General features: G+C 46.4%; 1 protein-coding gene, 1 long non-coding RNA gene and 1 pseudogene across 6 annotated transcripts; 2 read left to right on the top strand and 1 right to left on the bottom strand.

Annotated features, from left to right (window-relative positions):
* The first annotated feature begins 25028 nt into the window (after nucleotides 1–25028).
* On the top strand, nucleotides 25029–25420 carry LOC112833181 (large ribosomal subunit protein eL33 pseudogene; annotated as a pseudogene).
* A 2148-nt stretch (nucleotides 25421–27568) lies between these two features.
* TNFAIP8L3 (TNF alpha induced protein 8 like 3) lies at nucleotides 27569–63365 on the top strand. Of its 2 annotated transcripts, XM_073876995.1 has the most exons (3): nucleotides 50544–50615; nucleotides 60694–60952; nucleotides 61851–63365. In XM_073876995.1, the coding sequence occupies exons 2-3, from the start codon at nucleotides 60934–60936 to the stop codon at nucleotides 62411–62413; spliced, it is 582 nt and encodes a 193-aa protein (XP_073733096.1). In that variant the 5' UTR covers nucleotides 50544–50615; nucleotides 60694–60933; the 3' UTR covers nucleotides 62414–63365. The 2 variants fall into 2 exon arrangements, with proteins under 2 accessions (XP_073733095.1, XP_073733096.1); XM_073876994.1 differs by lacking the exons at nucleotides 50544–50615; nucleotides 60694–60952 and adding an exon at nucleotides 27569–27800.
* LOC141369999 (uncharacterized) lies at nucleotides 45920–67924 on the bottom strand. 4 transcript variants are annotated; one of them, XR_012373627.1, is made up of 6 exons: nucleotides 67877–67924; nucleotides 67277–67442; nucleotides 52795–52939; nucleotides 51076–51223; nucleotides 49754–49837; nucleotides 45920–46536 (listed from the first exon to the last, which is right to left on the bottom strand). It is a non-coding gene; the product is annotated as an uncharacterized lncRNA (long non-coding RNA). The 4 variants fall into 4 exon arrangements; XR_012373626.1 differs by lacking the exon at nucleotides 51076–51223; XR_012373628.1 differs by lacking the exon at nucleotides 45920–46536 and having other exon boundaries at nucleotides 49356–49837.
* Between the last annotated feature and the right edge of the window lie 3322 nt (nucleotides 67925–71246).

Genomic DNA, 71246 nt, shown 5'->3' with positions numbered 1-71246 from the left:
AGGTCCTGAGTTCAAATCCTGACTCCCTTTGCTAGTACAGGCCCTTGTGCAAGAAACTTAACTTCACTCGGCCTCCTTTCTCCTTCCCTACAACATAGGGGTGATTATAATTCCTACTTTGTGATATGAATACTGACCTTAACTTTCAGGGTTGAGGCAAAGATAAAGATACATATAAAAATACTTAATCCTAGACTTGGTACATGGGAGCAGCCCAAGAAATTGTTATTATTAACTCTAGGTTAGAGAGACAGTAAATACCATACACACACACACACACACACACACAGAGAGAGAGAGAGAGAGAGAGAGAGAGAGAGAGAAACAATACACACACACACAATTAAAGAACAGCGAACAGTTTAGCTTTACAAGCATAGAAATATTCCAGAAATTCTCTGAATCTCTCAAAGCTTGCTTAGTCCTATGTGCGTTGTATTAGCATATTTATGTGTGTGTGAGAGAGAGTTTGTGAGGTGTGGTGTGTTGGTGTATTTGTGTGTCTGTGCAAAAAGCATTAGGTTAAGTGTAAGGACTGCAAGCTCTTCAAAAAAAATATTTGGAGGCTGTGACAATGATTCATGAATAACTCTTCAGAGTGGTTTCTGACTAAATTGACAGAAAAATAGCTGGTCACATTAAATTTAGAGAACTCAAATCTATTGGGGGCCAACACTGTGCCAGGCCATATGCTAAGGGTGTTATTTGCTCTCTCATTCACCCCTTAAATAAGCCCATGAAATTGTGTGTTACTATTCCCACTTACAAGATGAGGAAACCAGGGCTCAGAGAAGCTAAGTAAGTTGCCCATAGTCACACAGCTATGAAAGGGTGGAATCAGGGTGTGCTCCCAAATGCAAAGTTTCTTCGGGGGATGATGAAATTTTTTTAAAATTAGATCATGGTGATGCTTGCACAACTCCCTGAATATATGAAAAACTGCTGTTATACACTTCAAAATGGTGAACTTTACAGTATATAAATTATATCTCAATAGAGCTGTTTAAAAAAAAGTGCACCCAGGTCTGCCTGACTCCAAAACCAGACTGTGTAAAATGTTTTCTGGTCTAAAAACCTACCTTTCACATGCATCACTTCATTGATGTCCGAACTGCCCCCTTCTCCCAACACCATAAAGTAGCTGTTGAAATCCTGCAGGCCTATGGGAAGAGCGGAATGCATAAACAAAGCTAAAACTGACCTCTCAGGCCAGATGGTCAGCAAAACCACAGGGAGACCAGGGGTGGGAGTCAAAGTCAAGAATCAGAGTGGCGGGGTGGTGGGGGGCCGGCCAGGGCAGATGGTTTCACACTCACCACAAAGGCCACAAATCCTCTGCAGTCCATTTACAATGCGGGCTTGCTAGCCTCAGTTTAAAACTCAAATTGGATCTTGCAGATCCCACCCCAGCTCTCCTCTGCCTTCAGAGTTACACACAAAGCCTTCAGCATGAAACTCAAATCTCTCAAGACCCAAGGCCACATGTTTCCCTGTACCCTAGCCACCCGAAGACCGCCAGAGTCAGTCCCTCAACTGTAAGTGGGCACTCAGGTCTTCACACTTGCGTCCCCACATTGCCCCTTGTCTAACTGAAGGATCCTACCCAACACTGGATTCCATTTTAACGTTTCTTCTGTGGTCCTCCTCTGCCTTCTCTCTCCCAGGGCCCCCACCTCCTAGCTCTCCACTTACATTTCCTTCATATCCTTATTTTAGAACTTTTCACAGAAGATTGTCACCATTTATTTCTTGCCATCATCCCCCCTCTCTGCAGTCTTACCACTACAGATCCACACAGCCAACTGCCCACTTAGCCACTCGACTTAGAAGGGGCACAGGCACTGCTTTGGGTTGAATTGTGTCCTCCAAAAAGACAATGTTGAAGTGCTAACCAACCCCAGGTCCCTGTGAATATGATCTTACTTGGAATAGGGCCTCCATAGATGGAATTAGTTAAGATGAGGTCATACCAACTAAAGTGGGCCCCACCTCCAATTTGACGGATGCCCTTATAAAAAGAGAAGACACAGACATAGACACACAATGAGAACGGCGTGTGATAATGGAGGCAGAGATCGGAGTGATGCAGCCTCAAGCCAGGGAAGGCCAGAGATTACCAGCAACTACCAGAAGCTGGAAGAGGCAAAGAAGGATCCTTCCCTAGAGATTTCATAGGAATAGGACCCTGCCAATATCTTGATTTTGAATTTCCAGCCTCCAGAACAGTGAAAGAATAAATTTCTGTTGCTTTAAGCCACCCAGTTTGTGGTACTTTGTTATAGCAGCCCTAGTAAGCTCATACAAACACTTTATACCTACCTCAAGGTGAAGGGTAGCAGAATAGGCCACCTCAAAATAATGCCACTTTGACATAAGGATTATTTTGAGTTGAAAGCAATTGAGAAGCAGATACAAGCTTTCCTCTATTTGTCTAAACACAGGACATAAACTTATAAAGGTATCCCACCTCCCCTCTCTACCAGGATGGACAGAAGTTAATCACCAGAGACAACTCTAGACCCTCACCCACTCAGAGATGGCAGCAAGAAGCCTATATAACAAACTATTAACTGGCCCTTATCTTCTACTAGTTACCCCATATATTTGCCTTCCTACAACTTGTTGCCCTAAAAACTCAAAGTCATTTCCCTTTGTCTCATCACTTGTCTGAAAACTTCACTGGTTTTCTTTTGTGTCTTTGTTTGTTAAGATGGTGTATAAGCCCAAGTTCTAGCCACTCCTTTAAGCTACTCACCTCTGGGTACTCCCATGTGTATGTGTGGTATGTGTAATTTGTGTGTAATACAAATGTGTATTTTGTGTAACAAAATACACATAAAAATATGTGTATGTGTAATTTCTCAAGTCAATAAACTTCTGTTTGTTTTTCTCTTGTTAATCTGTCTTTTGCCAATGTAATTCACAGGGCCCCAGCCAATGAACATCAGATGGGTAGAAGGAGAAAGATTCTCTCCTCCTCTACAAGGGCCAAATCTGATTTCATGATCTTGTCTCCAAACTGGCCTTTTCCACTGTTTTTAGCACACCTAATCCTGTTACATTAGTCAGAAATTCACAAACAAGGTGGCCAACTTCCTTGCCTCCGTATCCCCATTTCCAGTTCATCACTGAGTCTTGTTGATTTTATCTGCTAAATATCTCTGGAACCTGCTCCCTTCTCTCAAGCTCCACTGCACCAACCTCATTTATCATCTCTCACTGGACTACCGGCCTCCCCACATACAGTGTTGCCCCTCCAGTCTTTCTCCACATTGTAGCCACAAGGTTATTGAAAAAGAACTCTAATAGTAGGTCTCCAGGCCTGCCTAAAACACTTCCTGTGTGTTTGGGGTAAATACCCAGTAGTGCAATTGCTGGGTCATAGGGTAGCTCTATTTTTAATTTTCTGAGGCACCTCCACACTGTTTTCCGAGGTGGCTGTACCAACTTGCATTCCCATCAACAGTGTAACAGGGTTCCCCTTTCTCGACAGCCTTTCCAACATTTGTTGTTTCTTGCCTTGTCAATATTTGCCATTCTAACTGGTGTAAGGTGGTATCTCAATGTTGCTTTGATTTGAATTTTCCTGGTGGCTAATGATGATGAACATTTTTTCATGTGTTTGTTAGCCATTTGTATGTCTTCTCTGGAGAAGTGTCTGTTCATGTCTTCTGAAAAGAAGGGTCATATGCACCCCAATGTTCATAACAGCCATGTCTGCAAAGCCAAACTGTGGAAAGAGCCGAGATGCCCTTCAACAGATGAATGGATAAAGAAGATGTGGTCCATATATACAATGCAATCTGACTCGGCCATCAGAAAGGATGAATACCCAACTTTTACATCAACATGGTTGGGACTGGAGGAGATTATGCTAAGTGAAATAAGTCAAGCAGAGAAAGTCAATTATCATATGGTTTCACTTATTTGTGGAACATAAGGAAGAGCATGGAGGACATTAGGAGAAGGAAGGGAACGATGAAGCGGGGGGGAATCGGAGGGAGAGATGAACCATGAGAGACTATGGACTCTGGGAAACAAACTGAGGGTTCTAGAGGGGAGGGGTGGGGAGATGGGTTAGCCTGGTGATGGGTATTAAGGAGGGCACGTACTGCATGGAGCACTGGGTGTTATATGAAAACAATGAATCGTGGTCACTACATCAAAAATTAATGACGTATGGTGACTAACATAACAAAATTAAAAACAACAACAACAACAACAAACAAACAAAAATCTTTCTGGCTTCCCATTGCTCCTTAGGAGGAAGACAAAAACTTACCCCTCCAGCAGCATAGTGGGTGTCACCTTCTGTCTCCCTCTGAGACCAGCTGCTTTTTCACCTTTTGGGGGGTTCTTTTAATACACCCCACTCTCCCCCTCCACCACAGACCTTTTACTTTCACCTCTGCAGTTCATAACTCCCAGCAACATTTCTTAAATCCCTTTTTTGTCCCCTCTCTTCCTCCAAACATACTCCAGAGCTTCTAATTTGCCATATGCCCATTTGCCCCCACATGTGTTTCTTTTCCTCCTCTCTGCACTTTACTAAACAAATCAACTTCAGTTTTCCAGCTAAACTCTTCCCCTACCTGCTCCAGCCTCTTTGCTCCAGTCTTTCTACAGCATGAAAGTCCTGGAACCCTTCTGACAAATGGAAACTTCCTAATCACGGGAGTGGGGAGAGAAAGGGCAAGAAGGGACCTAGGGATCAAAAGTTAATGCATGAAGGCAGCATTATCCTAATCAAGAGGAGAGGAGGGAATATTCAAGTCTAAGTATCTTTTAAGATGTGGTGAAGAGGAAAAAGCAGGAAATACATTTAGGAAAATGTCTACAGTTTTGATCTGACCCTGAAATGCTGAATATTCCCAAAGATCCTAACTCTAATGATCCACATGGAGAGAATATGACATAGATATACACAAAACCATGGTCAGGTAGATAGGATACCTTACAGTGTTTTGATGTTTGGGAGCCAGTGGCTGGATGGATAAATTCAAAGAGAGGAGGGCAATCATGGGGGGGAGTGGTGAGCTGACATATTATGTGTTGACAGAGCCAGTCATGAAAGATGGTGAGTGATAAGCAACACTGACAAAGAGAGCTAAATTTTTGTGATTTTTCTGAAGGTTAATGAGTCATGAGTCAACCATTTCCAAGCAAACATTTTAAACTGCATTTCTAGGTCTTTGGGCAGTAATAAAAATGAAGGAGTTACATTTGTATTTTCATTCAATTTTACTTTATTTTAGACATTAACTCCAGACTTGCAGAAAAGTTGCAAGAATAGCTAGTTATTTTGTACAATGTCCTCAATTCAGGTTTGTCTGATGTTTTGTCATCATTAGATTCAGATTATGCCCTTTTGGTAGGAAGGCCATATAAGTGATGCTGAGCCCTTCTCATGTCCCCTATCAGGAGGAGGTATATTTTCATTTGAAAACAAAATACAACATAATATGGAGGGGTTGTTCTCTGAAGGACTGTGCAGAGATTATGTTTACTATAAAAATGAGAACAAACAGCTCCTTGAGGAACCACAGTAGGAACAATTGTGAACAATGGAGGTGTTTTCTGAGATGACACCAAATCCTGGAGTTATTTTCTTCCTGTCTACAGAAATTTTTCTGTGTGTCTAGTCCTGAGTCCATGTAAGCCCATTTGGCCTTTAAAACTTTAAAAAATCATGTAATTTAAAAAAACAAGTCTTTATGATATATCCATAAAATAGAATGGTGTGTAGTCATTAAAATGATAAGAAGATAGGAATCATATAAATAGACATGAAAAGGTGTCCAGAGTAGGGTTTTGTTTTGTTTTGGTTTGGTTTGGTTTGATTTGGTTTTTTTTGAGTAGGCTCTACACCTCACATGGGTCTCGAATTCACAAGCCTGAGATCAAGAGTTGCATGCTCCACCAATGGAGCCAGCCAGGCACCCCCAGAATAGGTTTTTAAAAGAAGGGTACAAAGAAGCAGTGAAGGAAACCATCAACAAAACTAAAAGACAACCTACTGAATGGGAGAAGATATTTGCAAATGACATATCTGCTAACTGGTTTGTATCCAAAATATATAAAGAACTTACACAACTCAATACCCAAAACAAAAAAATCCAATTAAAAATGGGCAGAAGACATGAATAGACATTTTTCCAAAGAAGACATACAGATGGCCAATAGACACATAAAAAGATATTCAACATCACTCATCATCAGGGAAATACAAACCCAAACTACAATGAGATATCACTTTACACCTGAGAGAATGGCTAATCCAAGAACCAGCAGCTGTTGGTGAGAACGTGGAGAAAGGGGAACCCTCTTGCACTGTTGGTGGGAATGAGAACTAGTGCAGCCACTCAGGAAAACAGTATGGAGGTTCCTAGAAAAGTTAAAAATAGAACTACCCTATGAGCCAGCAATTGCATTACTGGGTATTTACCCAAAGAATACAAAATACTAATTTGAAGGGATACATGCATCCTGATGTTTATAGCAGCATTATCTACAATAGCCAAATTATGGAAACAGCCCAAGTGCCCATTGACTGATGAATGGATAAAGAAGATGTGGTGTGTGTGTGTGTGTGTGTGTGTGTGTGTGTGTGTGTGTGTATACCCCCAATGGAATAACTCAGTCATAAAAAAGAATAAATCTTGCCATTTGCAACGACATGGATGGAGCTAGAGAGTATAATGCTAAGTGAAATAAGCAGTCAGAGAAAGACAAATACCATATGATTTCACTCATCTGTGGAATTTAAGAAACAAACAAGCAAAGGGGGAAATAAGAGAGAGAGAGAAACAGTGGGTTAAACAAAGTTCAACAGGACTTAATACAGAACTCATCTAAATCTTTCATATTCAAATGGACACTTTGAATCTCCAAGAAAGAGGTTGTAAGTATATTATTTTTCAAAATTATTTGACCCCAGAATTCTTTTTTTTTTTTAATTCATAAAAGATTCATGCTCAGGAAAGTTCCTAGTGAAGGGGACATAAGATGGAACATAGGTCCCTGAGTCACTGTTTGGGGCTGCCCAGGAGACCAACCCTACCAAAAACACCAGTGATGGACTATTGGGTGGGTGGGAAAGGCACTTTTATTGTATCCAGCCACTTAACCTTCAGGATTGTTTCTAACAGCAGTTAGACTGTGCTGCCTAATATACCAAATGCATGCAGGTTTTTAAGTTATCTGCCAAAGAATAGATTACCTTTTTCAGTCTGGGAAGTTTTTGTCACAAACAATAACAAGCCACAAGGATTGTAGCCTTCTTAAGACTGGGGCATTGTGATAAGCGCTTTGCAAACATTTCAGTTAATCCTCTTGACCACCCAGTAAGGTAAATGGTATCGCTGCCTCCTTCACAGATGAAGAAACCAAAGCTCACCAAGGTCAATAACTTGGAGACAGGAAGTCCAGAAAATGAGTTCAGGTCAACTGGCTTCTGGATCGTTGCTCTTAATCATATTGAGGTCTTCTCTCACAAGCCCAGGTTGCAAGGTCAGAAAACTTGGATTTCAGGTGCCATGTGTTAATTACCTAGACCAACAGAACATACAAATGACTGACTGACTTTTAGCCTTTTTATTTAGGTGGGTGGTTCTCAACCAGAAGTGATTTTGACTGTATCTGGAGATATTTTTAGTTGTCACAACTGGGGAGGTACTACTGGAATAGTACCTTTGTGGCCAAGAATGCTGCTAAAACATTGTACAGGGCAAAGGACAGTCCCCCTGCCCTCAACAAAGAACTAGCTGATCCAAAATGTCATAGTGCCAATTTTGAGAACTTTGACCTAGACATCTTATATATTTTCCTGACAGAGCTCAAAATGTCCTACATTCTTGTTGGAATAAGATGCATGCTTGAAAAATCTGCTTTCTGCCTCAATACCTAAAAAAGCAGGAAAAGCAGTAACCAGCAAGTGGCTTTTGGTGCTCAGAGATGTTGAGCCTTGGCCATTGTGGGAGGGAGTCCAGCCCAAAGAAGACTGGCCATGGATTAAAAATGTGGTTTGGCAAAACCTCAGGAACAATATATGGTGGAAGAACAGAAATTCTCTTGAAAGAATGCCAAACCTTTTTGGTTTCCTAGTAACATAATTTTCCTGAGATTTCTCTTATATTTGAATTTGCAGCATCCCTACACCTATTTTAAATCAAGGCAACAAAAGAAATTAAAAATAAAAAAGATGACATAACAGAATCAGAACTTCCTGAAGAAGGAGGGAAACCTAAAAGACATCTGATCCACCCCCTGCCCACCCCTCTGGTATATGGTGCTGCTGTTTCAATACCATATGATTGCCGGGTGGGGTTGTCACCATCACAAGAATCCCATTCCATTTCCAGAATATTCTGTAGAAAGTTTTTCTCCCCAAGGGAAGAAACTATCTTCTCTGAACTCTGCTGGCCCCTAATTCAATCCAATGTTGGAGGTTGGTGGGGGAAGGAAAATAGGTACAAAGAGAACAACACCGGATAGAAATTACCCTTTAGGGAAAACTTACTGGCCCCAGGCAGTGTATTTGCCACGTTATGCATTTTATTTTTATTCCTCCAACAATCCTTCTAATTCTTCCAATTCTCTGTCCTCAGCAGCCTCAGGTTAATGATCATGCACAGTCTCCTGCCAATGCCTGTTGACTCTTTCCTTGATGAAACATCACAAGATTTATTTTCACATAGAAACGTTTGGCACGTTGTTCCTTCACTCATTCATTCAGCACACATTTACTGAGCACCTCTGATGGGCCAGGCTTGTGCCAGACATTGACACTGTGGGCAGGCCAGTCTCTCGAGGCAGCAGGACTTTCCTTGTTGGCAAGGAAAGCCCTTGGTTTGAGCAGTCATTGTTGTTATCTGCACCAAAAAACTCCCAGGCCAACACCCTGTTGACTAGGCTACAATGTCAGGGACTCATTTTGGAGAAAGTGATGTCTAACTGAAAGGTAAAGCTCAGACAGGGGGGCTTCACCAGGCAATGGGGATGAAGATCCACACAGGACTCACTTCCAGACAGAGTGAGTCCTGTGTGGATACCATGAGTGCACTCAGGGCACTGAAAACAGGTCCATGTGGCTGGAATGAAGAGCAGGGATCTGGAAGAGGCAAGAGTGATGGGGGGTGGTCCCCAGACCATGGTGAGCCCTGCAGGTCCTATAAAGGAACTGGACCTTTAGCCAAATGACAGTGAGGACCACTAAAGCTGGGAACAACAGGACTGATTCAACTTTCAGAAAGCCAGTCTTAAAAGCTGTGTAGAGAATGGGTCAGAAGGAGCACAGGGGTCAGGGAGTCTGGGTGGGAGGCCCTGCAGTCGTCCTGTGTCCTACAGTTAGGGGAGGGGGTGGTGGAAGTGGGGACTGCGAGATATAACTATGGTGGTGGAGGAGTTGGGGGACCCTAGCCATTGCCCATGATCTCCATCAATTCACCTCCAAAGTCACCCCAAGTAAACAGATCCTCAAATTTAAAGCAGGGTGTTGGCTATGCACCTATAGCTAAGAAAAGGCCCCCCATTCTGCCCTTCTTCCACCAGAAGCCCCCCTAGAGTGAATTTTATCCAGCCTAGAGAAATAGGATTATTTAGGGTAGATAGGACGTGGTATTTGGACATGGGACACAGAGAGAGGGAGAGGAAGCAAGGATGACCCCAATTCCTGGCTTAAGCAGCAAGAAGATGATGGAGTTTTTCAGGAGCCAGGAGAAAGAGCATATTCAGTGGGGAGGAGCCAGGTAGAGCAGGGGGCACCTGCGGGTAGTCCAGGTGCAAGGAAAAGGATTGGGAGCCCAGGAGAATCGGGGTGTGAGAGAAGACAGAGGACAAAGGAGTGAGCCTGATGGGAGAGTGAAGAGCATTTTGACCTCTATGAAATCTTCAGGGATGATTGTGAAACTCATAAAACGCTGCCACAATGGCTATCCCATGGAAACAAGTGTGGCTGAGCTCTGCACCAGGGTGGACATGAGAGAAAACAGGATGCAGGAGCCAGAAGCTGAGGGGACCCCACAACTGTCAAAGCCAGGTCTTCATCAGGCTGTGGAAATGTGTAGGACAGAAAGGAGGAGGGGCTGTCTAGGGAATTTTACCTAAAATGCAAGGGGAGGGAGATCCCTAACCCACATCTGAATTATGTTCATCTGGGCTTTTGGTACAAGAGTTCATTTGCAGAAGGAGCTCCACTGCATTACCATAATCCCCTCAAAAAGAAGTCTGAAAACAATGGCATCAAAAGGGAAAATTACTTAGACATAAGAAAGAATGAAACCTTGTATTTGCAACAACATGGTGAAATAAGTCAGTCAGAGAAAGACAAATACCATATGATTTCACTCAAATATGAAATTAAGAAACAAAACAAATAAGCAAAGTGTGGGGGAGAGAGAGAGAGAGAGAGAGAGAGAGACAAACCAAGAAACAGCCTCTTACCTCTAGAGAACAAACTGATGGTTACCAGAAGGGAGGTGGGTGCATAAATAGGTGATGGGGATTAAGGAGTGCACTTGTTATGATGACTGCAGAGTGTTGTAGGAAAGTGTGTAATCACTGTATTATACACCTGAAACTAATACAACACTGTATGTTAACAACCCCACTGTATGTTTCAGGCCCCTGAAAGAATGATCTGAGGGGCCAACTTTCACTATAAGTTTTATGTCTGGGGGCTGAATGAAAACAGGCTTAAACAATTGCACAGAAGTGTCATAATCTCCTGGAAATCTCTTGGAAAGCTATGAGGTAGATGTGGAAATTAAAAAAAAATTGCTGAAAAAATAATTTGCAGTTTGAATGTCACATGAAAACATATTTTATATCATGTACATTTTCACGTCAGGCTCATCTTGTTGAAATAGCATTGTCTTTGTTCAGTTTTTGTTTTGTTTTGTTTTTCACCACATCGCTAAGCAAGAAGAGGCCCATGTTCTCCCTGCTAATATAGTGGTTTGGGTACCTGTCTTGCATGCACCTGCTTCCCCACCCCCAATTAAGTTAATTGACTCTTTAAGACTAAAAGGGTCCCATTTCTCACTGTATACTCAGCAGGCCCAAGACCATCCCTCACAGGTAAGAGGAGCTCAAGAAGAACCTGCAAATAAGAAGGAAACTGTGGGGGAAGGCAGCAGCATGGCCTTTTCCTCAGGGAAAAAAAGGGTCATGGGGTAGCCATCTCAAAGGGCACCCGGTCTTCTGTTCTGAGTGCTCCACAACAGTAGGGACAAGGCCATAATTCGTTTTGTATCCCCAGTCCTTGATACCCAGAAAGTACTTAGCAAATGTTCGATGTAAGAGGCCAGGCATTAGGGCCAGGAAAAAGAAAATTTATACATCAAGAGAAGTACTTCAAATCCAGGCCTTTTTTCCCCTTGCAATCAGGGAACTTCAGGCCAGAAGAGCAGCATCACTTTGGATGCTGGCATAACAGAGCCATCACTGGTGAGGAAGGGCAGGAAAGTTTCCAGGATCTGCATTCCTGGTGGGTGAACAATGTGAGCAAGGGGCAAAGATCAACTCCTCAATGCCTGGAGCTACAGAGGCACAGAGCCTCATAATCCACAATTCAGAACTTCTTTCTGAATACGTTCAACAGTTACCATTTTTTCTGGGAGGAGCTCTGGGGAAAGACAGATTTGGGTTTCAGCCAAAACTTCACCAATTAGCAGCTATGTGACCTTGGGCTAAATGACTTAGCCTTTCAGAGCCTCCATTTTCCCATCTATAAAATAGAGATAAAATTTAGTAATGCCCATCTCATCAGGAAATCTCAACACACGTAAAGCACAGTGCTTAGCACGTATCAAGTACTCAGTGAATTTCCCAAGGGCAGGAGAGACTTACCCAGGGTGGGCCCTGGCCAAAAACGCGAAGTGGGACATGGGTGTTCAATAAGCCCTCTCGTAGCTCCTTTCCCCAGCAGTGATTGCACGCAAACAGGCCCAACCCCAGGAATGGGGTGGGAGGACTGGCCAGGAGCCTAAGTGGTGGCACTGCAGCAGGACCAGAAGAGCTGGGGCTCAGCGGAACCAACTGCAAGGTGGCCTGCTCCCACCTTGGTGTCAGGGGTGGGGGATGGGGGTGACCAAGAAAAGACTGTAGAAGCCATCCCAGGGAGGCCCCTACAGGAGCTTGCAGAGGGATGCAGTGGGGAGGGATGGGGCTTACAGCCCTGGGGGAATTGACAGGCAGTTTCCAGGCAATCTGGTGCTTTGGATAGAGTTCCTGGACCCTCTGGGAGGGAGGCTATCATCCGCCATTGTTTACACCAAGCTTCCCAGGCATTTGGACTGGGAATTAGGAGTAACAGCTCCTACCCACCCCCGTCTCTGACTACCTCATGGACCACCCTCCCCATGTCTCCCCCTGAGCTCCCAGTTCCCTCACTGGTCCTCCAGCACATCACTTGTTCTCCTGCTCAGGCCTTCACCCCAGCTGCTCCCTCTGCCTGGTGTGCCTTCCCTATGTTGTTCACGGGTTTGCTCATGGGCTCGCTCACTGCATACAGCTTCTGCCTGGCTGTTACCTCACCCAAGAGAACTTCCGTCTGCCCAGGTGAAATGTCACACACACCTTCCCTATCACTCTCCAGCCCCCTTATTTTCTTCACAGTACTTATCACAGCTGACTCATGATACATCTACTGGTGGATTTATTGTCTGTCTCCTACATAATGCATGCTCCATGAGGGCAGGACCCATGTTTACTCCAGTGTCCCCAGAGTTTAGCCAAACCCTGGCACCTGAGCATGTAGCGCAATAAATATTTGATGAATGAGTGATGAGTGAGTGCATGAGTGCCAAAGCCCACCTGTTGGCAGGTGAAGGATACCAACATTCTGAATTGGCTCCAGAGCAGGCCAGGACTGAGCCAGAACCTCACAAAGCTCACGTGTACTAGTGGCCAGGGGTTGGGAATGGGGAGGAGGGGCTGAGTGCAGAGAAGGCAGCAGCTCACCCTGGGGCTCCCATATACCTGCTTCAACTATCCATCTGAGGATACTGTTATTAGGCGACTCTTATACTCTAACAACTTGCTTTTGATTCAGTGGTGTGACTCACTGATGGTGGGACCTCAGGCACTGGGACCAGCAGGGGAGAGGTGTTGAGATGTTGGCCTCACCCAGATCGTACCCCTTGAGTCACTTCAGGCCTACTCGTAAGGCTAACTCCAATAGCAGCCCAAAAGGCCATTCGTGCAGACAGGTAATCAGAGAAATTTGAGAATTTAAGCCTTAGTTCCAGCGGCATTACCCAGATGAATGACAGCTTGTGGCTAGAGCTTGGATGGCATTCTCATCCAGAGGTCAGCGTTCCTTCTCTCTGATGCTTCAGATCACTGTCTGGCAAAGGACGCAGCAAGCAGGGTAACACTACCCTGAACAATTCAGGACCCAAAGTGCAAGAATGTCGCCAAACCCCACTCAGAAGCCCATGGTCATGATGCTTGCCCAATCTGCTCATGGCTGAACCCATCAAGAGGAATTATTTCGGTACCAGAACACATTTCTCTAGTTCCTGTCCATATGGGGGAAGAAATAGCAAACGCCTCTCTGTGACAGCACCCAGCAGACTCTCACACTGGTGAGTGAGAGAAACCTCACCCGCAGCCATGGCCGACATCTGAGCGGTTTTCCCAAGAACCTTCTTGAAGAAGCAGTGATATTTTCCAGAGAAAGGTGGGGCATGGTGGTGATAATATATATGGAAGGGGAAAAAGAAAACAAAACACCCCATTCTGAAAGTGATGGTTGTGTAAGAGGCTGTCCCTTGTAGGCATGTCACTGCTGTGTCTCCTGTACCTCGGCTTCCTTGCCAGCTGCACCCCAGGGAACTGAGTCCCTCCTTAGCCAGGGCCAGTTACAACAACACCCCATTCCCAGGAAAGAGATGCACCTGCACAGTGTTCACCTGGATGAGATCTGATCTATGCCTGGGGAAGTATTTTAACTTATGCGGGCCTCCAAGTTGTCATCAGTACCCTCCATAACTACAAAGTGAATGGAGTTTGAACCTCAGATCTCCCAGTTAGCTGAGTGACCCTGGACAAACTCATGCCCAAGTGGTGATTTTATCAGGATTAGATATGATTAAGTAAAATTGTATACATAAAGGATCTAGAAAATGCCTGGGAGTGCACAATAGCCATGATTTTCCCTGTCCAAGTCCCCTGTTGTTTTGCTTACTAAATAATATTGTATTACTTTGCAGTGAATAATTACTCCTTTTAAATTGTGGTCTAGACTGCCCATTTTAGTTTCTTGTATTTTATTTTAGAGAATGTAGAATACGTTTGGTTTTTAGCTCTAATAAAGCTATATGTCGTAATCAACTCAGTTCAATAACACTCTCAATACTAGAGTGATTTGAGGGATATTTGTTCCTCCATGAATTCATTTATGGATTCCTTTAAGGATATCTTGCTCCCAGAGTATTTTGAAGAGGCTTACAAAAATAAATATGGTGGGATACAAAGAGATAAGAATAGTTGTTTTAAATTGGTCACAAAGTTGATCTGAGCTTCCTAGAAGCCAAAGCAAACAGGGAAAGCTGAGCAATGATAAGACTCACAATGTTTGTTAGATATCAGCTGCTTCCAGGAAACACAATTATTCCTGCACTAAGCTCTAAGTGAGCTCTGTCCCATCCTCAATACCATCTCCACAGAAGAGGTGCCTCTGATTCTGCCTGCTGGTATGAAACAGGGCACCATACCTGAGGGATGCTCAGGAGAGATCTAAGCATGGTCTGGCTTGATCCAGGGGTAGGATTTGATTCAGAGGAATCAATAAAATACATCCGTCTCAGTTACTATAGATGCATTACAAATTGCCCCAAAATTTAGAAGCTCACAACTATCATTTTATCTTGCTTAAAATCTCATGGGCCAGGAATTTGGACAGGGTACAATGGGGATAGTTTATTTCTGCTCCATGATGGTGGGGGCTCACCGAGGGGGCAAGTCCAAAGCTGGAATATGGAGGCATCTTCACTTATATGTCTGGTGGTTGATCTGGTGCTCACACATGGCCTTTCAATGTGGCCAGGGCTGCCTCACTGCATGAAGCCCTCAGTGTATCAGAATTCTCAGGGCTCCAAAGGTGAGCATTCCAGAGAACTAGACAGAAGCTGTATAGTCTTTTCTGGCCTACCTTCAGATGTTATGCAACATCCCTTTTACTGCATTTGGTTGGTTACAAGCAAGTCACAGCCCACCCTGATTGTGGGGAGAGGACATAGACCCCACTTCTTGATAGAAGGCCTATTAAGGTTACATTGGAGAAAAGCATGTGAATGGGAGATATCTGTTGCTGCCATCTTGGGAAAATACAATCTGCTCCATCATCACCCATAGATACTATATCCTGCAACCAAGCTTTTGGTAGGATTGGAATAGATGTAAAAGGCTTAAAGGAATCTTTCTGGTGCCAAACACCAGGTGAGGAAGTCTTAGCTTAGGCTAATGGATATATGGCAGGTTTGAGAGTCACAGTGACCATATGCTAAATGGATCAACACATCTGGGGCCCCATGTGCATCATTCTGCTCAGGCTACCATAACAAAGTACCACTGACCAGGTGCTTTTCATAGGTCTGAAGGCTGAAAGTCTGAGATCAAGGTACCAGCATGGTCAGATTCTGGTGAGAGCTTTCCCCTTGGGTTGCAGATGGCTACCTTCTCACTGTATGCTTACATGATTTTTTCTTTGTGTGAGCATGAATGTGGGGGTTTAACAGGTGGGGAGGATCTCTCGTCTGTCTTCTTATAAGGGCACTAATCCTATCATAAGGGCCCCACCCTCATGACCTCATATAACCCTAATTACCTCCCAAAATTTCCATGTCCAAATACGTTGGGGGTTAGGATTTCAAAATATAAATTGAACACACTCAGTCCATAACACCATGGTTATAGACATGCCACCATTCGGTAGAAAATGACATCAATTCCTGAATATTTCCAAATATCTGGAGTCTTTATCAAGTAGACAAATCACCCACACACAAGAATTTTTCACTTTCTTTCCAACTTAGTCTTATAGCTAAAACTCAAGCCAGAGACTATGACATAGATATAAATAGACCCAGAGCATCATTATATATAATTTGGAAAGGATTTCACTGGCATACATCTGTAAGCAGTTCAGGCACACTTTCAAGCTGTGTTTACATGATACCAAACATCTGGATGAAAACTGAAAAAAATAATCAATTTGGATTGGAAACAAAACAGAAGTACAAATCTCATTGCATGGGCCCTTGGAATACTGAATGCATAACTGATCCCCATACCCCAAGAATGAGATAATGGTGCACAAGAAGAGCCATTGAAATGGCCAAGGGGCAAAAGGGGCTTCCATGGGAAGACAGACTTTAAAAAAAAGAACTCCATTATGCAAACAGGGGATGGGAAGGGATGAAATCAAGGACTATGAAAACCATGAAGAATACAAATCTTAAAGAACCAAAGATCTGGAACCAGGAGCTTTGAAGCTTGGAGGCAAAGATTTTAGTTCAACTGAAAACCCAATATATCCTGGCTATCAGGGAAAGTAGCATCCAAGAAACTCGAGCTTCTAGATAGTCAAGGAATTATCCCCTTACACATCACAACCTATGTCCACTCTTTCGGGCAGAAACCTTTCTAAAATGTATTTCTTCCCCAGCCTCCTATAGAGAATACACTATCCCTAGATCACCACTAAAGCCCTCAATGTGTATAGTAATTATGTCACATAACCTCAAGTACCAATAGTTCCTGCTAAATGACCCCCAAGCCCCAAAATACTTTAGTTCTTGTCCCTGCTTTTTCAGAATTCTTCAACTTTCTCTTTCCATCATTTCTCAGCTTTTCATTCTTGTGGCATGATTAAGACAGGTTCCCTGAGACACAGGCCCTGAGATGGGATTGGAGGGCAAGTTGTTTGTTTGGTAGGTGATCCCAGGAAGCACCAGCAGAGGGCTGGAAGTGAGACAGGAACAGGGAAGCAGCCCATAAAGGTGCATTACTTAAAGGAGCAAGTTACTTACCTCTGGGAAGCTGGGGCTCAGGGCACTGAGACTTCCACAAGACTGTGCAGAGCTATCCCACACGAGGGGCAGGAACCTAGATTTTATCCCCAAATCCTGTCTGTCATTCTTTAAGAGCTGCTCCCCTTAGCAATCTGGCACTTCCAGCCAGAAGCCTGCAGGTGTTTGTAGCAGGAAGCCAGCAGGATATGGGGGGAAGGTGAGTATGGGGGACAGAAGCTCCTCCACTATGGATTCTGGAGCTGCCTGGAGTGGTGCTCCACCCCTCCCTCACACCAGAATTTCAGGGTAAAGAAGGCAGACTAGACTATGACTAAGAGCCTAAGGGACCCTCCTTTGGGTAAAAGATATCCTCTATGATAGCCCAGTAAAGTCTAACTTCTTCTGGTTCTTGGTTATATTCTTAAAAGGTGCCATAAGACAACTGGTAGTTTAAAAAAAATTTTTTTTAGCCACTCAAAAATATCTAATCACATTAATTTCTGAAACAAAGTTAAAAGTCCACAAATTGCAGGTTGTATTAGGCAAACTCTCTGGAGATGAAAACTGACTTCTTTGTGTTACTTCAAATAATAGGATATGGCCAGAACTTGGAAAGAGTCAGTGTCCAGGGTGGGGTTGCAGTCTCAAGAAGGGTGCATGAGTGCAAGTGGGGAAACTGAGGCAAAACCAAGTATACTGCTTCAAGTATACACCTTCTGTGGGGCAGAGCCAAAGGAGAAACTGTGGGTCAGTGGATATGTGGGGTTCAGGGAATGCTAGATGCCAGATTACAAACAAGACTCGTCCCCTCCCTTATCTCGGTGGGGTGGGGACTTGGTCATGATAGGTGCAGGCATTACCAGGGAAGAGAAGGACATGTTCACGACACATGAGATGGCAAGCTGAAGGTCCTCAGAACTCACATCTGAGGAGGGCTGGGACAAACATCCCTGACTTATTTAAAGTCACATATCAAGTTCATGAACAGCCAGGACAAAAATCCAGGTGTCTTCACTCCACCACGGCAGAAATTACCCAACAGTTAGTAGTCCCAAGGCAAAGCCAAGAAGAGGCGTGTTCCAAGAACACCAGAACACGCTGGCTTAAAGTTCCTGCGAGGATAATTTCAGGGAGAAGGGCCCCAGGCCAGGCCAAAGAGTCAAAACCTCCAGCCATTCCAGCAAAGCACCCTGGCTGACAGGAAGGAGACAGGCTTTATGCTGGGGAGAAGAGGAGCAAGGAGCCCACACGCCAGGGATGGGAATGCAGCAAACAGAGCCAGAGAAATTAAGTGTGGGGCAAGAAAGAAGCAGGGAGAGACCGAAATGGGGTAGCCATGGAACAAACCCATCACTGCTTAGACTCTGGCTAGTTCTCTGTTTTGATCTGTATTCGGGGCTCTTCTGGGCATGGGGAACAGTGCAGGATAGTCAAGACACAAGCTCTCAGATGAAAAAGACAGAGCTTGAGCTCTGGTTTGGGTGTAGCAGGATCTGGGCAAGGCTGAACAAAGCGTTGGTGACACAGGTGAAGAGCAGGGACGAGAGAGACTGCAGATTTGGAGTCGAGAGAACTGTAGAAAAACGGCATTAGAATCTGATAGGACTGTGGATGCCAAAGCAAAAGGAAAACAAAAGTCAGGAAACTCATTTGAAGACTATGAGCCTGGGGACCTGGGGGCTGCTGGCACCCTGGGTGCTGATGGAGACTTTGGAAAGATGTGATTATTTGGAGCGGAGAGTCCACGTGGCGCTGACCCCACCCTGCACTTGGTAACTGGAAGAGGAGAGCGTGATAGGGCTAGGATCCAGGGTCCAGGGCTGACCTCTCTCCTGTGAGCCACTCCCCATTCCTGTTAACTCTTGCAGCAATGTCACCGCACTAAGGAAGGAGACAGGTGTCCCCTACACTTGTTTTCCCTGGACAGAAACCCAATACTGGATCTTTGACTCATCAACTTCACCAAAAGAAATTGAAGTAGGAGTTATAGGAATGTGAAGGGTGAACTGAGTTCCTGGATTCTTGACAATTATGTGACTTGACAAAATCCACATTGGAAAAAAGTAACACAGAGTTTGGAAGGATAGAGGACTATAATTAAGCCAACTGGAAATATGGTGTCGATGTGTCTGTTCAGGGGGAGGATTAGTGCATCTGAACAAGGTCACTGTGACTCAAATGTTGTACTGTAATGATGTTATCCTGAAAGAGCTTCAATAAATCTAACCTCTTGTGGATGTCCAGATAACACAAATTTGGAAAGATCTAAAAACCAGCTAAAACTGGTACTGACAGCCAAAGAAGAAAGTTGTTGAAACACTGAAAACTACCATGGGATGATATGTGTTAATGGTTTGAAAAATAAATTTGATATTTTGGGCTAGGGAGGATTTCCCATCTTTGCCATACTGCCTGAGATGTTAAGATGCTCACATCCACAGTCGAGAGGCCAGGGAAGTAATAGAGATAGGCCCAGGGGTCCTTCTAAGGGATGGATTTCCTCAGAAAATGATCAAAGGTTTATGGCAACCAGGAATCAGATCCAGTGCTTGAAAGACTTCTCCCTTAGAAGTGTTGATGGCTTCAGCCAGGCAGATTGGCTTTGAACACAGAAGGGAGGAATCGATTAAAGAACAATGCTAAGGGGAGACTTGGTGGGAAAGAAAATGTTGGCTAGCAAGGAAAGAGAAATGGAAATTCTGAAAATCTGCTAAAGAAGGATAGGGGAGGGAAGAGAGAAGGGGAGGGAAGAAGGGGGAGGAGAGGGAAGAGGAAGAAGGAGGGGAGGGAGGAATGGGTGGGGAGGGAAAGGAAAGAGGGGAGAGTTGAAGACATTAAAGAGTCAAGTCCTGCTTTTGATAATTCCATTCCAGGTGGAGATGGGCTACTACAACACCGGTATGCAGGAAGTGATAAAAGGGGAAAGATCAGTATTGAGGAGAGAGATTTGGGAGAAGTCAGAAGCAGACTGAAAACCAGATGTAGTAAAGAAGAATAAACCAGCCCATAAAGGAGCATGGTACTATGATGTGTGTCCTGAACTAGGGCTGGAGACCTGGGTTCTAGTCCCCCTTCTGCCTCTAACGTTGGGCAAGTCACTCCATCTTCCTGGGCTTGTCTCTTTATATGTAAAGTGATGGGCTTAAACTAGGGGACCTTGAACATCCCCTCCCTCTTCTACAGCCCATAGACTCAGTGAGATCAGAAGACTTACATAAATGGAACCTCCCAGACTGGAACATGTATTTAGCTTTTCTAAGTAAAAAATGTTTTGAATGGAGGGGAAAAAAAGGTTCCACTCAACACTTGGCGAGCAGTATTTGTTCTGTAAAATAATTAGCAAGTAAGCATTATTGAACTGGGTTGTCCCATAATTACAAGAGAATTAAAAGGAAAAAAAGAATTTAGGAGACTCAATTTTCCCTCCCATAGATCAGAAGAGTGATTAACATAAACCATGGGTGGGCGGTTAGTAAAGATATAAGCAGGAGAAGAGAGCTAAGATCAGATGAATAGAGTGCTAGTGTAGAGGTCAGGAGCCTTGAGTTCCAGTCCCAACTCTGACTCTTCCAGGATCTGGACACATTCTTTCCCCTCTGTGTCCCAACTTCCAAAGGAACCTAAAGATCATGGACACCAGCCTCCCACAATGTGGTCATCCACCTGTACTCATTAAAATAGTCTTTCTGCTCCCTGTGTGTCTACACTAAGAAGGTGCAACTAGGAAGGCAGAAGCCAGTTTATGTATTTTCAGGAGTAGTGCAGGGAACTGGGCACAGAGGTAACTGAAGAGCTGAGAGGCCAAACAGAGGACAGCGAAGCAAGAGACATTAGCAACAGCAGGGATTCACTGAAGCTCGAACCGCAGTGGGTCCATCTGGTGGGAGCTGGAGGAGCCACGGAGGAGATGCGGCCACTGTCAGAGGTGCCAAGATCTAAGGGATAGACAGTGGCAGAAAATATCCCTGGCAAATGCAAACTGCAGGGGTCAGCACTTCCTCCACACAGAGCAGGGAAATGGCGAGGAATGGATCTGAGGGCAAACAGGCCAGGACTAGCACGAAATCCAAAGTCTGCCTTCTTACAATGTCCACCTATTGATCCTGCATCAGCCTAGAGTCCGGGTCTTCCACACATTTGAGGACATCCCCCCTGTCATGCCTTGTTTTCTTTCTTTCCCAGCATGATGTTTCAACTTCCTCACATGGAATGGTTTCCAAACCTCTCTCGTCATCCTAGTTCCTCTCCTCTGGCAACTCCCTGGTCTGTCTCCTTAAAATGTGGAGTCGGATGTTCACAAGACCCCAGGTGTCCATAATACCAGCTCATACACAGGATTCTTCCCGCCCCTCTCGTGGCAACGTAGCTGTTATCCCACTGTTGATTCACGTTGAGTTTATGCACAATCAAGACCACATATCTCTCCCATGTGATTCCAAGTCTTCTCTGACTTGTCCTAGCAGGGTAATCTACATATTTGATAAACACAACTAAATTCATCCTCTAAATCACTGATTTAAAAAAAAAAAGTAGAATAGATTAAGGACAAAGCCCTGTGTCACTCCACTAGAGACTTCTGTTCAAATTAACTCAGAACAATGAATCAAGGCTCACTGAGTAGGGTTGTTCAACCAGCTCCAGATCCACCTAACAACAACAGAATTAGGCAAGACTTCATCTAAGTCTCTACTTAAATAACAACTTATGGCATCTGGGGCAATCAGTTCCCTTCACTTTGCACCTAAAACACAGAGGCTACTCAACTAATATCCACTACTTTGAAGGTGAATAAAATTATCTTGATTTATACACCTAGACGCCTAGTGACCCTGTTTAAAGGAAGTTAGCATGGTCATTTTAATGAGACATGAGAATGTACCCATGTTGGCTGCCGGTGATCACCATTTTCTTCAAGTTTATTCCAGACTTTTGCTAGAGGGCACCAAAAATGTCACCAATCTGTTATTCCTGGCAACTATTCCTTTCTTCCTTTTGAAAACTGGGGCAATATTGCCCCATCCAGTCTTTGAGTACTCTCCTATCTTCCTGAAACTGTAAGGACTCTGTTGCTGCTTATGCCTTATGGGTCTTAACTGTCTTTCCCTCGGTGGGAATAATTTTTGACCCTTCCCACACCACAGAGCTGCATAAGGGTCCAGGATGATGGGAAGGCACTGGGAACAGCTTGAAACAGTCACATAGGGTGCCCACAATGCAGCCCTGTGGATCTGAGTAAGAACAGCCAGAGTACAGCACAGTCATACCCCACAGCCCCCAGGGTGAATGCCAGAAGTGGGGCTAGACACCACATGCGATCAGGGAGACTCCCAGCAGGGCCAAACCCTATGATCCTGGTCCTGCTCTTTAAAATGCTCACAAATAACCCTAGAGGAAGCTGGGTCAGAGCACAACAGAGACTGGGCCCATAGAGCTTTCTTCTTTCTCTCTCTTTCTCAATTTCCTTCTCCCTCTGAATCAGTGCCAGAGTGTGGAGGAGGGAGAGAGAGAATCCCAAACATGGGGCTTGATCTCACAACCCTGAGATCATGACCTGAGCCAAAATCTAGAGTCGGATGCTTAACCAACTGAGCCACCTGAATCAGTGCTTTAGAGTCACTATAACTGCATTAGCTGCTCCAGAAGCTATCCTATAGGCGACTCATTAGGGCAAAAGCTAAGAACATAGAACAGCTTGATGCCCAAATTGCCCAGTTGCCCATACCCTGCCTCCCACGAGGTGTCTGGACTTGGATAGGGCTGTGCAGGGGACACGCTGCCCACAAAGAAAATATGAAAGGAAATTTTCCACTCCTCTCTTCAACCTAGAAGAATCCCCTCTGGGCTCAACTCAGATAACTCACCCCCTGCTGAGAGGGGATTATGCCCATGACAATTCTTGATAATCTTGAAATCTTGAGATATATACAGCAATTATTTTGGGAGCTACAATCTTCTGTCTCTCTCCCCTCCAAAAAACAAATGAAGCTGCTGAAGGATCACAGACATTTATTAAAGATGCATGCAAAGATTTAGACATGAAGATATTTACTAACACTCAGTTATACCAGAAAATTGGAAACAACCTCAATGCCCAATAATGTTCAACTACATTATGGTGCACCCATACACATAGAATACTGTGCAGCTACTAAACATCATGTCAAAAAGTAGATGAAATAACATACTATTAAAAGGAAAAAGCAAGTTAAAAAAGAAGGCGACACACACAAAGAGGGAAGTTTTTCAAAAGATGTGTTAACAGTTATTTTAACTAGTGGAATTATGAACAGATTTTTAATTTTTCTACAGTGATACTTTCGAAATAAGGGATGGACGACAATGAAAACTTAGTTTTGCTAGCCAGAAAGAGAGAGGAAATGCCCCCTCTTTCAAGGCTGTCTTCAGGCACCTTGCTCTGCCAGATGGATATGAAGCCAGTTCTGACCCCACTGTCCAGCTTGCCTAGAGCCCCATGAAGGCTGCCTTGCTCTCGGCAGAACTTCCTTAGTGCCAGGATCCACCTCAAGACAAGTTATTTAAAATGGGGCTGTCCTGGCTAACCTCTCATCTCAAAATACCAAGGGTCACTTCAGCCTAGAAAAAAATGGCAGTGCCAGAGCCCTGTGGGGTTTTGGAGCAGAGTAGCAGCCCTAGCGTGTGAGAGGAACCTCCCTCCCCTCTCCAGGCTTCTTGCCCAAAGGTTTACAGACAGCTCCCTTTCCATCCCACAAGAGGAGACAGGCAGATGAGTCATAGCACTGACTTAGTTTAAAGGAGTATTACTGTGTTCGCAGAAATGGATCTGTTTTATTATCCGTTTCTTGACACCTTACATATAGATAGGCTTTTCCCACCAGACGAGCAAGTTCCTTAAAATCCAACTACTTCCTTAGCTAAAGCTAAGGAATGACCAATGAGACTTAGAAACTTGTGTGTCTGAAAAGCAGCCAGGCTGAAAAGATGTAGTGGAAACACTGAGGAAAGTGGTTTATAACCCTCAGACTCTAGATTCAAGTCTGCAAAGTGATGCCATTCTTCTAAAAATACACAGAGGAACTACGGAAATCCTTTCCTCTTTTCTAAGAGTGTTTCCTTTCCTTCTTTTTCTTTTTAAAGAAATATAGTAGGATTGGCTTGTAAAGGAGATTCACCACCTCAGATTTCACTGTTTTCGTGGGGGTTGATGGTCATAAGATACTATTTTAAGGACTTCCTTCTCTTATACAGATTTTTCCACACTGGGAGGACAGATAAGGTATGTTCCACTAATGTTCTTCATTAAACACACATGCGCGCCAGCAGTCATTTCCCTTTGTCTTGCTATCCCATGACAACAGATTGCATATCATAGGAAACTGGAATGGAGACCTTATTTGGTTTGGATCTCTCTTCTCCATTGTTTAATTCCACATTCAATTTTTTATTCTAGGTCGGCCTCTTTTTTTTTTTTGCAGAAATATACTATGACTGAATATAGGAACAAATAAATGAATAAGTGTTGTTTTTCTGGACTCACATTATACACTTTTCAGAAGCACTTTGACCAGCATCCCCCACCCCCAGTATTTTATCTCTGGGCTGAATGTATTAGTTATTCAGTAAATAACCAATGACTTGATGGGCATATATGTATCATGTGCTCTCCATACCTTGTTTATTGTTAACCAAGTTCCAGTAGTGAGCTTCCCTATTTCCTTTATCGCTGTGATGTACAGATACCTCCGTGGGATTCTGTCTCTCTCACCCTTCAACCTAGACCACCTGCCCATTAAAACAAACAAACAATCATTAAAAAGCTTCTACCAAGTTTCGGGAAAGGAGGTCTAAGGGAACAGAGAAAGTTTCGCATTTCCTGTCGTTGAATCTAGGCTTGGCTTTCAGAGGAAGCTGGATGTCTTTTCAATCTAATATACTCTGTTCTCTGATGCCACCATCCTTGATTTTCCTTAAGAATGCAAAGGTATGGCTTTTTCCGCCATCTTGGAGTCTGTGGAGGCCTGCTGGGAACAGGACTCTTATAACGCCAAATAATGTCTGCAAGGCTGTGGTCCAAGGCCATTTTTGCTGGCTATAAGCGGGGTCTCCGGAACCAGAGGGAGCACACAGCTCTTCTTAAAATCGAAGGTGTTTACGCTCGAGAGGAAACGGAATTCTATCTAGGCAAGAGATGTGCTTATGTGTACAAAGCAAAGAACAACACAGTGACTCCTGGTGGCAAACCAAACAAAACCAGAGTAACCTGGGGAAAAGTAACTCGTGCTCATGGAAACAGTGGCATGGTTCGTGCCAAATTCCGAAGCAACCTTCCTGTTAAAGCCATTGGCCACAGAATCCGTGTGATGCTGTACCCCTCAAGGATTTAAACTTAGTGAAAAGTAAATAAAGGTGTAGATTTGTTCTCTTGTATTTTTGTTAAAAAAAAAAAAAAAGAATGCAAAGCTATGGGGCACCTGGGTGGCTCAGTCAGTTAGACATCTGACTCTTGATTTCAGCTCAGGTCACCATCTCAGGGTCCTGAGTTCCAACCTTGCCTGGAGCTCTGCACTCAAAACAGGGTCTGCTTGGGATTCTCTCTCCTTCTCCTTCAGCCCCTCCCCCCACTGGCAAGCACGCTAAATAATTAATTTTTTTAAATCTTAAAAAAAAAGAATGCAAAACTATGATGGCAAACTTTTTAAAGGATCCCAGCTATTTATTTTTTGAGTATCAACTTTTACACAAATGTTGCCATTACTTTTTTCTTTTCATTTAAAAATGTGATTTTAAAATATTTTTCCTAAATGGGACCCATTAGATCTGAGAAGTAATGTTCTTCCCACTTATCAGACATCAACTGTGTGTCAGGCATTGAGGAATAGCTTCCACACTCATTATTTCATTTACTCCCTTACAACCACCCTATGAAGGAGATGCCAACACATGAGGGAACAGAGAGGTTAAGCCATTTGCCCAAGATCACACATCTAGTATGGGACTCTTCTGACTGTTCCACAGAAACCCATCCAACTTTTGTCACCTAAAGCCCACGAGTTTGGCCACCTAGAAAATGTTTTCTGAGGACGCAAAGTAGAACTATATTTGTACTCTGTGAAACCCATACCTTCACTGAAGGAGGCAGCCCTCAGGTAGCCAAGAGGCCAAACTGCCTTGTGACTCTATACCCTACCAGTTAGGAGCAGGTGTGGAGATCAGATAAGCCTGATTTCAAGTCCCAGCTCACCCACTTACTGGACGTGCGACCACAAGAAAATTATTTGCTATCCCTGAAATCCGGCTTCCACATGTATAAAATGGGGATACTAATATAGGTCGAATTCTATGAAATTGCCAACTTCCAGCTAATTTTGAACTCCAAAAAAGCATCTGCACGTGGTTCAACCCAAACTCTTCACTGAGTCACTGTACAGCTTAAACAAGCCCGCATAGGAAAACAAATGGCGCTTTTTAGTGGACTTTCTCCTCCTGACTTCATTTTGCTCACGTCAATAAAGTTAGTTTGCTTTTTCTGTGGCACTTTATGTACAGAGAAGCTGGCCTGACGTTACGTTAGCATTGGGAGTTGATAATTCAGGGAGACAGTACGACTGCACGGATCCTTGAGAATTAACAACCCACAATCTCCTGATCTCCTGAGGCCTTACTGCTCCTGCTCAGGGCGTTTTCCCCCTTCGTTTTGTCTCTTAATTACTAAGTAAATTCACAAATACCTCTTTTTAGAAAGTGAAAGGGTAGGGGCTTTGGAGCATGTTGCGCACTCCTTGTTAAGACGAGGCTGAAAATTCCATTCTTGGCCCGAGTCGGTGGGAGCGAAGTGGCGGGGCCGCGGCGGGCAAGGCGTGTCCGCTGCGCGCGACGGCTCCCTGCTCGGCCCCGCCCCGCTCCGCTCCGCTCTGCCGCCGCCCCGGCCGCCCCGCCCACGCGGGGAAGAAGCGCCGCCGGAGCGAGCGTACCTGCCGAGTGCTGTTCACTTCCTCGCCAGGTGCTAGGCCCTGCTCTCGGCTCCTCACGTGCATTCTTAATTTCCTCCCCAACAACATTCCCGGTAAAAGGCAACTGTCATTTCCCCATCTACCAAGTGAGGAAACACCTCAGGGAGAGTGAGTCTCTCGCCTCAGGTCCCCGAGCGGTGGACTAGGACTCCAAACCGGGCAGCCCCGGGACTCCCACACGGAACCTCTCTTTTTTCTCTTTGGGTAGAGGCGCTTTTTTGCCTCAAAATCCTCCCAACTTGGCCATCCGCAAGAGACCGCGCTCGGCCTCGCCTACCGGCAGGACCTCGCCGCGCGCCTCAAGTCCAGGGCGCCGGGCGCCGGGCGCCCGGCGCGGGGCGCGGGTAGGAGGAGCGGCACCGCCCCCGGGGTATTTAAGCCCCGTCTGGAGCCCGCGGGGCCGGACGCTCCCGCTCTTCCCAGCTCGCGCCTCCCCTCCCCCTCCCCGCTCTCTCCCCGCGCGCCCCCACCCTCCGCCCCGCGCGCCCCCACCCTCCGCCCCGCGCTCGCCTGGCGCGCAGGCACCGGCCGGCAGGGCGCGGAGAGCGGGGCGCGGGTGGCGCTCGCCTCTGCGGAGCCGCCCCCCGGCCGCCGCCGCCGCGCATTGCCCAGCCCGTGCCGCCAGGACTGCCGCCGCCCGGCTGCCCGCACCGAGTACGCCGCGGCAGCGGGAGCCCGGACGCCGGCCCCTAGCGCCCCGCAGACGGGCGGGCGGCTGTGGACGTCCGGCCAGCAGCCCGCAGCATGGATTCGGATTCCGGCGAGCAGAGTGAGGGCGAGCCAGTGACCGCGTCAGGTACCGAGGGGCCGCGGCAGCCCAGCCGGGAGGGCCGGGGCCGGGAGGAGGGAAGGCCGGGGCAGGAAATCGGAGTATTTCTCGGAGCTGCCGGGCGGGAGGCCGATCCCTTCCAGGCCAGGACCCGGGATTGCTCCGCGCTGAGTTTGCTGTGAGGCTTTCCACTGCACTTGGGCGCGCGGGAGGGAGAAGAGGTACATCTGCGGGTGGCTCTCCGCGCAGCTGCGTCCTGCAGCGGGCTCGGGTCGCCCGGGCTGGGTGGGGGTGGGGAAGGGTTCGCGAAATCCGCGTCCTGTAGTTTGCTGCAGCGAGGGTTGCAACACATCTGCCCCTTTGAAATAACTTTCCGAGCGCCGACCCCGTCCTCGAACCCGGGCGCCAGGGACGCTGAGGAACAGGTGACCCGGTCGAAGGCGTGACAGGGGACTACGGGAAGGAAAGGACCCGCGGGTGGACGGGCAGGGGTCAAACCACAGCTAGTGGCTGCGGTTCCCGAGGCGGTGCAGAGGGGTTCGTCCATCGCTGCCCCGTACAGGCAGAAGAGGTCCCTTCGGAGGGGTCCGGGAACACAGCCGCGGGGCAGGGGGGGAGGGGGCGCGGGAGCCGGGCTTCGCCTTTAAGAGGCGCCGCCGGCTTTTCACAATCGATAGTTATCGAAGCAATGGGTGGATGCTTACTTTGGAAAAAAATGAATGTCCTCCCCCGCCTCTTCCTGATACTGAGCAACAGGAGGAAGCCACCCACAGTCTTGGGTCTACTTACGGCTGGGCTCTGCCCACCTCCACCGGCCTGCTCCACCCGCCGCCCAGGGGTCCACACACCGGAGACCTGATCGCCCTCCCCACCTGTCCCCGGCTCCCGGGACCCTCGGGGCCCTGAAGGCTAGCCGCGGCCGGCCGGCAGACATGTGACCTGAGGGCTGGGACCCTCCTGGTACAGACCCGAGGTCCTCGACTAGTCCCCACTCTTACCTATGTCACACCAGCATCCTGAGAGTGGGGACCAAGTGCCAGGAGGCACTATCAGCCCAGGCGTGGCTGTAGGAAAGGCAGGCTCAGGAACCACGCAGGACAGCGCCAGGCACTGTGCCAAAGGCCCTACATAGATGATTCCCCTTAATCTTCACAGCATCTAGCCAGGTGGTTATTAGCTCCATTTTACAGAAGCCCACAGAGGCTAAGTGGCTTACCCATGTATCACAGCAGGGAGTAGCCAAGGTCTACTTGATAGGATAGGATTCCCTATTTACTCTATGGTACCCCTCAGCCTCTCACAGGGTGGCTGTGGTCAACACCTTTTTGAGTGGGTGGGAAGAGATGAGGCTGGCCAAGAGGAAGGGTGGCATTACCAAGATGCCTTTGTGAGGATTCCCGTGTGTGTGCAAGGGCCACCTCCTTTGTGCAGGTAGGTGTGGAGATAACTAATTAACCTGAGCCCTTTGCCTACTTGTATGTTTCTGTGACTAGGAAGCACCAAGATTTTGTTTCACAGGGGGCTTGTTGATCTCCTAACATCTTTTTAAAGTTCCAGTGGGTGTTTATGTGTGTATCTAAGTATACCTGGAGGGGCGCCTGGGTGGCTCAGTCATTAAGCGTCTGCCTTCTGCTCAGGTCATGATCCCAGGGTCCTAGCCCCACATCAGGCTCCCTGCTGGGGGTCGGGAGGTAGGCCTGCTTCTCCCTTTCCCACTCCCCCTGCTTATGTTCCCTCTCTCACTGTCTCGCTCTCTGTCAAAAAGTAAATAAAATCTTTTTTTAAAAAGTATATCTGGAAAGCTGGGGTGTGGTTGGTAGGGGCCTGCTGACCTTGACACTTTACTGTCTCAAAATCCCAGGAACTAACACGCTGTCCCCACCCCACCCTCAGATCTCTTATGCAGGTTGATGTTTGAAGGAGAGGAGAAGGAAGCTTAGAGAAAGAAGAGGGAGGAGAAGGGAGAGGAGATACCCCAGAAGAGTTGGTGCTTGGGTGAAAGGGGGGGGGAAGGAGTTCTCAAGGGTCCTGTTTCTTCTCCCCCAAGCCTGCCCAGCCCGGAGTATCCCGGATGTGTGCATGTCCATTTGTGTCAGGCCTCTGCACTGAGCGCTGAGGTCAGATGGGTCCTCTGAAGAATAGGGCAGCCAACTCTGTGAGCTGTCACCATGTGTTTGCACCTTGCTGTTTTCTACAGTCATTTCTCCTTTTCTGTGAGCACATGAATCTCTCAAGCTGAACATTTAATTGACTATCACAAGCCATTCTTCTAAATGGCATTCCATCTCATTCTCAGTCTTAAACTATTTTTCGTGACAAAGCTTCAGAACTAAATGCTAATTCATTGCCTTGCTGTAGCTGCATCCTGTCAAATGGAAACCCTTGTTGTGACTTCAGATACAGGTTAAATGACAGGTATGTTATCCTTAGGGGTTGACCTTTCTCTCTATAAGGAATGAGGCCTTCATCTATGGACCTGTGTCTGTGCAAGCTGGATGCGTTTGTAACCGCGGACAACAGAGAAGCGGGACCTCTTGGAGTATTCATCGTGTGTGTGTGTCTGTGTGTACCTACCTCTTAGGGAGTTGAGATGTAAGGGCTGCATCCTCCTGAGTGGCCTTCCCTTCTCAGACTTGCAAAGAAAAAAAAGCCCTGCCTTGAGATGTACCCTATTAAGGTCAAGAGCCTGGACTCTGGAATCAGAAAGACCTAGGTTTCATTCTCTACCTAACGCAAGTTACTTAACCTCTCCAAACCTGTTTCTCCCTCTGTGAAATGGGGATAATACTAGTACCACAAGGAGGTTGTGAGGATTAAATAAAATACCACATGAAAAGTGTTCCCGGTAATCATTCAGTACATGGTAGCTGCTGCGTTGTTTATCACCTGACTGGATTATTTGTTATAAGAATACTGCTAAATAATATACTCCGGTGCTTTATAAAATGTAAATCAGTAGGCGTGTTTAACACAATTAGTATTATTGTCATTATTATCATATTAATGTAATTGAGCAGGTTTGTTTTGAATTTTCTCTTTTTCATTCTCTCATTCTCTCTGGGGTATGTGTGTGTGGGTGTGGGTGTGCACACAGGCGTGTGTGTGTGTGTGTGTGTGTGTGTGTGTGTGTGTGTGTTTGCTTGTTGGTTTGGGGGAGGTTATCGTTACCTCTTCTTATCCTCCTCATCTGCCAGCTCAAGGCATGAAGATGAGGACATTCAAAACTACTACTTTCACTCCCCTTTTCCTTTAGCTGTAGGTAAAGTTGTACAAAGCAGAGAACCCCTTACCCAACCCACCAGCTAACTTGGAGATAGCCACTTTCATGCCATTTCAAATAAAAGAAGAGGAGGTAACCCTTCCCAACCAGTGAACCGTTTTCCTTCAAGGTAGCAGGAGGCCCAGGAAGTCCTCGTCATTCCCCTTCCATTTTTACCCATCTCAGTCACCTTCCCAGTTACAAATTGGCAGAAGAGTGAGAAAGTCTCCAAGGACCACCTACTCTTTACTGTACCCCTTTCAAGAGACTTTTCCGAAGATCTCCCCAGTGCCTGCAGTGCACTTATCAAGCGATGCAACCCTCTGCATATGAGGGTGAAGGGGGGAGATGAAATTTGTCTCGAGCTGCATTTTCTGTTTTTCCGGAAGCATAGGATGATGCTTCTATATCATTCTGCTGCCTGAAACTCTAGTCTGCCTTTCTGTCATTTTGGGTTCTTTCTATGATTAGGAAAGAGGCAGGGTTTATGGAACACTGGATTCATTCCAGAGACCCAACTTGGCAGTCTGTCGTTTGGCAAACCCACCATCCATCTCTCAGAAATCCTAGCACTTGGTATATTAACTTGACAGTGATTAAGAGTCTTTCCTAAGAAGCAACAAGCGAGTAAACATTAGCGGTGTCAGCTTTTTCCTTTTTTGCCTTGTAAGACAAAGATAGTCTACCCAGCTGAGGGCAAACAAGCTCCTTCTACCCACAGCTAGATGGTCCAGGGCATTCAAGCTGGTGGGGCTTCACAGCTGGGCAAGTGCTACAGAAAAGCATTTCCATGCAATGGAGTCGAGATGTGGTAGGGGAGCTTCAAGACAGTAAAAGAAATGGGAAAAAAGCAGGCCCCTAACCCTGCCTTTGCCATCTCTCCCATCGCCTAGGTCCTAAGCTTGGTTTGTGTGAACAAAGTGGCAAGGTGGATTAGGGAGATAGGATTCAAGTGGGTAGGATTCAATAGGTGGCCAAGAAGAGGAAAGGTGTTCCAGAAGTCAGACACCACTTGCGCAAAGGCACAAATAAGCAAGGGGGTTACTGGAGTGGAGGGCATATACTAGGAAGTACTGGGAAATAAAGTGACAGGAGTGTAGGGAGGGCCACATAGAAGAGGGTCTTAGTGACTGGTCCTGAGATGCCAGAGGAGCCCCTGTTAAGCTGATTGTTGTGCAGAGACAGGACTGACCGAGAGCTGGGTTTGCAGGAGCCACATCTGACAGACACGGAGTGTGGGCCTGCCCAGCTTGGAGCCTCGGCGACCAGGGTTGGCCACGGTATCGGAGCAAGTGGTAACGCTAAGGCGAGGCAGAAGAGGAAGGATGCAAGTGCCATTTCAGAGAAGCAAACAACAGAAGTTGCTGACAAACTGTATAAAAGCAGTGCAAGGAGAGGGAGAGTGGAAGGAGACTGGCGTGTTGAGTTGGGGTGAGGGCCGGGAAATGCGGGAGGTGGACTCCCCCACCCAGGCTTCCCAGCCCCCCCTTCTTTCCATCAGGCACTTAGCGGTGATGTTTTGTTTAAAGCCATTTTCCCCTGTAAAAATAAACCATGTTAGGGCACTGGCTTCAGGGGACTGTGAGGTTCTGGAGTTGGTTGATCCTCATTGTTAGATTCCTCGTGGAGACTGTTGAATAACCTTTGTTGACTGAAAGATTGACAATTGATGGGCTGGCCAACCTGGGATGGAGAGCATCTGGGGATGAGGTATCACTTGCCTATTAGTCACTGTCCTGTGTCTTGTTCCTGTTTGTGGACGTTTTCAGGGGCCTCTGCCTTGTCCACACAGTGTCCTGTGACTGCTTTAAGGGGTCAGGACCTTGTCTTGTGCTTTCATGTTCCTCAGATTTTATGGGCATAATAAATGAATGCGCATCTTGAGGAGCCTCGTGGGAACTCTGCACTGAAAGATCAGACAGCGAGAAACCTTTCCTATATGGTGGAACTGCCAAAGCTTTCCTTCAGTGTTTTGTTTTGCTTCAGTGTTTTAAGATTTCTAGTACTGTCTGGGACCCTGTGTTGGAAAAGTATGGGGAAGGCAGAGAGATAAGGACACCGTCCATTCTGTCTTCCAGGGCTTAAGATCAGATGGAGAGATAGGACACATATACTGGTGGACACAACCTTACACCAGTGCATGAAGACTCCTGGCCCTGGGACTATACCCCGGCCAAATCTCTGTTGTCTTAATAACAGCCACTTTCCATTGTGTGCTTTATGGTTATTCTTATACATATCTCATCTCTTATACTGGATTGTTAGCTCCCTAAGGGCAAGGATTGGGTCATTTTCACCTGTATCACCTCCCACCAACACGATGGATCCTTGAACACACTAGTAGGTTTCTGGCTGGCTGGCTGGCTGGCTGGATGCATGCCTGCTTGGATAAGTCAATACAGGCATAGCTCAGAGATATTGCAGGTTCAGTTCCAGACCACTGCAATAAAGCAAATATTGCAATAAAGGTAGTCCAATGAATTTTTAGGTTCCCCAATGCATATGAAAGTCACATTTACACTGTATCATAGTCTCTTAAGTGTGCAATTGCATGATATCTTTAAAAAAACAATTTACATACCTTAATTTAAAAATACTTTATTGCCGGGGCGCCTGGGTGGCACAGTCAGTTAAGTGTCTGACTCTTGATTTCAGCTCAGGTCATGATCTAAGGGTGGTGAGATGGAGCCCCACGTGGGGCTCTGTGTTGGCTGTGAAGCCTGCTTAAGATTTTTTCTTTGTCCCACCCCCCCCAGAAAATTTTTAAAAAATACTACTTTATTGCTAAAAAATACCATAATCTGAGCTTTAGTGAGCCATAATCACTGATCACAGATCACCATAACAAATGTTAATAATAATTTAGAAGTTTGAAATATTGCAAAAGTTACCAAAATGTGACACAGAGACATAAAGTGAGCAAATGCTGTTGGGAAAATGGCACTGCTAGACTTGCTCCACCAGGGTTGCCACAAACCTTCAGTTCAGGAAAAAAAAAAAATCTGCGAAGTGCAACAAAACGAGGTATGTGTGTTTATGGATGGATGGTTGGATGGATGGATAGATGCTGTTGTAGGCTGGTTCCCCAGGAAGCAGACTCTGTGATAGAGGTTGGCATGCAGTGGGTTTATTTGGGGAAGGAAAGGAGAGGGGAGGGACGCTGGACTGGGCAGAGTGAGAAGCTGAGCTGCAGTGCACACCCAACAACAGCCTCCAGCTCTGGAGCTAGAATAGCCCTTCAGAACTGTTCTGAGTTGGGGTTCAGGGCCAGGCCTTCATGTCCCCTTATACAATGGTCAGTGAGTCATAGATGCAGGCCATCCCAAGGAACAGGGTATGAGCTTGGGTGCAGCTTGGGCTATCTGCAAGCCCCCAGCAGCCTGTGACATGCTTGGCCGTTCATTCTCCAGGAGGAACCAGGGCAGTATATTGCAACAGGTGGTCCCCAGAATTCTTCAGGAATTGTTCATTAGGGATGGCAGCCCTGTCTACTGGCAAAGCTCAGGGGATAGTCGTTGAGCTATACATTTTGTCTAGACCTCACTAGGACAGTTTAGATTGCCAGATGAAATTAGCCATTCTAGACCTCATAGTTCTGCACCCACTTGTTCAATCCAGTCAATCCAAGAGATAATGGCTGATCATCTGTTTTGTGTTCAGAGTGGTACAGGGTGCTCTGGTGGCATTGAAAAATGGAATTCGATGGGACCCTGCCCTCTAGAAATTTGCAGCTGTGTTGGGGAGAGAAAACACCCACCCAAAACTGAATCTGCCAGATGGTGGCATCAGCAGTAAATGCTGTAGGATTTGGAGCACGGGGCATTGTGGTTTGGAGTTCTGGTGGGGAGGCTTCATGGAGGAGATGGGCCTTGAGGGTAGCCTTGAAGGAGTGAAAGATTTAGATGGGGGAGAAGAAAGAGAAGGTGGCAAGGCCAGGAGACTGTGAGGAGCTTGGCCTGACCCAGTGGGGATGTCCCTAGTGGACTAGTGGGACAAGGGAGCTGTCATGCTTAAAAGGTAAAATTGGGTGTCGTGGTGGTGCTTGTAGCCAACGTGTAAGTTTCTAGAGATAGAACGAGAATATGTGTGAGTGTGTAAATATAAAGCCTTATTTCCTATGCTATTTTTCTCTTAAAAAATATGGCACCTGTTTTTTTATTTGTCAGCAAAACCAAATTATAGTCACACTTTCCGTTAGCACTCTTCTCTAACTGGTTCCTTTTCCTCCAGAGTTACCATTGGCTCCCACTTAAATCACATGCAGATCTCTATAAAGACACTATATACATAATTTGGTTTTGTTTTTTTCAGTCATTTGGCCTCCAACTCTTTATGTAAAATGCCTGGGTAGGTGAGTGTTTGGACTGTATTCTGTGCAAGTATAGAAATAAATGATAAAGAAGAATTTAAAAAACAAGTTTCCTCTGACAACCTAATCTAAGAAAACATATAAGGAGAGTGAGCACCCTTGTCCCCCACATATATTAAGGCAAGCCAAAAAATCGATTACTTTTTTATACATCAGAAATGGAGTTTTTTAAGCAGTTGCATGGTCCAAATTCTGATGCTGCCTTCGAACAGTCTTCATGTTCATACTGGGTTTCCTAAACATCCTTGCCTGGGAATAAATTTGAGCCTGTTCATGGAAAATCTAGTGTGCAGACTATAAAAATGGAAGGCTTGGCGGCACAGAAAGTGCTAGACACACCCTAATAGAAACCAGTATTTTGTAACTCGGTTCTCCAGAAAAAAAAAGAGGAGACACTTTGGCGGTGTCCAAATACTGGTTTAAACTGTTGGAAAACCACAGGAGCAGCTGCTAGCTTGTAGGGTCTCTTTTCAAAAGTAAAATATGCAGGGCGCCTGGGTGGCTCAGTCGTTAAGTGTCTGCCTTTGGCTCAGGTCATGATCCCAGGGTCCTGGGATCAAGCCCCGCATCAAGCCCTACCTTGAGCCCGGCCTTGAGCCCCGAGCCCCGCATCGGGCTCCCTGCTCAGTGGGGAGCCTGCTTCTCCCTCTCCCACTCCCCCTGCTTGTGTTCCCTCTCTTGCTGTGTCTCTCTCTGTCAAATAAATAAATAAAATCTTTAAAAAAAAAAAAAGTAAAATATGCTTTCTGTGAAACTGGTCTAACCCTGAAAGGAAACATTTTGGTGATACAGTATTACGGAGATTCCTAGTTGATATTTTTTATAGTAAAGGCATCCAATTTCATGCGCGAGAGGAAATTCTGTCAAGGGCTGTTCTGGTGAGCATGCACATCTAGCAGGCCTGATCTGGGGCCTGTGGGTTATGCTGGGAAGGTAAACAGAAATTTCGGCATAGAACATGGGAGGGAGATGGTGGGGCCGTCTGCAGGGCAGGTCTGGGCAGCAGCTCTGTCTACCACGTTCCAGTCTGCTTCCTTGGTTTTCTGAGGATAACACTGAGACAGTCAGGGAGACAAGACTGGGGTTGGGGTGATAGAGGAGAGGACATGGGGTTTAAGAAATTGTGGCAAATATCAAACAAGATGAGAAACTGTGAGGATGGTCTTTGCCAGCCAGAGTCCGGTCCCAGAGGGCTAGTGTGGAATGCAAAATAATAGTGATGTTTTGAATTTTACTTATTTCATGTTAACTGAGCACATACAATGTGTTCGAGATTGGATTGATTGTTTATGTGCTGTTTAACCCTTATGCTAGCCTTCTGGGATGGGTACTAGAAGTAACTTCATTTTATAAACCAGGAAACTGAAGCACAGAGAGGTTAAGTAACTTGCTCTGGGATGTGTAGCCTGTCAGTGGATGTGAAGTCAGGTTAATTCCAGCTGTTCTTGTATGAGGTAGATTAGGTAGGTGGATGGATACCACCAGGCTCCTTTGTATCCCCAACCAGCTCCCACAGGGTCCAGAACCCTGACCATCAGGTTCCTTCATGAGGCTCCGTCTGTTAGGACATTCCATCTCCAGAAGGCCCTGTGTTAAGCAGCAGACATTACCTGCATTAGCCCAATAGCACATGGGTAAGGGTTGGCTGGCACAGATTCAATCTGATTCAGTAGCACATGGGCAAGGATTGGCTAGAGCTGGTGAAGGGTGTTTTGGGAGGGAAGTTGGGGAGAGGGGCACAAAGCTTCTGCCAGGGAGAGAAGGTCATAGAAGGACTCTGCAGCTGTGCACATCCCCAGAGCCATGGGACGTAGCTGTATGTAGTGAATCTAGCAAACACTGAGACGAGAGAAGGATTGAAAAGCAAAGTCAGGAGAGGTGCTGAAGACAGACAAACATTCCTTTTATCAGAGTGTACTTAAGCTGGGTCCTCAGGCACTTTTTTCCCCCACTCCAGCATTAAATCATCTCAGATATAGAATTCCCAGGGCATGGTGACCTGTTGGATTCGAGGACGAGCGAAAACTCAAGGATGATCCTGCCTCACAGTGAAAAGAAGTCGAGATTCAGAGCTAGATGACTGGGGTTTGGATGTCCGGGGCAATCTCTTACTTGCTGCCTTTTAGTAACGTTAGTTTCTGACCAAAGGAATGCAAACTCATGGTAGAATATGTAAAAAAAAAAAAAAAAAAAAAAAAGTACAAAGAAGAAAATTAGATTGAGTCCTAAGAATAGATGTGCTTTTCCGAAGCCAAAAAGCAATCCTGAAAAGATGCAAGGGAGCTTTATTTGGGGATGGAGCGGGCTTTTTAAGAGAACAAAAGCCCCCCTTCTGCTTTGTTTTTGTGGGGACACTAAAAACTGGTTGTGTTGCCAGGTGGTGTCAGAACCAGAACTGGAGGCCAGATCCTCTGGTTCCTCTGTCCTTCCCAGAAGACATACATAATTTTTTTTAAAAGATCAGAGTTATTCTGGATGTTGGGATATCAAAGGGACCCCTGCTCTGTGTCCTTCCAACATTTTGTCCTGGGTTCTTGCTGCCCCCTCCCCACCAGGCACATCTGCCCAGAAGTCAGGCCACCACAGGCCCACACCAGGCCTTACCCTTCTGCCTGGTGCACTCCTCCCCCACAGTCGGGAAAGCCCTACACAGAGCCCTCAGAGGATTTTTATATTTTTTAATAGCCAAAACATATTTACTAGGTTTTATAGATGCCCAGTGACAATTGCAAAGGTTAATTTACTTTTGAGTTTAATAGCTACCAGCTTCAGGGATAGATTTATTGACCTCTAGTTCTCCAATTATATTTTTTTATCTTTGGTTAGATTGACTGTTTTTGTAAGGAAACAGTGAAAGTTGTTCATCTGTGTTAACATTTCTACCCTTAGGATTTAACTTCATAATTCAGTGATTCAATCTCAGTGAAACAGTTAATACAGAGTCAACTTTTAGAGAGCCCAGAGCAGTATCCGATGGGAATTCAACAATAATTTCTTGACTTTTTTTTTTCCTTTCGACTTCTGCAACTATATATAATCCTGGTTTTCCTGCACCTTTCCTCCGTTGCTCCTCCTGTGTCCATCATTAATGCTTTCTTCCTACCTATGTCTCCTCAGGTTGAGCCCTCAGCCTGGTCTTTTCTGACAATACACTTTCATTTGGGAGAGATCATCCGTTCTCCCGGTGCAAAGCCAAAAATTCCCAAAGCTGCAGTCTCACCCGGTCCTGTCTCCCAAGCAAGAATCCTGCCTTGCAGGGACCTCTCCTCCTCACTGGCCAGAAGGCCCCTCAGCTCAGCACCTCCACACCCAGACCATTCCCTCTCCCTCAGCTTTGCCCAGCTCTTCTGTGGCTTCCTCGGCCACCAAGTCGAACAACGGTAAAGTCATAAGAACAATGAAATATCCCATACACTTGATCCATGGCAAAACCAGGACATGGATAAAGTAGGTATTATTATTCTTGGTTTACAGATGAAGACACAGAATCAGAGATTACCCCAAATCACAAAACAGGTGCTGAGTTTTCACTATTGAAAACTGTACCCCCCAAGATGGGGGCAGCAACAAACCTAGGTATCCAACCTAAAAAACAATATTCAGCCAGAGAGCTACTGAACGATTAAATATATAATGACATTTCCACACAGCAGAATATTATTCAGCTGTTAAGAGAAATTAATTTGAAGAACATCTAATAATATAGGGAAGAGTTTGCATTATAGTGGATAAAGAAAACTGGATAATCTGTGATCCCACTTGTGCTACATACATGCATATACACACATATTATATGTACATATATTTATACACACACACCCATATGTACATACACATACATTCCTTTTTATAGAGAAAAGGGGAGGAGACTCCCTTCCATTCATTCATACACATAAACTTTTAACTTTATAATGCTGGAACAGAATTAACCATTCTGTATGATGAGTTTATGGGTACTTATAATTTCCTTCTTTGTACTTTTCTTCCAGATATTTCTGCAATGAGTATGTATAACTTTCAGCAGGAAATGTTTTTTTAAGAGCAACAATCAAGTGAGATCCAAGGGCCTAGTCCACTGCTCATCCTGTGGGCTTTGTTGTAGTTTCGTCCCAGTTCTTCCCTCCATCTTCTTCCCTGAAACTAGTTCTTCTCTCACTTGCCTGTGATCTTCTTTCACCTCAAACCAGTCCTTCCTGAGTCCCTCTCAGGGCTTCTCCTGGTGGGGGGCATGTTCCAGGCTTCTCTCCTCAGCCCTCTTCCTGCTCACCCATTGCCCGGGCTTTGGCTCCCCCTGTCCTTGGTGCCTCCCCCACATCACTCTGTCCCATCTGGGCCCACCCGGCCTAGGCCTTGTGGGCCCTTGTGCCATGAAGAGGAAGTGTGGACCGTCAGAGTGGGTAATGAGCTCATAGATTTGGGGCCCAGACTCTGGCACAAGGCACCAGAGCCTCTCAAGCCGAATGCAGTGCTGGAATGAGTTTGCTGACTCAGCCATCTTGGCCCTTGAACGTGGCCTCACTGTCGCTAGCTGATTGTCATTGTGTGCACCTGGCATCCCTGACCCTCATTCCCTCCATGACCCTTTCTCTGTCCCTGACCTCTATCCCAAATATGAATGACTTTCACCTTTCCTCTTTTTCATTTACACATTGATTTTGTGTCTTTATTACTTTTACAATTAGTAAAAAAGAGGGGTGAGCGTTTAAAATCCTGTTATAGCAGGATTACTAGTTTTTAGGTAGTATTGGTCTGCTACCGCCATTGGTCCGCCATTCCAAAAAAAATTATTATTGAGGAGTTGTATGATATTAAATATAATGTGTATCTATTTCCAAAGGAATTAGAAATTTAATTAAAGATTTCTTGTGCATCTTGGAGCTGAAAATAGACATCGTGGCCCCAATATTCTTTACTGCCTCCCTATCTCCACCTTATTCTAATCTAGCCAACCAAATAGGGGTAGGAAGCTTATAGGAAACAGAAGTGCTAACCATTTAGATTCACGTTTATTAGAATTTTTAACCTAGTTTTAAACTAGCTAGGGCTAATGGTATTCCCCATCAGCCACAATTTTGTCTACTCTCTTGGTTTATATTATACAAAATGATTATTTTTACCTCTTTTCAGATATAAAAATATATATTGACTATGTATTTTCACGCTTCCAGAAAAGTTCATCCTCCCATTAAAAAAAAAAATTACTTAATTTTCAAGTGGAAAGCAGTATCAGTTCTTTATTAAACAGCCGTATCTCCTTCTTATCAATTGTGAGTGAATATAACCACTGTGATTTTTAAAAGAGAGATCAGGAAATAGGAAAGGCAGAATAATCAAGATAAGAGTGAATTCTTAGAGAAAGTAGGCATTTATGCCAAGAATGATAGATGATAGATACATCCTAAGACCAGCGTTTGTAGTAAGCACCCAGGTGTTATCTCCAGAAAGCTGTCACCGAATACCCCACCCCGGGCTTTCCATTCACCCCAGGAGGGAGGTCAGTGATGGACTGAAGCTCATGGGTGGGATGAAGATGTCTCGTTCCAACCATCCTTGGGTTTTGTTTGTTTCATTTTTGTTAAAAAAGAAAAAAAAATCTCCACATAAAAAGAGCTCTGCCAAATTGTCATAACCCAATGAGAGTAACTGGAGTCTGAGCAAAGTCTGAAGATGGTTGATAATTAGGGGCCAAGACTGTCTTAAGGCAGGCTGGAGGCCGGCAAGGACGAAGGGCAGCTGGTCTGGACATAAGGAGGTCAAGTCATGTGGCAGGGAGGCCAGGGGGGCAGGGGTCACAAGAAGGGCCATTCTCTTGAGTTGCTAGGCCAGCGGCGGGCCTGCCAGTCATGGCTGCCCAGCCTTCTTGGGCCTCTTCACCTGGAGGGTGGTCCCTCTTAAAGAGTCCAACACTTTGAGAAAAGCTGGCTCCCCAGCAGGGGCCTCCTGACCTCTTACCTCCTGCCCAGAAGCAAGTCCTCCCTCTCTCCTCTCCCCTTCTGTCCTGTCTGCCGGGCCCCAAATCTCTGCCTCATCCTTGATGCTCCCCTTCCCTGCAGCCTCTCCTACCCAGGTGGTTCTCTCCATTTCCTCTGCCTGGGCCCCGCACTCACCTCACAAGCCCTCCTGGGCATTGGAGGGACGAAGGCAGGGGAAACTCTGAGACCTGTGGCCATGACTGGTCATGAAGCAGAGATCTTAAAACTTTCAGAGAAAATAACCAGGCCCTTTTACCAATGGACTAGTTTCCCAAGCAGCAACACCAAGAGCTAAACAACAGTGGTACAATGCCTTTGAATTCTAAAGGGGAAGGATTTCCCAGGTAGAGTTCTGAATGCCGCCAAACCATCAGTTGTGCGTGTGGGTGGAATAAAGTCATTGTAAGACACATTTGGTCTCCAGAAAATTACCCTACCGTGTTCCCTTCCTTATAGGCTGCTGGATCAGGAGTCAGCCAGCTGAGGCCCCCCTGTTTTTGGATGGCCCACAAGCATGTTTACTTTTTTATTTAATGGTTACATTTAAATGGTTCTATAAGTACCCACATATATTTTGCCTTTTGGCCCTTTATTTCGGGCTCTTGCAGGTAGTTTGCTGATGTCTGTGCTCCTCAAAGTGTTCCACTGAAATGGGGTGTAAAGTTAAGAAATAAGAAGCCATGAGATGGGCACAGGAGAGAAGGGAGGAAGGATGGAGGGAGAAGCAGGGTGGCGGCCTAGCACGGGCTTAGAGGGAGAGGTGCTCAGACTTGAGCCAGCACACAGAGCTCCCCGAGGAATCTCCAAGAAAGAAAATTAAAGGAAAAGATGAGTTGATGTGTCTGAACCCATTGAGAACGTTGTATTCTGCTAGGAACTTTGGGAGTGAATTAGTGCTAGGTAGGTAGAAAACTAACCGAAAGAAAAACAAGGCAGTGTTTAACTCCTGAGAAAACAAGATGAGTAAGAAAGGAAATGCAGTCATGGAAGTGATAGAGCATACATGAGTCAGCTACGAATGGTATCCAAGTCATGGTAGTGTAAATCACTGATGTTTGATTTAATCAAATATTATAATAGAACTAAATGGGAAGGTGGAAGGAGAAATGAATGGGAAGAGAGCTAATTTCTTGCCTTCCATTATAGGAAGTTAAAAGCAAATAAAGTCGAGGACTAACAGGATAACATGTAATTTAAATATAAAGAGGTAATTATTAGTTGAAACAGCTAAAAGAGTTTGAAGTATTTTGCCGTGAAGAGCCAGCATCCGAAGTGGGCCAGAGGATGCTGCATTTTGGATAAGCCCTAGGATGACTTGACTTTTAAAATAATGTACCTGTATCACTTTGAAAATAGATTTCTAAAATAACAAAACAAAAAGGAAACGTGACCGGTGAGCCCAAGGAGTGATGTCCTGGCAAGGATGCCTGGGTGGGAAGGAGGCGCAGTGGGGGTGACCTCAGGCCCCTGGCCAGAGGAGGCAGGCTTCAGTGCCCCCCGGGGCCACGCTGGTTCTGATTATTGTTATTGCTCCTGACATAAGTGCGAAGACATTTCAGTAAAATGTCAAGACTGATAGCCATTTGTTCACGCAGTGAACATTCTCTGTGTTTCAATCCCTGGCTGGAGCCTTGGGGATGAATACAGGAATGATTCCTGCCGCCCAGCGGCTTACAGACGGCAGTACATGACGTCACTCATCCAGCTGGTGTATGATGGCTCTGCGCTGTGATGAGTATACCAGAGGGAAATGCGGTTGCAGGGACGCGTGCTCAGAGGTCAGAAGTCCTTCTGTGGAGTCTTGCGGGCTGGATAGGAATCGGGAGAGAGGGGTGAGGGAACAGGATGTGCAGAGAGGACCCCGGGAATGATAGCGCCCAGTACAGGGGAGACCAGGGTGTGGCCGGCATTAGAGGATGAAGCTGGAGAGGGTAACAGAACATAGATCCTTGCAAGGCTCAGCAAGGCGGCATGCCATGAGAGAGTCTGTCCTTGTCTTTCCCCCGCGACATCGCTTCCTGGACTGACTTGTCACTACTGCTTTTTTGAAGTTTAAATTCATTTGAGTTCCTACTATGTGCCAGAGACAGGACTGTGGACACAGCAGTGCAGGTCCCTGCTCCTGGAATTTGCAATGGACAAACCAGTGAAGCCAGGTGGGAAGTCCTTAAATAGGCCCTATTTGGGGGGAGGGTTGTTCTGGATAGGAGTGTTCAGGGGAGGGGTGGAAGGGAGAGCAGCAGGGCATGTTTGCATCCAGGTAGAAGATGCTCAGAGTAAAGCCTGTGGGACTGGGGCAAGGATGCTTTCTCTTTGGGCAGAAAGGTGGGATGACAGAGGTGTGAGGCCTCGCAGGAAGAGGTGACCTGGTGGTTTGGGCACAGCTCCCATTGGCAGCTGTGTCAGCACAGGGCGGCCTGCTGGGGCTGGCAGTCTATGGCTTGGTCTGTGGGCGCTGAGTCCAGCACAGGGAGAGGCCTTGGGGAGAGTCTGCTGACCGCCTGCTCTGTGGTGAGCACAGGCTGTGGTCTGATGGAGGAGGCAAGGGCCCCAGGAAATTGGTGGAGGGGGCATTTTGGAGGGAAGCCACAGAAAAGGAAAGCTGGAGGCTCCAAGGTCAGTGCCCCCGGTTTTTCAAGGAGGGAGGAAGGGGAGGCATTCCGCTGCTGAAACGGACAGTTGCAGAGCTGGGAGAAAGCTTGGTGGATGGGGGTAATCGGTGTGAGAGAAGGAAGCCTGGTAATCCATCCTGTGGGTATCAGCTCATATCTCATGTATGCTCGGTGCTGTTCTTTAATGGACTTAAAAACTCACTTTCTGATTCTGAAGAAGTTAATATAAAATTAGCAGACTCATCGAGTCCAGCTCCCCTATTCAACAGACCAAGAAACCAGGAAGGTGAAGACTTGGGCCCATGATACACAGTGAGCCCCCTGGGGGCCTAGGGGGCAGCCTGGGAGCAGGGCTCTGTCCTCACACCCTGCTGCCTGCGCAGAGGCTGGACGCAGGAACAGTTTCCGCTGTGTGGGGGAGCGACTCCTTGGCCATGGCTCTGTATCCCAATTCCACAGGACAGCCATTATCAGCATCTGGGGGTGACCACACCAGATGACTTGATCTGAAATGGTAAAACCTTGTGGTGGTGCTTTCTTCTATTACCATGATGTGTAAATAAGTTAGAGACATTTACTGCCTTGGGACAAGTGTGGAAAATGTTTAATTTAGAAAGGAAGTCTCAGAGAAAGACACGTTTATGTGTAACTTCCAGGAACATGAGTCTCCACAGCTTGTTTGGTTCCTGAGTGATGTGAGTGGGACCCTCTTGGCTCACAGTGGTTCTCTCTGAGGAGGGGTCCCAGCCGAGCTTGGGAGTCCAACCTCAGCGGCCTCGTAGGGGAATGAGAGATCTGCTGTCTCACCTCCCATCTGCAAACTCCATTCCCCAACACCGCCATTCCCCGGGGCCAGAAATGACTATGGCACCAGTGGATATCCAAAATGTGGCCTGACTTTGTCTTAGATCTCAAATCCATGGACAAAAAAAAAAAAAAAAAAAACCAATTACTACAGAATATATGTAAGGGGTATTATTAGCTATATAGTACATGTGCCCCTTTCCTGTTGTTCCACTTTCAAATTGACTGAAATCCAAAAATGTCATTGTACAAAATTTATATTTCACTAAAAAAAAAAATTTAAAACATCGAACAAGGCACAGTGCTGTCTGCCAGATCATCTCCCACCCAGAAGTACCTTCTGGTTTCTTCTCCCTCATGTATTCCGACCTCTCTAGTACAGCTACTGTTTATTCATTTTTTTAACTCACTAAGCTGTATTAATCTAATCACAGCATCTTCCAAGAGCCTCATTCCTTTAGGCTTACATGCCCACTATCTCAGGCCATATTTTTTTTTTTTCCAGTATAGACTGGAATGTGTTCCATTTTATTGCCTGATTTTTTTTAATGTCTTAGGTTTTATATCTACACTCCAAAAATTGAAGAATTCCAAAGGCTGACATTTTTATTACATCAGTCTGTTTACTAATTTCACATATTACCAAGCTGGCATCTTCCCATGGCTCTGAATGCAGCATCCTACCGGTGTCCTTGTAAGCAGTCTGCTGGCCTGAGCCTGGGGTTTCGGTGCCTGCCATGGTGAACAGTTTGGGAGCCGCCAGCAGACGGAGGGGATCATCCAGAGAGACAGACGTGGCCTGTGCTACTCTGATCCCCAGCAGCTCCTGGGTGTTAAAACAGTGGGTGAGCGTGAAGGGACGTGAATGGGAGGCTCGGGGGGTGGCGGGAGGGTGGTGCTCCTGCCACGGAGGGAGGGCTCCTGCTGGAGTGAACATGGGTGTGGGGGTGGCACAGGGGGCACCCAGGGGACGCTGCTGCGTATAGGGGTGCAGACAGGCAGAACCCAGCTGGGCCACGCAGGTGACTGCCTGGGAAAGGCAGGGCACGGGCCTCGTGCTGAGTTCAGAAGGTGCTTGAGTGCATTCCATTCAGCAGGTACTTCGTGCGTCCTCACGACGTGCCAGTGTGTACCCTGAACCGATAGAATCTGGGCGTCCAAGAATGAGAAAGCACACTCCACATCATCCATTCAGTTATTCATTTACAGACATTTATTGAGCAACTTGTACATGGCAGACGCTGCCCTCGTTGTGAGGGTACGAGTCCTCCGAGCATCAGTCCTGGAGTAACTCAGTGCCGATCACAGTGCAGCACTGGAAAAGGACTACGCTGGACTTGTGTGCGAGGGCTCCCCTTCCTGGAAGGACATGAGTGCTAGCCCAGAGCACAAGGAGAGAGGGGTCTTCAGCCGGAGCAAACCGTCACCGCGCCTCTACCACTTGGGCAGGGATCCATTGCATTCAGCTGTGGTCACAAGGGGCCAACGCACCAGCCCCAGGGAGAGCCGACTGGATTTCTGGGACTGATTGGCTGTCACCTTCCTGTCACCTTCCTGTCTTCAGCCAGCTGGGCTAAGGCAGAGCCATCCATGTGAAGGGATGAGACACCCTGTGGCGTCTGATTTCAGCATGTCCTCTGACTGACATCCAACAAGCAGGCATCTGCTGGGAGGGCTGGGATGAGGTGGACAGAGCCAGGGGGTCTGTGTATGGGGCTCCTCCTCGGTGTCTCCCACCACCACCTGGCTTAGGAAGGGGCAATAGAAGAGAATCCTGCTATATGCCAGTAGACCCCTTTGGACACCTTTTCCCCCATCACGCAGCCTGCTACTAGGTTATTTGTTATTTTCCGTAGATTAGAACATAGTGTTCGTTGATCATGTATCTGTGAATGGGAAAGGGCATATGCCTGGGAGAATGTTTGGCAGAATATATACATGGTGACTGTGATGCATGATGGGGTTGTGGGGGGCTCATTTTCTTCCTTTGGTGTATGCATCTTTTCTGACTTTTCTCAATACTTATTAATCATTTTTTGTAATATTGTGAAAGAAAATATTTTGAGAAATAGATACTTGGTCTCCCCTCTTAAAATAAAACAAGAATAGTATTCAAAATTACACCAGTGGATGGTGTTTATCACTTTATTCCTGAGAGTGATCTATCATTCACAGCAGCTACCTACTTTGTGGGTGCTCTAGGGAAAGAAAAGAAAAATCTAGAGAGCTTAAAATAGTTTAAAAAAATCATAAGTATGTGTTGATTTGGGGGGATTATTGCTCTTCTACACATGAATAAACATTAAAGAAATTGATTCTCCACTCATCCCCGGTCTCAAAACACAACACTTGTCACAAGTGGGTTTATGGGTGAGTTTTACTAAACCTTTAAAAAACAAGAAGGCGGGGCACCTGGGTGGCTTAGTCGGTTAAGTGGCTGCGTTCGGCTCAGGTCATGATCCCAGGGTACTGGGATCAAGCCCCGCGTCAGGCTCCCTGCTCATCGGAGAGCCTGCTTCTCCCTTTCCCTCTGCCTGCCACCCTGCCTACTTGTGCTCTCTCTCTGTCAAATAAATAAATAAAATCTTAAAAAAAAAACCCAAAACAAGAAGGCTACACAGTCCATTTCATGAGGCTAGTTTACTCGAACATCAAAATCAGACAGGGACTGTACTAGGAAAAAGTTATAGGCCAATCTCACCTTTGAGCATAGTTGCAAAATGCTAAATACAATACTTAGTATGGAATTCCTCTGTATATTATATACGTGTATATTCATACATACTATATATATAACGTACATATGTAATATGCATTATGATGAAGTGGGGCTTGTGGGAAAGCAATGATGATTTAAATCAGAAAGCCGTTTAATAATTGGTTAAATTCACATATTAAAAGGGATAAACCATATGGTGATCGTCATAGGTACAAAGTATTTGATAAAATTAGATACACATTTCTACCTTCAAACAAAGTCTTATTAGCAAAACAGAAGCAGATGGAGGATTCTTTAATTTGATAAGTGGTATCCATCAAAAACCCACAACAGAGATTATATGTGGCCAGGGTGGGGGGCAGGGAGGATTTTAGAGGCCATTCTGTTAGTCGAGAACAAGACAGGATATCAAATAGCACCCTTACAAGTCAGCATACAAGGCAAGAAAAAGAAACAGGAGGTAGAAGATTATTTTGTGAGGCAGTGTAGTTGTCCAAGTAAAAAAATCTGAGAAATGCTACATAAAATCAATTAGAACTAGTTACAGAACTCACAAAATTTCTCAGTTGGAGATACATGAATCAATTGGGTTCCTATATATCACTATAACCATTTAGGAACTATAATAGAAAAAAATTATACTTGCAGTAGCAACCAAAACACTGTGGTACCCAGAAGTAAATCTAATGAAAGGTATATAAAAGTTTCATGGAAATGACTCTTAAAGCGTTATCGAAGGACACAGAAGATCTGACTAAATGGAGAGATATATCATGCTAATGGGTGGGAGGCTTGATATCATAAGGATACCTGTTTGCTCTGGATTAATACAGGGTGTTCGTGGCATTTGGTCAAATGATCTTAAAATTTATATGGAAGAGCAAAGGCAAGAACAGTCAAGACCATTTCTAGGAAGAATAAAATGGTGGGGGGGATCTTCCCTACGGCCTATCAAGACTTACTCTGAGTTATAGTAGTTAATACAGTGTGGTGCAAGCACCGAAATAGTTCAGTAGAACAGAGTAAAGGACACAGACCTGCACAATTTGGAAATTTGATTAGAAAAAGGTGGCCTAACAGGTCAGTGGGACAAGGATGAACTATTCAATAAATTGAACAAATTGTGAGGAGAAAAAGGTACCTCATGCAATATGCACAAATAAATGCCAAATGGATTAATGACCTAAATGTGGGAAACAAAACCTTAAAACTTCTGGAAAATATATGACACTCACTTCTCACCTCATGGCAGGAAAGGATTTCTTAAAATGAGATACAAAACGCACTTAACAATAAAGGAAAACATTGATAAATTTGACTTATGTTAAAAATATTAACTTCTGTAGGACTAAAGACACCACAAATAAAGTGAAAAGGTAATGCTACAGACTGGAAGGAGATAGTTGCAACTCATGTGATCAGCAGAGGATTAGAATCCACAGCATATTAAAGGCTCCTGCAGGGGCACCTGGGTGGCTCAATCAGTTGAGCATCTGCCTTTGGCTCAGGTCATGATCTCAGGGTCCTGGGATCGAGCCCCACGTCGGGCTCCCTGCTCGGTGGGAACTCTGCTTCTACCCCTCCCCCTGCTTGTGCTCGCTTGCCCTCTCTCTCTCAAATAAAATCTTAAAAAAAAAAAAAAGAATTTCCCAAAAAATAAGCCAAAAAAAGCCGTCCAATCCAATGGGGGGGGGGGGGGGGGTCGGGGAGAGGAGTTAGTAAATTCTATGAATAAGCAATTCACAGAGGAAAGACCTGAATGCTCAATATACACAAAAATACATTGAATTTCACTAGCAGAGAAAGATCTATTAAAACAAGATACTATTTTGTACCTATCAGATTGGCAGAAAATTAAAAGGTGGCCTATTTGAGGTGTTGATGAGGAAATGGAACTGCAGGCACTCACAGGCTGCTGGTGAGAGTGAAAATTAGCGCTGTCTTGCTGCAAAGCAACCGGCAGCCTCCAGCCCAGGAGCCGGCAGGCACATTCTAGATGTAGAACCCAGAAGACTGTCGTGTGTGTGCACAGAGAGACAGGTCTGTGGACTTTATTGCTTGCAGAAAGGGGAAAGAACTTAAATGTCCATCATCAGGAAACATGGAGACATCGTATATTCACGTAAGCAACTAAATGACTAGATTCGATAAATTTTGAAAGCATGATATTGAATGAAGAGTTGCAGAAAAATCTGTGTAGTATGACACCCTTATCTGAAGTTTAAAAATACTCTAAACAATATACCGGTGATGCATGCTTCCTCATGAGGCAAAACTGTAAAAACGTGGAGGAGACAAAGACACATCAGCTTCCGAAGTGCAGTTAGATCTGAGGAGATAGAAGGGGAGAGAGGGAGCTGAAAACAAAGGGCTTTTTACCTCGCTCTGTCTCTGAGGACAAAATACTGAGATTTGTCCCATCTGGGCAGTGGCCCAATGACTAGAGTTTGTTAGATTATCTTCTATTCTGTCTACATACTTGAAATGTGTCATGATTTTTAAAAAATTAATTTTTCTGAGGGGGGGAAACCATTTCCATTTTCAAGTGGGCAGTAATTCAAAACACCTTTAAACTAATTGATGGTTGTCACTTGCGAATGGCAGTTTAGTGTGGAGGGGTGAAGCATGGGACTCTGGGGCCCTCTTCCGGGTGTGAACCCAGCTCTGCCACTTCCTGAATGGTGGCTTCACACAAGCTATTTAATCTCTCTGCTGTGGATTCCTTGGATGGAAGACGTCAAATGCCATTGCTGATGTTGATGATGATGTTGATGATGATGATGATGGTGTGTGCTCATAGAGTTGTCGCAAGGGCATGATGAGTTCGTGTGCATAAAGCACTGCGGAAGGGGACTCTGTTATTACGCCTGGATGTGATCTACCATCCAGAGAGACACCAGTTACTTACTAGATGCAAGGGAGAGTGGGGGAGGGGATGAATAAGCTTTGTTTCAAGAAATCATGTAAGTAGACGTTGTGTTTCGTGATGGTTGCTCTTCTACTGCAGTAAGACAAAAATCTCTCTCAGATCTCCAAAATTAACCTGTGGAGTTGGGAGATGATTCAGCCCCCAGTGACTTCACACGCATCTGCCTCAGTTAGCTCTGGTAAGTAAAATCATCACTCATTCACTTTTCAGAGCTGGCTGTAAATCAATAGGAAAAACAAAATCCATCTGTAACTCTGTTGAAGTATATAGAATTCCCTCTAAAAATGAAAGCAACATCTATCTTGAAGTTTTGATGAATACGTGGTATTGTTCTATCACATAATAAGAATGGCTTTTTTTGTATTTAGAAAAAATGATGAAGTGTAAATCTCCTCACTAGATGGGGATTTAAATTGAAGCCTATTTAATGTCTCAAATAAGTGAGAAATCACAGACATTCAGGAGCCAAGGATGATTTTCTGAAAGCATATGCCAGAAGACAAAGATGGCGGGCTTTGTCTGGAGTTGATCTGAACTTGGGCCCAACTGCAGTTGTGCTGCTTACTAGCCCCATAGCTTTGAGTGAATTACTTAAATCTGCTATGGCTCAGATTCCTCATCTGTAAAATGAGACTCACCATCCCTCTCTTGAAGAACTCTTGTGAAGATCAAATACGTGGTATCCACCACCCCAGGTATATAATCTGTGCTCAGTTAATAGTATCTGTGACATGATTATTAGTTGACTAGTTGCTCAGTGCTGATGGGTGGGTTGATTGGAGGGGTCTAAGACAAAATGAGATAATGAGAGTAGGTCTTACAGCTGACCCTGCCAATCTCTCTTCACCTTACTTGGAACAGTAAGTTATTTCAAGGCCCAGGAATTTTTAGGTTTGTTTGGTTTTCAGTTTTTGGGTTTTTTTCCAGGAATTTTTTGAAATAAAAAAACTTGGTCTTCTCCTTAAAGATAATCAAATGCTATTTTTAAAGAGTAATTATTCAGGACACCTGGGTGGCTCAGTAGGTTAAGCGTCTGCCTTTGGCTAAGGTCATGATCCCCAGGTCCTGGGATCAGGTCTCCACATCAGGCTCTGCTCAGCGGGGAGCCTGCTTTTCCCACTGCCTGCAGCTTCCCTTGCTTGTTCTCACGTGCACTCTCTATCTCTCTCTCTCTGTCTCTCTGACAAATAAATAAGTCTTTAAAAAAAAAAAGAGTAATGATTCAGTGCAAGGTGTTGCAACAATCAGAATCAGCTCTCCTGTAAGAAGTGTCCCATTTTGACTACCATTTTTTTTCTGTGTCTTTGCACAGCATCCTGAAATGTCCAGTACAGCTGGGAAGATTCATCATGCTTGGTCCCCCAAAAACACTCAAATCATTTCTAAACCACTGGATGAATGACTCTCGAGGACTGAGCAGCCACCAAGGGCAAAGCCCAAACTCTGTGCCTGCTCCCAGGCCTGGGCCAGAGGCAAGATTTCCAACCAAGCCTGAGCTGGAGGCAGAACGACTGGCCAGTGTGACACTACTTACTCCCCATTTGCTTGTCTGGCAACTCGGTCCTTCTTCCTTCCACCCTCCCTCCCAGTCTTGCCATACCTAAGCCTGCCTCTCATTTCCTACCCTCATTTTTCATTTACTAGGAAGGGCAGTTTGGTGGTGGGCCCAACGAGGGGAGAGAGAATCCCTCGGAGGGACACAGTGTGGCTCTGACTGAAGTGATTCCCAGCAAGCTGTGAATAGAGACTGTACTTTAACCAGCTAATTTTAGATAGTTGAATTTTTAAGGAAGAACCTGTTTATCTCTCAGGATCCCCCACAGACAAATTCTTTAGGGAAGATGGGTCTTTTCACTGGCTCCTGCTTGATGCAAAGGGGTAGAGTTTGGGTGGAAAAATAGGAAGCTCAGGGTGGGACAGGTGGGTGTGAGGTGCCTACTGGACAGGCTCCCGTGACCTTCTCCACCCAGATTCCCCTAGAGCCCCTGGAACTCAGTGTGCTAAGGACTGAATTCATCCACCCCACAAGCTCCTAGATGCCTCGTTCAGTTGGTGGTGCCTTCGTTGCTCCCCGCCCCCCAGTTTCCCAAGCTAGGAGAAGCCCTCAACGTCATCCTCGATTCATCCCTGCCCCCGCCCACACTCATCTGTGCTGTTCCTGAGTGCCCCTCCCCATCACCCATAGGACAAGCTAAAATCAAAATCACAGTGCATTTCACTGTCTTACTAATTGCCATGGCTTCCTAATACCTTGGGGAATATCTCAAGGCAAGTAAAATGTTTCAGATCGTCTTATTAGAATTTTTGAAATTTTTATGGCCTATTTCTTGTCAATCTGATTAGATCATTACTTTTACCTTATAATTTGGCTGTGGGAAAGCTCTTACGATGAGGAGGATAATCGTCAGCTCTGCCATTTCCTTGCTGTTCACTTATGCTGGTATGATTAGTGTATTATCTTCAGTCCTCAGCTTGGTTGCTTGCAGGAATCTTCTGAAATCACTGGTCCATTTTGTGAGGGTTTAGTTAAAACTAAATAATATCATCACTGAGACTGTTTAACCAAGCACACATAAACAAATGCTGAAATATATCAAAACTTTTGAAAGGGGATAAACAAGTGAGGGATACACTAAATACCCTCCAAACCCTGAGTGGGGGACTTTCCCCACTTCCCTTAGAATGCCACCCGCCAGTGGGTACCCCAGTCAGCCTGCATGTTCAGTGTTAGGAAAGCTTCACTTCTCTCCTAAGAAAACAAGGAGGCAGAAACAGAGGTTCTAATATTTTCATTTTGCACACCATGCAGTGTTACCTGGCAGAGGCTGCTGCCCGGCACATCACAGTGACCCCACCTGTAGGACCCACAGGCTGCTTGCTTCTTACCGCAGTAGTGGAAATTGAGGGGACCTCAGGTCTCAGCCGCAGAGGTGAACCCAGGAGGTATGCGCTCAAGGCAGGTGACTCTCTTTGGAGGGGTGGGAGAGGCCCAGCCCCGAAGAATGCTCAAGGATATGCTGGACTGACCTGCAGTCAGCAAAATGCATTCCTAACCCTCCCATGCCATCCAAGTTTTACTGTGATGCCTTTTAAGACATCCCAAAATACCTTTTTTAAGTCCCAAAAATGCCATCTCATTCAAGTATGAAAGGGACTAGACCAACAAAGGCTTTTTTTCATGGGCTCCCAAGCTTTGATCATTTCTCTGTGGAGAGAGGGGAGGATCCAAGTTTTTGCTTGTCCCGAACCCAAAGACCCCACCATCACTCAATGATTTTGTTTCATTGTACCTCCTCCAGCGCCATGTTTTTAATATTCCAGCAGTATATAAGCCACAAGGGAAGGACAGCGGTTTCTAGTTTGACTCCACTGGAGATGCAACAACTCAATTAGTAATCTTTCTGGAAACCATAACTCTGTTAGGTTCGCATTTCGAAACACTACTTAAGGTTGCTTAATAGTTTGTCCCTGTAGCTACATGGGGACAAACAAGAACTGAAGCAGAGGCAGTGTCTTCTCTAGAAGGTATTTTGTCCCATCCTGAAGACCACCTCACCCCCAAAGCCAGCCCCTTCCTCATCGTTCACACAGAGGACAGACAAGGAAGCAGGAAGGGTGGGGAGACACTATCAGTCTCCCCACTGGCTCCTGGCCCCTTATCAGTAGTGAAGGAGGGAGCCCGAGGGACATGACCAGTGCAGCCAGCTTTGCTGGGTGCATGTGCAGGTGAACAGAAAGACAGGTGCTCATCATGAAAGTTCCAGTAGTTTGTGAGGCTGCTGCATCTGAAGGAGGCTTGCTTGAACTTTCTCCCCAATAGTCATGTATAAGTGATTGCGTGCCAGAAATTTGGACTACCGCTAATTGCCCTCTGCTCGGGGTCTTGCCCCTCCCACGTTCCTTGGACGCTGGGTCTCCTGCTTTGACAGATGGTGTGGGTTTTTTTGTTGTTGTTTAAGATTTATTTATTTGACAGAGACATAGCGAGAGAGGGAACACAAGCAGGGAGAGTGGGAGAGGGAGAAGCAGGCTTCCCGCAGAGCAGGGAGCCCGATGCGGGGCTCGATCCCAGGACCCTGAGATCATGACCTGAGCCGAAGGCAGACGCTTAATGACTGAGCCACCCAGGCGCCCCGGACAGACGGTGTTTTGCTCTGGGTACCGTCTCCACTCCTAACTTCTACTTCCCACTTTTAGCTGACTCTCTTCCTTGCCATCATCATCTTAGGCTGTTTACAGAAGTGACGTGATCCTGTGTGTACCACTGGCTAAGACAGATAATTTCCAATTTTATTATTTTGACACAGCCATCCACACTCGCATTAACTGGAAGCAGAGAAGTTACAGAGCCCCGAGAGTAGGAAGAGAAGGGTGGAGTCTGTCCCCCAGGCCCTCTGTACTTCAGCACATCCTGGGCAGATGCTCAGAGCGCTTCATCCCTCATAACCAGCATTTGCTTTATTTTTCCCAACGTGTACTACCTGCTCTTACCACGCTAGAGCTCATCTGCCTCTTTTCTGCCCACTCACCCAGCTCGGTAAGATCTTCCTGCTGTGTATCACCACCAGTTTGGCATTTCACCATCTGGGAGAGCTTAGTGTTGTCTAGAAATGTGGAAACATCCCTTGTACTACGGCTGGACATCATTTATAGAAGCATCAACTCAGGCCGGCCCCAGCACTTTCCTGTTTAGTGAAGGACCTGCTTAAATTATCTTTTGCTTTCTCTCTCCGAACTAGTTGGCTACCACTGTCATGCAGTCTCCCAACATAGCTCTGGAACTTTTCTTTTCCTTGTAAGTATTCTAAGAGGGCTTATTCTAAGAGCACGGACCTCACATTGCTCTCACTGGAGCTTTTCCATCAATCTTGGTGTAAGAAAGCCCCTGTTTGTGGCACAGCGATCAGTTTCACAGCCTCCATCTTGTCTCTTGGTACCAGTCAGGGGAGCTATATAGTAGCTGAATGATCACATTTTTGTCTCTGTTCTCAGAGATTCTGAGGTGTTGTAAACAACTCATTAGCTTTCATGGCTGGGGAATGGGAACTTTTGTACGAACACGGTTAAGAGAATTATCCCTGGCCAAAACAGCCTTCCAAAGGCTTGTACACGGCAACGAGGGGACAGTTTTCTCCAAGACCTAACCTGGATCTCTTGATGTTTTCCCAAAACAAATATGTGTCCACCGGTTAGGCCTGTTTCCCCAAATATCCAAGTACACTCCTGACCTTGGCGCCCAAAACTCACATTCTTCCTCTCAGCCAGCACTCTTCCTCCCTGATCACCCACATAGTCCCCCTGCAGAAGGTTGAGAGAGAAGAAAGGATGGAAGGAAGCAGTCCGAAGATCTCTCTGTGCAAAAGTCTTCTGAATAGGACTGCCCCTCTGGCTCTCCTTCATTGTTACACACCCTCCCTTTAATCATGCACACCTGTTGGAGACGTTGGTTCTCCTCACCCCTGCCCAGCAGATCCCTGGGAGTTGTAAAAGTTGACCAGAGTGTCTTGATTTTATTTCTCTCAATCCTATCCCGGCATTTTTCATAATATATACTGCAAGATGATTGTGTGTGTGTACAAATTTTGTAAGGCTCAGTAAGTTTGAGAGTAGGAAGACTAAACAAAACTACACAGGTGTCTTTACAGTGGGACATCTCAAAGCCTTTAATAAGTTATCCGGTACGGCAAAGCCTCAAGAGCCAGCCATAATCTGTGGTCACCCACAAGCTCATTGTAACTGACCACAGACCCTTCTCTCCCAGAGCACCTAGCAGGACAAGTGTTCAGTCGGATCCATGTCGGGGCATGTCCCGATCAGTGGGTCTTACACGCAGCACGTCAGAGTCACGTAGGGAGCTTGGGATTACTAGCCCTCTCCTGAAGATTTTCATACTGGCAGTCTGGGGTAGAGTAGGAGAATTTACTTGTTTGTTGTTGTTTCTTAAAGCTTTCTTGGTAATTTTGGTGATCCTTGGGTTCCCCTGCTGTAGACTCTTGATATTTTGGGCTTCAGAGACGTTACACCTGTGACCCTCCTGAGCCCTCACCCTGGAGGGCTGTACCCTAAATCCCTGTATAGGTAAATAACACATTCTTATACAATAGAGGTGGCTGAAAACTTAGCAGGAAAACCAGCCTTTGTGATTAGGGGGAAATTACCAGCCTGTATCTTTGGCTTTAGAAGCCAGTTTGTAACATGGTAGCCACCCCCATCTATCCACATTCAAGTCTGCCTTTAGCCATCCCCAGCTGTTCTCACTCAAGCCGTTCTGGGCTATTTCACATGTTTCTGAATTTTGTTTCATTTGTCTGTGTCTCCCGTCCCTGCAGGACCATATTCAGAGTGGGACCCAAATGGATATTTTGGAGGGATTTCCCCCGTAGCACTTCATATAGAGCCAGACTAATAGGAAGTGTTCAATAACTGCAGAGCAACCAAAGGACAAAAGGGACTTTGCCCAAAATGAGCAAACAAGGGTTAAGTTTAATTACAGAAATAAAAAGCAAGTAGAGAGGGGCGGTAAATCGGTAAATGTGGTAATATGAGTGTACAACTTACCTGCTGAGATGATAGCGTCTTGAATGGCAGGTATGTATGATTTTCTGCCATCCTCTGAAATTTTTATTACTTCTCTGTTCTTCAATGTTTAACTCAGTGATATATGCCTCACTGGTGGCTTCGGATTAGGGTGACCCACTTGTCCCAACGTGCCTGCCACTTACCTAGTTCCAGCACTAAAAGTCAGCTATATGGGAAACCCCTCAATCCTGGCAAACCAGGGCAGTTGGTCACTCTACTCAAAAGACAAAAAGAATTCCCTGACCAGATAAACTTGGGAAAAGCTACATCACGTCTATCCACGTGAATTATTGCTGCTATTACAAAGCAGATTACCACAGACTTAGTGGCTTCCAACAACACAGATTTATCCTCTTACAACTCTAGAGATCAGAATCCTAAGTGGGTTTTACAGGGCTAAAAATCAGTGTTATCCTCAGGGCTGCATTCTTCCTGGAGGCCCTAGGGGAGATTGTGTTTCCTTCCCTTTTCCAGCTTCTAGAAGCTAGCCACATTCCTTGGCTGGTGGCTCCCTCCTCCATCTCCAAAGCCAGCGATCACATCACTCTGACCCTTTACTTCCACCATCATGGACCCCTCTGGCCCACTCTCTCCTGCCTCCCTCCTTCACTTTGAAAGACCCCTGTGATTGTATCAGGCTCGCTGGATGATGCAGGGTAATTTCTCCATTTCCAAATCCTTACACTCAGTCCCATCTGCAAAGTCTCTTTTGCTGGGTCACACTCACAGGTTCCAGAGACTAAGACACGGACATCTTGGGGGGGGGGCGTTATTCTCCCTACCACACCCAGCCCTCTCAGAGAGTTGATAAAACACCTTAATGTATTAAAGGAGTGTTTTAAAGTCTCACAGGAAAAGAAATCTGTCTAATGGCTTAACCCAGTATTTTCCAAACTTATTTGGTCAAGAATCTCTTTACCCCCAGAGAGTACTACTTATCACCTCTTGGAACTCTACTGCTCTCACCGAAGAGGAGAATTCCGTGTAGTGTTCACACTGCCCAGAGTCCAGAGACCTCCCATGTGATGTGCAGATGAGGACGATTTTGAGGGAATTGATTTATAGATCCAACTCCTCTTTCTCACCTCAATACATACTCTTTTCACACTTTCCTGCCTGAGAAACAGCCTGAGGTCAAAGCATGGTGGACCTCTCTCCTTTCCACTGTTTTTAGTCAGAGTTCTCACCCATGAAGACTCTTACAGGGACAAATATATCACCCTGGGGTGCAGAACCTTCCTGGTCAGACACAGGGAGGACGTGGCGCTTTGGTGTTCGTGGTGCCTCTTTGAAGACACCAAACCCACCCCTACACATCTCATTTGGAGGTGCATCTCCAATAAAAATTTATTTTTTATGTTTAGTGTTTATCAACATTTTAATATTTTATATTGTACCCCAAAATAACTCACTCTAGAAGAAATGTTTTAAGGCTTGGAGATTTATGATCATTGGAATCGTCTTTTAATTTAAATTTCAATTTGTATGCATCCTTTGGCTGTAGAGAATTATGATGAATTGATCAAATAAAACATTTTCAAGCATAAAAATATATTAAGTTAAAATTCTCTGGGTGTCATGGAATAGAGATACAATTTCAAGGGGGGCAAAAGAACAATGTAACAGTTCTAATTTTTTTAAAGATTTTATGTATTTGACAGAGAGAGAGAGAAAATGAGTACAAGCAGGGAGAGCGGCAGGCAGAGGGAGAGGGAGAAGCAGGTTCCCCGCTGAGCAGGGAGCCTGATGTGGGGCTCAATCCCAGAACCCTGGGATCATGACCTGAGCTGAAGGCAGATGCTTAACCCACTGAGCCACCCAGGCATCTCTAACATTTCTAATTTTTAAAGAAGAGCTTGTGTTATATCACTGTAGTGCTATGTAATACTGGACATATTTAAAAGAATGATTTGACAGGCTAATTTTTAAATACTCACTTTATAATATGTAGAAGTTATATCTATTTACAAATTATAACTGTTTAACCTTAAGGTGAAAAATACTTGCTGTCAAGTTAAGGGTGCAAGGAGGTGCGTAGTTTTTCAAAATTCTTATGGGAATATATGAGCAAAAGGTGTGACAGCTACTGGTCCAGAGAAGAATGTTGGGATTGCTGGAGGGGAAAAGACTAGGAAGGAAGCCTTGATAAAAATGGCAGCTTCAGCCACCAGTGAGAACCAAGAAACACCTGGCGCAGTGCCAGCCCGCACTCCCTTCCTCCCCCAGCACCTGCCCTGGGCCACCAGTGCGTGAAGCACTGGGCACATGGTAGGGCTTAGACACAGGTCCTGGCTCTCACAGAGCGTACATTCTCGTGGCCGTCTATGCATTTGATCTGCTGCTTCTGTGTCACCCTGTGCTTGCTGCATTTCTAGAGAGCCTCTTAATGCACCTCGTTCTCAGGCAGCTTTTAGGAGGAGCTATATCTACAAAGAAATGACTCATTTATATATATATATATATATTCTAGAAGAGATCCATCTAGATTCCATTGTTCCCATCAGAATAATAACCTGAGTAGGCATACACCTATTTTAGTGCAGGGCCACTATTTAAGTCTTAAATCTTCTTCTGTGGGATTGATTTCTTCTTCTTCTTTTTTTTTTTAAAGCATACAGCATAGTCTTCTGAGCATCCTTAATACTTGTAAATATTTGTCTTTGGAATATGAATTTTTTTTAAGATTTTATTTATTCATGAGAGAGAGAGGCAGAGGCAGAGGGAGAAGCAGGCTCCCCAAGGAGCAAGGAGCCCGATGCGGGGCTCGATCCCAGGACCTTGGGATCATGCCCTGAGCCGAAGGCAGACACTTAACCGACTGAGCCACCCAGGTGCCATGGAATACGAATTTGATGTTTGGGGAACAAAGGTCATTCACACAAAGATCTGGTGACCGTAGCAGATGGTCAGACTGGGCAGAAGTATTTTTTGCTACAAACTCTGGAGGGCATAAATCAGGAGGTCTAGACTTTCTCATGGTAAAGAAGAGTCAGGACATGCTGTTGGTTTCCTTTGCACCTCGACTGAAGGGAACATCCTGCCCATGTCAGGGTCACTTGACTGCGAAGTTGCTTGAACATTCTATGGTTTCAGACTCGAGAGAGAGAGAGAGAGAGCTCCCTGGGCTGTAGGGTGCCCATGGTCCCGACTACCTTACTGCTGCTGACCCTGCCACACCAACCCCACTCCAGCCTGCGCCCCTCGGAGCTGGCAGCCTGAGAAACAGCTAGAAGCCTGAGAGCAGAAGACACTGTCCTGGAAGGGCCCAGGGCTGAGGGAGCAAGGCAGGGCCCGTTGTGAGGGGGCAGGTGGGTGGAGGGAGTACATATGAGCCTTGTTTAAGTTGTGTGGGAGTGTTTATTGAGTCTGTCCATGAGACCTGAGCATCCGGGTGTTAATCACTGTCCACCAAGCGAATGAGTCCAGGGTGGGCAGAGCACGTGGAACATAAGGTGGGGTGGCCAGGCGAGGCTCGCAGAACCTGGCATGTATGGCCACGTGTCCACTCTGCCTGTCCTATCTGTCACTTCCCTGTGGCCACAGAGCACTGGATACAGTCTCTATGGATCCTAGAAGGGTCTTCAGTTCTCAAAGGAAAACTACTTTTTAATATAAATTTGCACTGTATTTTACTACCTTCTTCTTCTTCTGCACTGTTTCTCTGGTATTTTACCTAGAAGACACCATTTCATCCCTGTGCCCAGAACGGAGCTGGGTGCTGTGGGAGACACTGTCTCCGTCCTCGGGCAACCTGACTCTCCTCTGGAAGAGTAATAATACGTGTACCTACCGTAGAGAGATGGTCAGTGGGTTTCTGATGTCAGCTCTAGCTAATTGGCGACTTCATGGAGTAGTTCATCAAATCTAAGACACCATCAATTGTAAGAGACTCTTTTATGTGCTCTTAAGAAAGAAGAATGTGCTGCCAATTAAACTGTGAGTGACTGCTTTCTTTTTACTTAGAAATTTTGTACTTATTGAAGGATCCTTTTGGACTTACTTAGACATAGTGGGGGGGGTTAACATCTATTACTCTTGTTCATTCATAAAGTGGAAAAGAAGAGACATCAATTGACTTTGGTTGTTCTAAGCTGTTTCACATTCAGGGCACTACTCGTCTGAAGCATCTTTGACTTGGAGTTGTCTGTGTGTTTCACACACGGTGCCCTTCTGTTCTCTATGCCAACTGAGGGCGTTGGTGAGGCAATATTTCTCCAAGTGCCCTTGACTTTTCTCCCAAATCTCCGGCTCCTGTTGTGCAAATTGCTTTCCTATAGATAAAGACGACAACCACAGCACAAGTGCCCCCTGGGAACAGGGACGGTAAGACACATACCAATTTCCAAGATACGAAACGTGAAAAAGAAGACCCCTGAGACTCAAAATATGGATTCTGAGACTCAGTCAAAAAGACCGCCGTGATCAGCCTGGGTATGTCCGCCCTGCACATGGCGCTGGTGTTGGTACCACATGCTTGTCGTTAAGCAGTAATTTGCACAACTGAATGGTGGGGTTCTCTGTGAGCTAATAGGGTCAGGAAGGCACTGTGCATGAACTAGGTCTGGAAAGGTGAGATTTGGCCCGGAAAAGAGGAGACCCCTGCCAGAGAGGGAAGAGGGCGATTGAGAAGATTCAAGAGGGCAAACAAGCATGGTATGTGGAGAGGACAGTGGAGCAATCCCGGGCTTTGGTGGAGTTTGGTGAGGGAACGGTGGGATCTAAAGGCATGAGTTTTTGCTCTAGGAACCTAAGTTCAAATTAGTGTGTTTCCCTTGGAGAAACATAATAAATGGTTCTCATATTTCTATAACTTTTCTCTCTTTCCTCATGATAGGTCCCGACGTTTTTAGTTCAAAGAGCCTTGCCCTTCAAGCCCAGAAGAAGATCCTGAGCAAGATCGCCAGCAAAACCATGGCGAACATGTTGATTGATGACACCAGCAGCGAGATCTTCGATGAGCTCTACAAAGTCACCAGAGAGCACACCCACAACAAGAAGGAAGCCCACAAGATCATGAAAGACTTGATCAAGGTGGCAATCAAAATCGGAATACTCTACCGGCACAACCAGTTCAGCCAGGACGAGCTGGTCATAGTGGAGAAGCTCAGGAAGAAGCTGAACCAGACGGCCATGACCATCGTCAGCTTCTATGAGGTGGAATACACCTTCGACAGGAACGTGCTCTCCAAGCTCCTGCACGAGTGCAAGGACCTGGTGCACGAACTGGTACAGCGACACCTGACGCCCCGGACCCACGGGCGCATCAACCACGTCTTCAACCACTTTGCTGATGTGGAGTTCCTGTCCACCCTGTATAGTCTGGATGGAGACTGCCGGCCCAACCTCAAGAGGATGTGTGAAGGAATCAATAAATTGCTAGATGAGAAAGTCCTCTGAATGCCTTCTCTCCTCCTGGACTTTGCTGAGTTCCAGCTACAGCACCCGGTGTGGTCCAGGTTAGAAACCAGAAAACAGGAAACCCTCGTCCAAGATGCCCGTGCCCTGCCCTAGTTACCCGTCTGCTGTTGATGCCAGATTTCACTCAGGTGTGTTTCTCCCCTGAGCCCACTGACAAGCTCTGTACCTCCAGTCACCTTGGTCCGCCAGCCCGAAGGACACATCATCCCTTCTCAGCGGAAGGCTGCTGTGCTCATCAAGGTGAGCTCGCTTCATCTTGTGGAGTGGAAGGAGCCCTGGACCAGGAGATGGAGGACCTGGATCTGGCTCCCGGCTTCACCAGTCCAGCCATCCTCGGGATCCTGGGACCACGACGCTCGCCTGCCTCCCTCCCAGGGCTACTCGCAGGTTCAAATGAAGCAACGTACGTTCACGCTTTTGAAAACTCTAACGTAAGGTCTTATTATTTTCTCTGTGGAGTGTGAGAGGGACCCACCTGGATCTAGACTACTATGCAGCAGAGAAGAAAAGAATAACAGTATCTAGTGGGCCAGGTCTACAGTCTGTCTCCAGATGTGCTGTTCCAGGCACAAATGAATACAAAGGTATGAAAAAGCATAGCTGCAGACCGGAAAACTTTTCTCCGAGGGCTGTGTTTTTAGGTCCCCGGCGCCGATTGATGATGCCGCAGAGGGAGTCCTGCCAGCGGGGTGGGGGTGTGGAGAATTTCCCACGCCTGACACAGGGGCAGAGAACCGTGCCCCCTGCAGACCCGGCCTCCCCCTCCGAGGGGCGCCACCCCTGAGGTGCAGAGGGCACATCCCGGAAGCACGGGAGAGCGGGCAGAACGACCCCCTATCCCTCTCTCCTGGCCTTTCACAGTCCCATTGTGCTAGTTTCTTTGGTTCATCAATAAATTGAAACTACCCTTCGAACAAGAGGCTTTGGAGTTGTGATTTCAAAATAAATAAGATGCCTTGGAGTTAGATACAGTGTTAAGAACAATGGGATTGAAAGGCAGACAATGCCGAGCAGGACACTCAGACCCTGGGAGGGGAGGGAGCGAGAAGGGGGGCAGGGCCAGCTCGCTCACGGACATGTGGCCACCTTCTCTGACCAGCTCCCAGCCTCGTTTTCACGCTGTGGCTTCTGACATATTTTTATCAGTTCTTCACAAACATCAGGACAGGGTATTGTCTGCCTTCTCATGTTGTCTGCGGGATACCACGTCAGGAGACTTGCTTCCTGCATCACCTCCCATCCCACGCCGCTTCTTGTACCTGCTGATAATGTCAGAATACCACATTAGCTCAGCCCCTGGCTCAGCCCTTCAGAAGACGGTTTGTGGAAGGCTGTGAGGCGACATCCTGTGAGCCTCCAGTGGCCATGCCGCCTCATGTCAACATCAGTGCAAACCATCAGTTAAGTTCTTCAGCTGCCAGCACTCAAAAGTAGTGCATAGGAGGGGTGCCTGGGTGGCTCAGTTGGGTAAGCATCTGCCTTCAGCTCAGGTCATGATCTCAGGGTCCTGAGATCCAGCCCTGCGTCGGGCTCCCTGCTCTGCGGGGTCTGCTTCTCCCTCTGCTCCTCCCCCGAGCTCATGCTCACTCCCGCTCTCTCTCAAATAGATAAATTTTAAAAAATAAAATAAAAATCAGTTCATAGGAAGGATGTCCAGAAGGGAATAGGGACGTCAGTCAGCTCCCAGCCCCCCCTCGCAGACCTGAGGACTGAATGTTGATGCCCTGTGCCCATGTGGGCTGGGGAGGTCGTCCCGGCAATGGAAGCTGCAGCTGACAGGCTCCTCCCTTCCCAGTCGCCCACTAGACAGCAAGCAGCCCAGCAATGGCTGATTTTTCACATGGTATCCTCAATGCCTGCCTCGGTGTACTCGTCTGATTAAGGACTCCTTCCTAGGGCGCCTGGGTGGCTCAGATGGTTGAGCGTCTGCCTTCGGCTCAGGTCATGAGCCCAGGGTCCTGGGATCGAGTCCCGCATCGGGCTCCCTGCTCCTTGGGAGCCTGCTTCTCCCTCTGCTTCTCTCTCTCTCTCTCTCTCCCTCTGTCTCTCATGAATAAATAAATAAAATCTTTAAAAAAAAATAAAAGACCCTTCTTTAAAAAAAAAAAAAAGGACTCCTTCCTAGTTTGAGAGATGGTTCTAGAAGCAGCAGGTCCTTTTTTCACTAAGCAGCTACCCGGAGAATTCAGACCCACCAGGACTGGGTGGGACTATCTTCTGTCCATCTGAGAAACAGCAGGGAAGAAGGCGGGGTCCCCAGGTTCTCCCCACTCCAGAGGCCACCACACACATCAGTTTCTGACAGTTCGTTGAGTCCCTAAGGTAACTGGGTCCTCCTTGTTCTCATCAGAGAAGGACGAGCACTTCCACCAGCACATCTCAGCGAGTGCAAAAGCAGAGTGTAGGCCAAAATCTGTTCTGCTGCCTTAGACCCCACCCCGCCACTGAGGTAGCCAAGGGGCTCTCTAGCGCGTGGCCAGTTGGGTGTATCTCAAGCTTATCAACAGTAGTCAGGGGGAGTGGGCTACCCGGGCCCAAGTAACCCACACGCCTCTAAAAATAGCCCAAGTCAATGCCATGTGTACATTTTAAACATAACCATTGGCATATAAACTCAAGTGATTATCAAGTTTCATCAGCCAGCGAAAAAAGCTTACAAATTTCAAACACTTCACATAACAATCTAGTGAACCAAAAAAAGAATCGCATTATTGGTTTATCCTAAGGACTCTACCCACATCACTCTGTGGCCCTGAAAGGCTGTTTTGGCTGAAAAAAAATATATATACATATGACAGAGACCAGCAGATGCTAGATGCTTTCCAAAACAGGACTCTGTAGATGTGCATTTGTGCTCAGAACTCTACAAAATTTTCAATAATGAGGAAGTTAGAATATCCGCCTTCAGGTGGCACCAAAAAGAACACATATTTCAAGAGAAGCGCAGGACAAAATCACTCCACCGAGCAGGCCCGGCATGCACTTCAGAGAGCAGGGCCTGGCTCAGCAAGCAAGGGCGCAGACGACACTCATTCTTTAAGAGTGGGGGTGGCAGGAGCAGTCTGCCTCTGTCATCGGGACACATCCCTAGGTCTTCAGCCATCTGTGAGCACCCAGGTCTGTCACCTGGGAGGACCTCGGACTTGGGCTGAAATCCCCCATCCCTGGTTGTGTGTCTTTCCTCAGGCATCTGAGCCCTGCAGAAACACATTCCCTGCCGGCTGTGCCTGCCGTGTGTCCGTGTCGCCCTTCCTCCCTGGGTTTGCATCTGGTGAGTCTCGACACCCTCGGCACCTCCAGGTCTCTGCTCAGCGACAAATCAAAATGAAAAGACTCCTCCATCTGTGCTTCTCCTCCAAACTCCCACCTCCCCCATCTGTACATTCTTCAGAAGCAAATCAGTACATTCATTGGCTCCTCAATGAACTTCTTGCATCCATTTATATTTTAAAAAAAGAGAGAGAGAAAGAGCTCAGGGCGCCTGAGTGGCTCAGTCGGTTAAGTGTCTGTCTTCGGCTCAGGTCATGATCCCAGGGTTCTGGGATCGAGCCCTACATCGGGCTCCCTCCTCCATGGGGAGCCTGCTTCTCCCTCTCCGACTCCCCCTGCTTGTGTTCCCTCTCTCGCTGTCTCTCTCTCTCTCTGTCAAATAAATAAATAAAATCTTTAAAAAAAAAAAAGTTCAAATCAGGCCTGCGTGCCCCCTGTCCCATCATCTTTGGGGGCTGTTTTTTTTAATTCAGTAGGGTCTCAGGTATCAAGAGCAAAACCAATCAGTGAAAATTCTAGATCAGCTAACTTTGGCTGTGAGAACACAGCAGGAGCTGTCCAGTAATGGACAGGGACTTTGACAACGGAGTTCTGGTGGGTCCCCAAGGCCCTCCCAACTCCAAATTGTGTGGCCAGTTTCCCTTATTTAGTCTGACTATGCTATGGGGGCCACAGACCAGACCCACCTCCTGCTCTTTCCTTAGAGGGAGGTTTTTTGTTGTTAGGGGGAAGACTTCTACAACCCATTCCTCAAAATGGCATCTAGGAGTCCCTGAGAGTTCTGGCAGGGGCTCGGGGAAAGAAGGCATGGTAGCAGGGGAGAGGGAAGAGGCCATGAGTTCTAAAGGGGGTTTGGGATTTTTGTTTCATTCTGGCAACTTTTTTTTCTCAAATAACATCAATGTAAGTACTTTCTGAATCTTGTGGGGATGAGACTTTATAGCTGGAGGATGTTTCTCTTGGTGCTTACAGTGTCATTCATGCCGAATGATCAAGAATTTAACTGAATGTACTTTTGCAATGGGTCTGTAGGTCTTCAGGGTCCGTGGGTTTTCAATTTTGAGAAATGTTAACATATGAAAGTGCCGCCTTGTCCTCGACGGTGCCTTACAACAGTTGAGGGACACAGCGACGGGCTGCAGGAAGAGCCGGACTCCCACAAGTCCTGCCTGCCCTTTGAAACTGGCCAGGAAAATCTCCCACATAGAAACCAAAGAACTGGCCAACCCCTCCCGGCAATCCTAATAATGAAACTCCAAGGTACAAGAGAGGCCATCACTAGAGACCGCAGGCACTGTTCCCTCCAAGGAAGGGAACAGAGAAGTTGCCTGCACCCCCTCGCATTCTATCCCAGTGCCAGCTTTGCTAAAATGCAAAATCCCAGGCATGAAGAGGGTGCGTGGCTCCGGGAGCCCAGGAGCTAACTCCTTGGCTGAACTTAAGAAGAAAGCACATGGCACTCAGGTACTGGTGTCATCGAACTCCTCCACACCCAGAAGAAGGAAGAACCAGCCAGAGCAAGCCATCGCTCACTCCCCCACCCCCCAACAGCCCCTCAGTACTGCTACTAACCTGTCATTTCCCTTCTTTGTCCTTCTTTTGCAGTGCTGGGGCAGGGCTCTGCAGAGTAGGGGTCCTGGCCACCCACCCAGGCAGCCAGAGCTTGGGCAGCCGGGCCCCCCAGGCCGCGGTATAAAGCTCCTCCTTGCCGACTGCCAAAGCCCTTCTGGACCAGTTCCTAGGACAAGAGAGTCTGGGGTTTGGCTCCCGAGGAGGGGCTGGATGGAAGCCAGAGCTTGGCACGGAGCGGATGCTGGAGGCTAGCCGGGGAGCCGCAATCCGTTGTGTTGTGGAGGGAGAAAAGCACTCTTCCAGGCTCTGTCACTTGGGAAGGAGGAGCCTGTGGGCTGTTTCCCTCCGTATGACTGGGCTCCTTCCACCTCCCAGAGCTGAGTTTCCCTGGGGAGAAGGTCTTACTCCTTCAGTGGTGGGATGGGGCAGCCCCTACTTGGTGGTTCAGAAACAGCTACAACCTGATTTTAGAACTAGATGGTGGGTTTGGTTTGGGGGAGACAGGTGTCTGGGGGTTTGTTTTCTTTGTGGCTTTCCTAGGCAGTACAAAGTGTAGAACGTGGGACGAGCCATGAGTCAGAAGGTTTAGTCTCGGCTCACCTGCTATCTGGTGACTTCCTCATGCTTCGCCTCCCTCGGGCCATGAACATAGACAGAGCTGCCCAAGATCGCTAAGAACCCTTCTCATTCCACAGTTCTGTGTTCTGAGCATCATAGGAGAGCAGCTCTGGGCATTTTTTCCTTGTATGGTTCTTAGAAGGGAAACTAGTCATTAGTGAAATGAAGCAATAGCTTCCAAACAGACTGAGAAATGACTCAATAATCCCCTTCAGGACTTTTGATCCTAGATAGAAGTTCATGATTTTAGAGAGGAAAAGCTTTAAGCTAGAAAATGCAAGGTAAAATTAGGACTCCAGGGGTGCCTGCATGGCTCAGTCGATTAGGCATCTGACCCTTGGTTTTGGCTCAGGTCGTGGTCTCAGGGTCCTGGGATCGAGTCCCATGCCGGGTTCCACACTCAGCATGGAGTCTGCTTGAGATTCTCCTTCTCCTCCCACTTGTACTCTCTCTCTCTCTCTCTAATAAATAAATCTTTTTTTAAAAAATTAGGACTCCAGAAGGACCAGAGAATCGAACAATGTGAGCTGAGGTAGAAAGCCAATCAGTCAGCAGCTTAACTGGGGCCCACTGGGATTCAATGTCAGGACCAACCATCTACTGAGACATACATTTCAAACTAAGATGTGTCAGACTCAGTAATGTGTCTCTGTAGAGATAACAGGGTACTAAGTAAGTCGTAAATAAGTCATTACTGATTTGAGTCAAATATCATAGGTAATTATCAGAATTATTTTAAAGTATATAAATAAAGCCATTCCCCCAACAAATGAGATTTTATGGAGTTCTTATATCTTTTTTTCCCCTCAATTGGTAAAAATCTATTTCCCTCTATGTGGTAAACACACTGTGTCACTGAAATAACACTATATTCGCATATACAAATAGCGAAACATCTTTAACATGTGTCTGTAGACAGTGTATTTTTTTTTAAGATTTTATTTATTTATTTGAGAGAGAGAGAATGAGAGATAGAGAGCACAAGAGGGAAGAGGGTCAGTGGGAGAAGCAGACTCCCTGCTGAGCAGGGAGCCCGATGTGGGACTCGATCCCGGGACTCCAGGATCATGACCTGAGCCGAAGGCAGTCGCTTAACCAACTGAGCCACCCAGGCGCCCGACAGTGTATTTTTGAAACATCTTTGAAACACTTTTTTAAAGATTTTATTTATTTATTTGACAGAGAGAGACACAGCGAGAGAGGGAACACAAGCAGGGGGAGTGGGAGAGGGAGAAGCAGGCTCCCCACTGAGCAGGGAGCCCGATGCGGGGCTCGATCCCAGGACCCTGGGATCATGACCTGAGCCGAAGGTAGACACTTAATGACTGAGCCACCCAGGCGCCCCTCTTTGAAACATGTTTAGTGTCTGTAGAAAGTGTATTTTATGCCCCCTGGTGTAATGAACTTTTTCTTTAAACAGCTTTATTAAGATATTCATAAAACATACTATTCACCCATTTAAAGTGCACAATTCAGTGGACTGGGGTATAGCCACAGATGTGTACAACCAGAAGTACACAATTTTAGAACACTTTCACCCCCACAGAAGGAAACCTGGTCCTCTAGCTATCAGCTCCCTCCCCCACTCGGGCCTCACAAGCAATAAAGAAGTTGCTCTTCCCCTGCCCAATATCACAATAATAGTTTCTTAATATCAGGAGTGCACGATGGTCAGAGATTCAGAGCAAGCACATCCCAGTGGCCTGCGTGACTGAGACTTTGTGTGGAACCAGGTTGAGCCTCAAGCATCATCTGTGCTGTTCCCGTGAGAACAAGCTTCGGCAGCCTCCTGACGGGTGGCCTCCGTGGGGAGCCGGATCCGGCTAAGCGTAAGGATGGCAGGCTGACAAGACGCCTGCAGTTGGCAGCTCCCTCGTCCTTTCGCTGCCCCAGCACTGGACACCGAGTCGATGGCCATGTGCTGGGGGGTGCCACAGAAGGAGCTCGGGTATCATGTGGGGCAGAGGGCCTCAACATGGACCCCGAACCACCTGCATCAGAATTCCCGGGGTCAGGGAATGGTTCCTTTAAAAATGCACAGTCCACCCCCCCAAAACTACCTGAGCCAAATCTCTGCATTATGAACAAACCTCCCTGGTGGTTTTTAGACACGTAGTTCACTGACCCCAGTATAGAGGACTCGACTTGCCATCCTTTGCATCTCTGCTTCTCAGAGGATGTGTTTTTCCCTCCTACCTCTTGCAGCTTTGAGACTGAGTCCCTCACATTCTCCCTGTGTCCACGCAGCCCCCCTGGACACTCGCTGTTCTCTTGTATGCCATCACCTGGGGCTATCACAAGCCCTGTCCTCACCGGCTGCAAGGGCCCGAAGGACCGCTGTCTTCACTGCTGTGGACACCATCCGTTTGCTCCAATGCCAAGAGCCACGGGAACTGTGGGAAAGGTGGCAGGAGGCAACCCAGGCTGTCCTGGCCACACTGTGAGTTTTGCATTTGCCATGTTTTTTTTCTATCTCGTCTCTCAATTAATGAATTACCTTCTAGGGTGGCTCTCTGAAAATTTTTGTCTAAGGAAAATGACCTGGGATGCTGATCTGGAAATGTAATTTTCAGAATTATATTTGGTCCAGTTGCTCCAAGAAGAATAAGAGTCCCTCAGGGGCACATTAAAGATGGCATCCTCTGCTAGGCCCCTCTTGGGCCCTTCTTCCAAGGCCCCCTCTGGGCAGGGTTCTTCTGGAACCTGGAGGTAAAGGGAGCAGAAAGACCTGCCTTTCTTCTAGCTCACGGAGAAATGATCTTAAAGTCCAGTGTGGGCTCAGACCAGCCATGCACAGGACTCCCAGACAGGAAGGAAGAAGGGAGTCAGGGCACACAGAGACACAGGGAGAGGCTCCCCGGCACATCAACATCTGGTCCCACACTGCTGCAAGCTGATCAGGGCTCCCCAACCCCTTCAGTGGCCCCTATCCAAGCTATCTTGCAGCAAAGGGGAGCTGGCTTTCTGCCAGAAGAAGAAAGCTGGAGGCTGCCTTTCAGAAAGGGATCTTGTAGCCAAGGAAGCAAAAAAGAAATGAGGGAGCTCCAGCCATGCTGCAGGGGTGAGTGCTCACAGGCCTCCCCAAAGAGCCAAGTACCCCTCACTCTGGGTCCACTAGCAAAGGACAGGACTAAGGTGCTGGTGTACCAGGCCCCTCCCGGCCAGGGCTGAGTAAGGCCCTACAAAAGTGAAGGCGTGGGGCGCCTGGGTGGCTCAGTCGTTAAGCGTCTGCCTTCGGCTCAGGTCATGCTCCCAGGGTCCTGGGATCGAGCCCCGCATCGGGCTCCCCGCTCTGTGGGAGGCCTGCTTCTCCCTCTCCCACTCCCCCTGCTTGTGTTCCCTCTCTCTCTGT

Source organism: Callorhinus ursinus, unplaced genomic scaffold (assembly GCF_003265705.2).
Source record: "Callorhinus ursinus isolate GAN/ISIS: 27379988/994484 unplaced genomic scaffold, GSC_fseal_2.0 scaffold25, whole genome shotgun sequence".
NCBI classification, from domain to species: domain Eukaryota; kingdom Metazoa; phylum Chordata; class Mammalia; order Carnivora; family Otariidae; genus Callorhinus; species Callorhinus ursinus.
Note: the sequence above shows the minus strand (reverse complement) of the source record. Positions and strands in the feature narration are given on the sequence as shown.

Bases quoted from the DNA above. Each gene is read 5' to 3' on its own strand.
- TNFAIP8L3 (XM_073876994.1), top strand. From the start codon at position 27,749: ATGGATTCGGATTCCGGCGAGCAGAGTGAGGGCGAGCCAGTGACCGCG. The intron at 27,801-61,850 runs GTACCGAGGGGC...TCCTCATGATAG, and splicing joins CGAGCCAGTGACCGCGTCAG to GTCCCGACGTTTTTAGTTCA.